Consider the following 71,711-nt stretch of genomic DNA (forward strand, 5'->3'; position numbering starts at 1 on the left):
CTCCGTGGCCGCCTCCACTCTGGGGCTTGACCTCAGCCTTCCCCTCAGCTCCCTGCCCCACCCAGAGCAACAGGCCCAGCTTCCCCTTTCCCCTTGCCTCCAGCACTCCCATCGTACCTAATTCCACTTCAAATCCCTTTCTCCCTCTTCCCTACTTCTCTCCTACTTCTCTCTCTCTGTTTTGCTCAGCTGCCACAGATAAATCCACCGTCTCTCCCCGGGGAGGGGGAGGGGCTGGTGTTCTCTCTCCCCCCCTCCCCCCGTCTCCCCCTCTTGGTTCCATTTGTGGGTCTAATCATGTCTGTTCTACACAAAAGTAGTTTTCACGATATATGCCGTATTAAAGAAGAGAGCATCTGTGTTTGGAAATGCTGCCACGTTTTCCGATCTTGATTTCTATTTATGGCATAAATTGTGTTACGACAACCATAAAGGAGGGTTTCAAAGGTGTGAGTGACCCTCCTCATCCCGCCTGACCTAACGCATCAACTCTTTGAGTTTCCCGAGTCCTTTTCTGGCCGTGTCCACACAGAAACACAGAGGCTGCAGTTTCGTTTTCAGCAAAATGTGAGTTGTGGGTTTATTACACTGTGGTTCAATGTAATAACAAGTGTGTGTCCTCACCTTCTCCGGCTCTCAGGGGCCTGAGAGGCTCCCCACTTCCTGTCCTCTCCTGAAACTTAGTTTTTCTCAAGAGAAAGGACGGATGATAGATGCCTCCCAATCAGCCTCATTGTCCCCGTACCCCCTTTTGTCATACTTCACAATGCCGTGTCCCACAGCCTACATTTTAGATGTTTCCGTATTTTCCAGGCAAACTAGGATTCTGTAAGCTGGTGTAGGAGGCTGACCGCCGTTTACAAGATTGATTTCGGTAGGTAGAAAATACATTCCACGTTCCAAACAAGCAACTCACAAATGATTGTTTGAAGCACAGACCGCTGATGGGTGTGCCTGCTGGTACTTGTTTCAAAGTCTAAAAGCACAACCCGGACTCTTCTTTAATCCCAGACATGTCCGTCTTTTCTAGTCCATAGCCCATGAAAATGTTGTGACAGTTCTCCCTTCCCCCCACCCCCACCAAGATGCACAGCACATCTTCCTGAAGAGTGAGGGATGGGGAGGGGCCCCTGAGAATGGGACCCCGGGGACGAAAGGGTAGTGCCTCACCTGAGGCTCAAAACTGCCAGGAGGGCGGCTGGGGCTCCCTGGGCCCTGCACCCAGGAACCCGAAATAGAACCTCCGTGCTGGCAGCTGTGCAAGTATGTGAGCCCAGGGATATATGAGCCATCACCCCTGCTGCCAGGGCATCCAAAGCAAACAGACATAAAAGGGTAACTAATAATACGCGATAATCAGTGATGAATTTCATATTAGTAATCGTACAGAGTAGAGAGAGATCATTTTGGGCTCTGGTGAGTGAAGCTTCATGGAGGGGGGTGGGTGGAAACTTAAGCCAGGCCTCAAAGGACAAGGGATAATTTGGGGCAGCAACGGCGTGGGGTAGGGATACACTTGGGCGCGCTCGGTGGCCCACCTGCCCCTGATGACCTGGGGCACCTGTTAAGCATGCAGCACCCACATGGATCTCTGGGACAGCAGCCCAGGAATCTGCCGTTTACAGCTTTCCCAGTGACCCCACGGAGAGGAGCTGATTGAGAGGAACCAGCAGTCAGGGAGGGCCTGTGGAAGGGGGTGGAGTCGCTTTGCTTCTGGGCCCCGTTCCCCTGACTGGGGTGTAAGCCGGAGGGCGGCATGGGCTGTGCATGTGTGGTGGCCCACTGGCCATCGACTCCCTGTCATTTATTGAAGGTTTCCACGTGCCAGCCACTGAGAGAAGCATCCGTCACCCTTCATTGCCCACCTCAGCTCTAGGAAGCAGGGATGTTAATGGCCTGCTTCTACACACCAGGAAGTGAAAGCTCAGAGAGCTTAAGCGACCTGCCCGAAGTCACATAGCCAGTAGGCGGCGGGTCTGGGGTTCCAGGGCAGATGAGTGAGCCATGAGGTGTGGGCATGAGACAGCTAAATGATGCCTCCGGAAGGTGGATAGTCTAGGCTCAGCCGGCCACGTTCACTAGAGAAGGGCTACTTAGGCCGACTTAGGCCAAACCCATTTCTTTTTATTGATGTCAAGATAAATAATCCGTTGTATATTTGCCCAGCCTCTGGGGCGATGTCAACCACACCACACACGGCTCATCCTCTCTCTTCTACACTCTGCGTGCACAGAAGTTCGAAGCTCCCCTCTCCCAGGCAGGGAAAATTCTGGACAGAGACCTTTGTCCTTTCTCATGGTAACTGCCCCAGACGGCCCTAAGGATTATAGCCTGTTTAATCCCTCTCCAAAAACCTGACCTGTCCGACCGTCTCACACAAAGAATTCTTTGGTTGGGAAAATGGTGTTCATGTCTACCCCTTGTGTCCAAAAAGAGACGGATTTCCCCTGCCCTTCCCATTCACACGGTGAAGTCTGTTTTGTTTGAAAGGTGAGTCCCTTTGGGTCCACGTACAAACCACCGTCTTACGCTGCGGGCAACGGTGAGTCAGAACCACTCAGATCCCGGCTCCTTCGGCAGAAGCTGAGCAACAGGGACAAAAGGAAGTCTTGTCGACTCTGAAGGCACCTCGGGGCTAGAAGTGTGAGCTGCAGAAACGTGCTGCGTCAGGTCGGCTGAAAGCTCCGTTTACGATGGGATGTGCAACAGGGATCTCGAGCACCACCTGCCTCTCCCTCCTTCAGCATAAGTACTGTGTTCCCACAGTCAGAGCTTGGCCTTGCGCCAGGAACTCCATGCGGGCAGGACGGCGCCTGCCTTGCCTCCGAGAGCCTGGCACGTAGTAGGTATACAGAATGTCTTTGCAGAATTGGCGTTGCTGCGTGGTGGGGGCCAGGCTCAGGGCTCCCCATCAGTGGACACCAGAGCTTTGTCATCGCTCTCGCCCCCCGGCCGCGGGGGGTGGGGGTGTTGGGAACTCCATACTCCCTCTCCGAAGAGAAAAGGCGAATTGCCACTTGGCCATATGACCTATAATTAATCTGTTCTCCGTGGTACACCCATTGTTCGTACTGGGTTTGCTGCGGTTTCTGAAAATGAAAACCGAGTGTCCTGAGAAATGAACTCACTTTGATCTCAACAAGTGAAGTCAAAGTACAAACTTTCTATAGTGTTTCTGCTTAGAGCGTGCTGACGGACGTCAAACAGACAAGTCGGGTCACGGACATTTCCAAAGGTCTGGGTGGTTTAATGACTAATCGTTGTAATTACATGCTTGTTCTGATACTGGTTCCCCTGGCTACAGAGAGAGTTTGTGGGATGAGAAATGGAGATTTGATCAGAAGAAGTTTAAATAGAAACAATCCTTTCTCCTGGGGTGGGGGAGGGGAGCGGAGTGACTTAGCCCACCCCCTGGGCTGAGAGGAAGCAGGAGCGTGAACAGAAGTGGGCTGGCAGGGGCGCCTGGGTGGCACAGCGGTTAAGCGTCTGCCTTCAGCTCAGGGCGTGATCCCGGCGTTGTGGGATTGAGCCCCACATCAGGCCTCTTCCTCTATGAGCCTGCTTCTTCCTCTCCCACTCCCCCTGCTTGTGTTCCCTCTCTCGCTGGCTGTGTCTATCTCTGTCAAATAAATAAATAAAATCTTTAAAAAAAAAAAAAAAAGAAGTGGGCTGGCAGCCCCCCCCACCACCGCAAGACACTGCCGTGCTGCTGCCCATGTGTGGAGATGCGGGGGTGAGGGTCCCACGTGTCAGGTTGTCAACCCAGCGAGCAGCAGGGTGATGTGGCACCACCCCCAGCCTCTCACCCGCTCAGCCTGGTGCAAGAGCCCATGTTCAAGGTGCAAAGGAAGGTTTCTGGGGCTTTCTCTGGCCGTGGAGAAACTCAAAGGCTGCCTGGAGGAGGTCACACTGTAATATTGACCTCGTTTGCAATCTTTACCCAGCAGGATAAAAATATCTTTTAAAAAAGAAAGCTTTTAAGAGAACATTCTTAGAAGCCAATTTTCTTAACTGTTACTTCTATATTCCCGGGGCAGCCTGCTCTCAACTGTGACCCGCTGGTCTCAGGAGAAAAGGTGGCCGTTGCTCTGTAGAATCAGAAAAGCAGGAAAGGAGAGTGGGAGCCACGGGCAGCGTCCTGCCGGCAGAAGGGGCTCCGGGCCAGGCCGTCGTCGTCTCCCGGCCAACTGGATGAGTCACCAGGGGGAACTTTCTTCCAACTGGGAGAGGCAGAAAAAAAGGAGATGTGCGTCTCCTGCCCGTTTGGTGGCTTTGGGTGGCTGTCACTTACGTTTGTACCCCAGGGTCTGTGATCAGTAGTGCTAGAGCCCGGAGCTGGCTGGAGAGGCCAGCCTGAAGTCATGAGTCAGCCAAAGAGCCCTCTTAACAGGCTTTCTTAGGACGTGGGCCATTTCAGCCTGTTGATGCCATTTAAAAAAAAAAGTACTGGGGGATATTTCAGGAAACAAGGTCCTTGTAATGCTCAGAAGAAAAATAGAGACGTGTGCATTATTCTTCTAGGAGCCGCTCGGGACAGGTGCCGAGAAATCAAGATCAGTTGCCTCAGGGGATGAACCCCTGAAGATACTGAAGAACACACATTGCCCCAAAAAGTTCACCGACACACACACGCTTTCCAGCTTCCCTGCAGGACGCCCCAAGGGGGAAAGTACAGGAATCCTAGAACGACTCACTAGACCCCAGCGTGAGGAAGGTGATAGCGTCACTAGTATGGCTAAGTGTTTGCTCCCCCCACCACGATGTTCTTTGGAGGTGGGCGACGTGCCCCTCCCATGGACGTGGGGGACGTGCCAGAGAAAGACTGGATGGTACAGCTGCTCTCTGAGCTGTAGTGTTTTGTGTTGTTTTTAAGTCGTCTCTACACCTCACCTGGGACTCGAACTCACGACTCGGAGATCAAGAGTCGTGCGCTCCACCCACTGAGCGGGCCAGACGCCCCCGAGCTGCACTTTCAATGAGAGCAACAAGGTGGTGTCCGGATAGGAAGAAATGCCTGCAGAAAACTCGGGGTAAAATTTTGAAGGTGGAGAAAGAAAGGTGGGGGAGGAGGAACCTTGGTCAAGGGCAGGCTCTGCCCGTTGGGTGCCATCGGGCTGCACGTGGTAAAGTGCTTTATCTCTGGCATCTGGCCTTGAAGTTCGTCAGTGTTCAAGGTGGAGAACACGCCGTTGATAGAGGCCAAAGGGAAGGGCAGAGGCCTTCTTCAAACAACACAGAGACCACAAAGTGCCGGTCTCATTCAGCTGTGTATTTACATACACTGGCACCGCATCATCTCTCGAAAAAATTACGAACTTTAAAAAAATCCCTCGGCCTGGTGCATGGTTCCTTACGGTGAATGAGAGAAAGTGTGGTTAATCTGAAAAGTCCACGGACAGGGACTGGGAGAGACTGGAGAGCGGCATAGAGACGAGCACAGTGGGGTTTTATCTCGATCACTCTTCATCAGAAATTCCTGTTCTTCTCTGAGTGGTGTTTGCATCCTTGAGCCCGGGGTAGGGTCAGGGGGTCGGGCCGAGCAGCTGGGTAGGGTAGAACCCAGGACATCCACCCCGTCCCCTTATTTACACACTGTAGATCCAAAGAGCTGGTCTCTCTCTTGTTGCTGTAATATTTTCGGCAACAATCAATCCCTTTTAAATTTTCATTTTCTACTTTACAGAAAAAAGAACCCAACGAACACAGAGCTCTAATAACTTGCAGCCCCTCGTGTTCATTTCTCATCCTTGCCCAAATTCATGTACATAATCATCCGTGTGAATCCACTGCTTTGTGTTCTAATTTTTCGCTGCATTTTTATCTTCACATTTCCACGTGTGGACAGTTAAGTTCTAGTCACTGAAAGCCCCAAAGAGGTAGGAGACAGTGCCATTATTTTAGCTATCCATTTCTAGCCATCCTCCCACTGTGGGATTTGAAGGGGTAATATCAGAACTTTGCCATTGTGAATAGTGACAGCAGTCATCCCTAGACATCTCGAAAGGCAGAATGTGACCTGAGCTAATGTGACCAGAAACTCTTGGACTATTTCAAGAGCTTGAAAAGTTCAGGCCCAGATGAAATGAAGTTAGCTGGAAGGTCTTGGCTCCTTACTACTTTATAACAGGCCACAGGTTTAAAGTCCAAGAGGGCTTGGATTTCTGCCCCACGTTTGACGTGTGAGGCCTCGGTCCAGATTGCTGCTCTGACTTCCCCGCACCGAGGCCCCGGCTAGCCCTCCCCACCAGGCTGCGTGGGGACGGGGACACCGGCCATGCTGACGTCTGGAACCCGCATGCCCTTCTCCCCGGCTCTTCTGGCTTTCCCCGCCTGCCCACTGTAGCCGCCTATCGGATAGATCCCTGCCTCAGACTTGCTGGGAGAGGCAGGCAGAACGCACGGTGAGCAGCAGGGCCCTTCCAAGCCCGGGCGGTCTTGCAGGGGCACACTGCGAACACAGCTCGGCGAAGCACAGATGGACTGGACACAGCCAGAAGCAGCTAGAATCTTGAAGGGCTGGGCCACAGGAAGAGGGGAAAAGTCCACAGCTAAGGAGCGAGGGGTGCCTTTGCTCTTGTCCTTTTAAAGTTATACCTATAATTTCTGTAAAATACACGGCATGCTCGGCTTAAACGGCTTTAGGATTGTCCTCGTTTATTTGCACGCAGCGACTGCTTCTTTCTTTGTGTTTCTTTTCCCAGCACAGCTTCCAGGACAAGGTAAGAGCTCTGCAGAGCTTTGGTGAAGCAAGCCGTCTTCTTACTTTCTTCTGAGGGACTGGTGAACTCCAGGATGCGATTCCAGTCCCACAAATGAAGTCAGTACTCTGTTCTTAGAGCCGATGCAAGACCTGGGTGGTTTGCCGTCTGTTTTTGTTTGTTTTGTTTTGGTTTTTTTCCTTTTCAAATGACTTGATTGTGATTTGATACCTTGTCTAGGTTGAAAACTGTAGTTGATTTTATTGACGGCCATACAGCAAACAGGATGTTTCATGACTGACAGATGCATTTGTAATCCCATTAATTCATGTCATTTACGATGTCTGTTGAGTTAATACCAAAGACAAGTGGAATGCGTAATTCTGTTCTCCCTTTGCTGTGTGCCTTTCCAACAGAGCTCTCAATCCCATTGATACAAAGCTCCGAGGAGATCCACAGAGCTGAGTGCAGAGAATTCGGCTCCGGTCCTCAGCAGATGGGTGTCACTGTCATCTCCTAGCCAGCAGGATGGAGACCACACCCTTAAACTCCCAGAAGGAACAGTCAGCGTGTAAGGATAAAGAAGATTGTCAGGAAAATGGAGTTCTGCAGAAGGGTGTCCCTGTCCCTGAGGATAAGGTGGAGCCTGGCCACATCTCCAACGGGTACTCAGCGGTGCCGAGCCCGGGTGCCGGAGATGACACTCGGCACTCCATTCCGGCTGCCACCACCGTGCTAGTGGCTGAGGCTCATGAAGGGGACCGGGAGACGTGGGGCAAGAAGATGGATTTCCTCCTCTCCGTCATTGGCTATGCCGTGGACCTGGGCAACGTCTGGCGCTTTCCCTACATATGTTACCAGAATGGAGGGGGTCAGTATCACGGGCCACAAGCGGAGGCTCTGACCCGGGGATGGTCTGCAGGTCATGTCTTCTCTGTCTTGTGTAACTGATGAGTCTGGGGGCATGATTGCTTAGACTTTCAAGCTGGTCCCAAACACAGTCAGCATGTCTGAGGCTCCCTGGGTTATGAAGTTGGATAAAAGCTCTCCCAAACCTGACCTCAGCAGATTTTCAGCATCCCTAGTGCCTCATGTATGGGAGAGCCCCCTCCTCATCCCTGCGTTACCCAAGCTCCACTGTCACAGTGAGATGTGAGAATGGCAGTCCGCACTATGCAGGCTCTGCTTGGCAGAGGCCAGAGAGGCCAGATCTGTGTAGGGGAAACCTGGAAAGGGGCCCCAGGGTCCCAGGGGGGCCTTTGGACCTGCGCCTGGTCAGAGAAGCATGTCTGCTAGGGCCAGAGCCGTGAGTTGGAATGTGAGCATGAGCCAGAGTTGAACCCAGCCACAGCAGGGCCTTCATGATGACGCCAAACCATACAATGCATCTGCCTTCTGTCTCCTACAAGAGTGCTAGGTTTTTGAGGCTAGAGACTATTTCATATTCCTCCTTTGACCCCCCAACACCTTCAGAGCAACTAACTTGTAGATTATCAGAAAGAGAGGCTGACTGTAGGCATGGCTGTGGGAGCCGCAGGGAGTAGAGTGGAGAGGAGTGAGTAGGTATGGGCCCTCTGTGTTGATATTGGACTTGCTATCAAAATGGGAAAAGGATGAGAAATGGAAGTCAAATCAGTCAATACTTATTTTGACAGAGACTCTGGCAAATGACTTGGGAGGGCAGCTAAAATGAAGTTTGGGGAGAATTCATTAGTGTCCTCATTTCCTCCATGGCCTGACACAGAGCTGCCTGGATTTGCTGCATTTTTTAAGGACCTTGGTCCTCGTGGCTGCAAAGGCAGTTCTGGGCACCCCCCCCCCCAAGCCCAGCCCTCCCTGCCTGGGAGGAGCAGAAGTCACCTCCAGCTTGGGAGGGCTCACCTTTAGCCTGAGCTTTCTCTCAGGGACTGGGGCGCTGGTGACGTTTTTCCTACACTCATTCCCCACCATAAATCCCATCAAGCAAACACCATGAGAATACAACGTGGTTCTTATTCTCCAGCCAGATGTACCCAGAGCGATTTTAAGTGAGGTGGGACCTTTCTGAGTTGCCCGAATTCTGGTTTCTAGGTTCACAGCACCTTATGGGAGGGAAAGTTAGTGGAGAAAATCACAGCTGACCCACCCCTTGGGTTGAGACTAAAGTGGCAGGTGAGTGATCCCCACCTTGGTGTTTCCAAATTCTGCCTCAGCCACGAGCGCCAGGGGACGCCGGCATCTCCAGGGACGCAGCAGCCCCGCGCTTCCTCGTTCTGTGACAAACTACCCTTTCCAGCCACATCTGCAAAGGGGGTCCAGAAGGGACTTAGTGGAACTGTGGCGATAGAGCCCTGTATCAGTAATGAGGGTCGGCAGCCAGGGGTAAGAGCGATGGACACAGTTAGGAATTCAGGGGCTTGCGGATGACTGCAGCCGTTATGCAGCCTGTCACAGGTGATCTGTCCCAAGGGTCTCACTCTCGTTGCATCAGAATCACCTGGGCCGCTTACACCCACACCTGGAACTTCCGCATCAGGGGGTCTGGGTGGACGTGCGTTCCTAAGCTCGACGGTGATTCCCTGTGATTCCCTCGTGTGGCTGGCCTTGGGGAGCTCAGCCCTCCTCAACCCTGTCATTTCATAGGAGAAGAGACAGGTTCAGGGAGGGGCGGTGGCCCAGGGTCCTCCTGGTGATTAGAAGCACAACCGATTGCGGCCTGGTCTGTTGATCCCAAACCCAGCTTTCTTTCCACATACTCTCTGCCTCCTTCATTTACTTCTGAAACCCCATTTGACCGTGGAGCTCTGGGAACGCGCTAAGCCCAGGGGAGCATAGTGTGAGGTCACTCAGCACAGAGTGGCTTCATGAGACTCGAGCATCCGATGGCCCCGTGAATCTCGGCGCGACCCCGCGTGTCCAGATCAGTTGAGCTGTCCTGGGGCAGATGTGAGCAGGAGGTGAAAATGCCTTTTGTCTGCCTCAGGGGCGTTCCTCCTGCCCTACACGATCATGGCCATTTTCGGGGGGATCCCACTGTTCTACATGGAGCTCGCGCTGGGCCAGTACCACCGAAACGGATGCATTTCGATATGGAGGAAAATCTGCCCAATTTTCAAAGGTAACTGAAAGGCTTGAGTGGGGGGCGGGTAAGTGGATCCGCAGAGAATAGGTAATTTCCATCTATGTATGGGAGCTGGGGACCTTCTTCTGGAATCAATTAAGCCTTAAGGTATCTCTGGGCGATAACTTGAGTAATTCAGTTTTTGACTGCTCAAGTGGGATGAGATTGTTAAAGGGAAACAGAATAAATGGCAATTAAAAGTAAACTTGGGGCATCTGGCTGCTAGAGCATGTGACTCTTGATCTTAGAGTCATAAGTTCAAGCCCCACGTTGGGTGTAGAGATTACTAAAAAAAAAAAAATAAACTTAATAAAGTACAATAAGCATTTTAAAAAATAAAAGTAAACCTTATAGAGTCCTATAAATATAAAGGATAAACTAATGGTTGCCAGCGGGAAAGAGGTGGGGGATGGGTAAAAGGGGTAAAGGGGACTGGGAGGTACAGGCTTCCAGTTACGGAATGAATGGGTCCCGGGGATGAAAGGCACAGTGCCGGGAATATAGCCAATGGTGCTGTAATAGCGTTGTGTGGTGACAGATGGCAGCTACACTTGTGAGCAGAGCATGACATAGATTGTCAGATCACCTGTTGTACACCTGAACCTCAAACTAATGTAACATTGTGTGTCCACTATACCCAAATACAACTATTTTTTAAAGCAACCAAAATAGGGCACCTGGGTGGCTCAGTCCGTTAAGTGGCTGCCTTTGGCTCAGGTCATGATCCCAGGGTCCTGGAATCGAGCCCCGCATCCCATCAGGCTCCCTGCTCAGCGGGGAGTCTGCTTCTCCCTCTAACCCTCTCCCGCTTGTGCTCTCGCTCACTCTCTCTCAAATAAGCAATAATAATATAAAAAAATAATAAAAATCTTTAAAAAAATATAAAGCAGCTGAAATAGAAAAAGTTTAAAGCAGTAACAGCACACACACACACATTTTCCCAAATGTGTGATGTTGCAAATACATCTAAGGAATTTACCACATTGCCACCTGTCAGCCATCTCCCAGAGTCTTGGGGAACGGCAGCCCCCAGCACTCCCCCTCCCCTGAGCTGCAGGGCCCTCCAAGGCCCCCGGGTCGGTCAGTCTGCCACTGTCGGGCCGCCCTGTAAACGTGGCCCCTCCCCTCTCTCCCAGGGATCGGTTACGCCATCTGCGTCATCGCCTTCTACATCGCCTCCTACTACAACACCATCATGGCCTGGGCGCTCTACTACCTCGTCTCCTCCTTCACCGACGAGCTGCCCTGGACCAGCTGCACGAACTCCTGGAACACCGGCAACTGCACCAACTACTTCTCCGGGAACAACGTCACCTGGACGCTGCACTCGACGTCCCCCGCAGAAGAATTTTACACGTAAGTGCATGTAAGTGAGGGGTGGTCTGCTAGAGGCAGGCCACACCCCCGGGGCGTGGCTTCTGTGGAGGGAGGCGGGGCCAGGGGCTCTAAGCCTCTTTCCTGGTTTCCGAGAAACGAAGCTCTTAAGGCAAGAGGAGTAAATGTAGGTGAGGGAGCGGCAGGGCTGGCCCCAGGCACATGTGCAGCTGGCAGACTCGACCTCGAGTGCTCCCTAATCTGGCCCTCTGGGCTGTCCCCCCACCCTTGTAATGTGCCAGGCCAGGCTGTCCCCAGGCGGTTCACATTGCAAAATGACTCCGCGGAGTCAGGTGTCAAAACCACCCTTCCTCCTGGGCCCCGCTCTGCCCGTTGTCGGGGAATCAAAGCCTCCCCCTGCTGCAGCAGCTTGCAGCTATTCAGAGTCTCTGGTGTCATGTGTTCGCTTCACAAGTGGCACCTACCCTTTGGAAGAAGATGCCTGGAGTACGCAGTACTCTTTAATGCCAGCATTCCGGGCAGCTGCAGCCCCAGAGAGAGTGATTGTGGGGTGGGAAGGGACCCACCACCCACACGTACAAAAGCCGCCCCAGCTGGGTAAGGAGATGCCTGGGAGCCGGCCTCGGGGGCTGAGTGCTCTTCCCAGGGACTGTGGGCCGAATGCGCTGCTCTGTCGTTGAGGAGGGGCAGAGCCAGCTCTTTCCGAGGCTTGGTGACCGCTCGGTCCTTGCAGCGCGGTGCCCGTTTCTTCCCTTGGCACCTGTCGGAGGTATGGCAGGCCGCCGGCTCCGCTCGCTGCTCAGGCCATCTCACGGGCTTTTCTCCACCACTCACTCCAGGCGCCACGTCCTGCAGATCCATCGGTCCAAGGGACTTCAGGACCTGGGGGGCATCAGCTGGCAGCTGTCCCTCTGCATCATGCTCATCTTCACTGTCATCTACTTCAGCATCTGGAAGGGTGTCAAAATGTCCGGCAAGGTAAGGGGAGCTGGTGCGAGCCAGGCCGGCCAGGGGCCGCAGAGGAGTCAAACTCAGAACTCAGTAGCCTGGACAGCCAGAGGCAGAGGGACATTGCGTCCTTCCACAGCAAACACGATTCGTGATGCCCAATGTCTCTTCGCCAAATCTGGTCAAGAATTCTAGAAATGAGCCAATCCCAGGAACCATCACATGATTTTTTAAAAAAATTCCTTGAACCCACCTGTAGTGTCACAATTAATAATCATGGCAATAATTTATTGAAAACCCGTGATGGGCCGTAAGCGGTGCTTTATATGCACTGGCTACTGTCCTGCCTTTTGCTGGGTGTTTTCCCCTATTGCAGGTGGGAAGTGGGTTTGGAGGTGGTGATACTGGCAACTTGGGACTCAGATCCCCGTCTCATTCTAAAGGCCTTGATATTTCTGCCACATCACCCTGCCTCTGACAGTTACAGAAAAGAAGAGGGACATCTCCTTTCTTGGAGGTTTTCAAGCGTAAAAGACACCAACATCCACATGCTGACAATCTGTGTTTCTACCCCCTTCCTCCGCAGGTGGTATGGGTGACAGCCACTTTCCCTTATATCATCCTTTCCATCTTGCTGGTAAGGGGGGCCACCCTCCCTGGAGCCTGGAGAGGTGTTCTCTTCTACTTGAAACCCAACTGGCAGAAACTCCTGGAGACAGGGGTAAGATAATGGGGAAAATGATGGGTACCTGACTGTCATTTTACTATTTGAAGCTAGTCCTTCCGCCCCCCACCCCCCGCCCAGTAGGGACAACTGAAATTTAGGCTCAGTGGCAAGTCTTTGATAATGTTTTAAATCAGAAGTGCAAGCATGAAAAGTATAGTCAAGGCCAGTGTGTTTGTTTATGCCAAAATGTGAGGAAGAGAAGTCACATTTGTTTGTACTTGGTATGTGGCCGCCCCCGGGAGAAGCTTTGAGAGCTGGATTTTCACTTTGCACGGAGCCGCACGGCCCTCACCCTTGCCTCTGCTGCCGTCCAGGTGTGGGTGGATGCGGCCGCTCAGATCTTCTTCTCTCTTGGTCCTGGCTTTGGGGTCCTGTTGGCTTTCGCTAGCTACAACAAGTTCAACAACAACTGTTACCAGTGAGTATCTGGGGCTCCCCAGGCAAGGCTTAAAAGTGGGGGGAGCATAGGCAGCTGGCCCAGAGGAAGGTGATCGAACTAATGGCCACAAACTTGGCCGGGCTCAGGCACATCACAGGCCCCTGACCAGTTCCCCCACGGCCAGAGCCCACCCAGTCCATAGCCTCCCCCAGGCCAGTCACGGATTGAGAGGGGACCCAGGCCACTTCCGTTTTGTGACAGCTTCTCACGCACACACAAAATTTTTTTAATTAAGAAATTCCACAGCAGATTTACAAAAATTGCAACATATATTAAATATTTAGATTCCACTTATTAATGTGTTTAACAGAAATTGTAATGTGATTATTTATGTCCATATTCACAAAAGTATAATGATTGAGCTATTTTGACCAATGCAAAATGCCACTGTGATTTTTGTGGCAAAATCGCATTTCAGAAATTTTGACAAAACGGGGAGTGTTGTACCAATTACGATTTCATTACCGCTCGTCATCTTTAGAGTTAACTTCGGTTGAATGTCCTCTCACGGATGGCAGTGTCCAGCAGTCTCATTGTGCTGTCCATAAGATGATTACAGAATTCATTTTTTTCCTACAAAGGAATCCACAAGGACCCCAAGCAATGTGGCATTGCACTGGGACACCAGCCTGAAGCTGGATGACGAGGTCTTCTTTTAAAAGAGTGACAGTATTCCCTGTGACAGGCTCGTAATGTCATTGGCACATAAGGTCAAAAGTCTAAATCTGAGGACTTCATGTGAGGCCAAGGTCCCCTCACGGCCCCGCCTCCCATCCAGACCCTGCTTCAGAGCACTTCTTGTTTGAAATCAAGAGGTCTGTGTCCTTCCAGTTCACCACGGGACGTCACTATAACCAGTCCTGACCTGCGGCCCTCCCCGCCGCCGTGTGTGGTGCTAACGGCAGCCTGAGCTTCGAGCCACCAGCCCGTGTGAGAGGCCGGGCCTGCGAGGACAGGAGGGGTCACCAGCACAGGCTTGAGGGTCCTGCAGCCTTGGCTGGAGACAGATGCTCTTGAAACTCTCTCCTTGGAAATGTCTCAGTCCCCATGGCTTTTCTGCTCCAGAGACGCCCTGGTGACCAGCGTGGTGAACTGCATGACGAGCTTTGTTTCCGGATTTGTCATCTTCACAGTGCTCGGGTACATGGCCGAGATGCGGAACGAGGATGTGTCTGAGGTGGCCAAAGACGCAGGTGGGAACTTGGCTTCTCTTTACGTCCGTGCTCTCACTGAATTGCTTGGCTGCTCTTTGGATCCTTACAAATATCTAACTTTTGAATTATTTCTAAATGTTCCTTTAAACACTGTCCAAGGTTTTAGAGAAACTTACTGCCTTCTGTGTGCTCAGCCATGATGGGGATGGGGCAGCTCCCCTGAAAACGTGGCTTGGATGAGGGCTTTTAAAACCAGTGGGTTTGGGTCCAGCGATGGGTCCAAGTCTAATAAGCACATGATTACGAATCCTTAGAATTTCCCCTTGCAGAAAAATAAAATGTAGGTGATGCAGTCGCTCTACTGGATTGTGAGGTTTTCGTGGAAAAGGAGGGACAGATGTTGAAAAAGTGGCCATGGAATCTTGCGGATGGAATCCCAGGGCTTTCTTGCCAACATGCTTCTGTCTTTGGCCTGATGCACAGTTCTGATCATCCCCGTACCCCAAACTCAGGCACCCCAATCTAGCTCGTGAGAGGTGGAGGACATGTCCCTCACACTATCAAAAGGGACTTTAAAATAGCGGGAGGTCTTTATCCCAAGGCCTCTACAACTCTTCCGAAATCAGTTCACATTTACCACCGTTCCCGCGCTAACGCATCCGAGAGCTGAAAGCTCTAGAGCTCTCGGTCTGGCCCTGAATTATATGGTGGAAGCTTATTCCCGTGTTCAGCTTTGCCAGTCTCAGCGTCTTGGGTTTGTTTCCATCCCCCCCCACCCCCCCGGTGACAGAGGGTTCGCACTTTTCAAGATGGCTACTGTCCCCTCCCTGCCTCACGTGATGTCAGTATGGGCAGGGGGGATGGTGTGGAGCGAGGAAGCAGTCGGCGTGTGTTAAAGCCTAGTTCACGTGTAAGGGCTCGTGACCAGAGCTGGGATGGTTGGTGTGGCTGAGTTTCCCCCGAGACGTCTTCGCAGGGCAGGTGTCGGTGACCACGTCCCCGTCTCTCCCGCTCTGTCCCAGGCCCCAGCCTCCTCTTCATCACGTACGCAGAAGCCATAGCCAACATGCCGGCATCCACCTTCTTTGCCATCATCTTCTTCCTGATGCTAATCACGCTGGGCCTGGACAGCACCGTGAGTGAATGCGGAGGGACACCTGGCTTTCTGGAGGAGACAGGGAGGAGGGGGAGGAAGGCGCCCCCACTGCTCCCATCCTGGCCGCTCCCTCCCGGTGCCCCCTCAGCCCCCGGTTCGGGCCTTACTGCTGCTGCTCGTGGCCCTCTAGGGCACTAGAGGGTCATTCATGGGCTAATGAGGGTAAGGTGTCTGCACGGGCCGGGCTCCGATATGTCAGCTGCTATTACTGTGCACTGTCCCTGGACCGGAGGGCAGCACCTAGAGGCCAGAGCAAGGTCACTCTGTGTCCCGGTGCCCTGCTGCCCCGCATCTGGCTCAGCACCTCGTCCTTAGCGGCGTGGGATGACTTTCAGCTTTGAGTTGGCCTTTCTGGCACAACCGCAGTCTCCCCGAGAGACCTCATATAAAGAAGTCCTGTCCAGGTGCTGTGTTTTCTTTCCTTAATGTCCTTGGGGGCAGGTTCTAAATGACCGTGCAAAACGGGGTGATACGTTGCCAACGAGGGCCGAGGTATGGGGGGAGCCGCTCATGACCAGCCACTGTCCCTCCTGTTCGCTGTCCCCGAAGGTAACAGACTTGTCCCGAGCCTCTCCTGTGACTGCTTGCGTGCCCCTCTCAGTTTGCAGGCTTGGAGGGCGTGATCACAGCTGTGCTGGACGAGTTTCCGCACGTCTGGGCCAAGCGCCGGGAGTGGTTTGTGCTTGCCGTGGTCGTTACCTGCTTCTTCGGATCCCTGGCCACCCTGACTTTTGTGAGTACCACACCCCAGCTTTGAGGATCCTGTCCTAGGGCAGCAGAACCCACAAGAACCCGCTCCTTCGCTTCCATGCTCCGTGGGCCAAAGGAGGAGGGTGGATGCTGCTGTGAAAATGTCACCAGGGGTCAGACCAGTTGTTCCTGCAGCATCTGTGTGTAGAATCCGTGCGTGGTAGCCGGAGGGCTTCGTGCCACAGAGACCCAACTAGCTTTCAGGGTCAGCAGGGGGTCTGGAGAAGAACTAAGATTTGCTTTTGGGATTATTGCCCTGATGTCCAGAATATCTGGGGGCTGGCATCTCATGTTAATCTCACTTGGTCTCCTCCAGAGAATTCACAATTGTGAAAAAGTCAGACCCTCTCCCATGATTTTTTTTTTTTTTTTTTTTTTTTTGGTAGCTGAAGCCAATACGGTAAAACGGAATCAGACAGCACCTACAGGCGTCCTAGGCTTGTGTTCTCCTGCTCGGGGCAGATTTCGAAGACTTGCCTCTTTAAGCCCTGACCCCAGTGGCTCTGCCGCTCCATTGAGGGGGGGGGGGTCCCTGAGGAGGACCCAAGGGATTGGCCAGTTAAGACAGAAGGCGAAACCAGGACCAGCGTGCTCAGCGTGCCTGGTATTGCAAACTCGCCCAGATTCAGTCTTCAGACACCAGGATCCTTGAGGGTGGAGTATGCAGTAAGTGCGGCATAAGTGGAAGAAAGTTGAAAAGAGATGCAGGGGCTTGTTTGAGTTTGTGTCCTAAAGGTCAGTGGGAGAGGAAGCGAGGAGAGAGAGCTCCGCAGGACAGAAAGACGTCGGACAGCGGGAAGCCGGCCCACGGGGCGGGCGCCTGTCCAGGAGGCAGGCTCTGGGACCTTTATATTAGGCCCAAGGCGGGAATGAGCCAAAGTTAAGAAGTGGCTCTTGGCCTTCATCGTAAAGACGAGGCAGTGCCTCAGAGGGCCCTTAACCTGGTTTGCGGTCTCATTTCCAGGGAGGGGCCTATGTGGTGAAGCTGCTGGAGGAGTATGCCACGGGGCCCGCGGTGCTCACAGTGGCCCTCGTCGAGGCCGTGGCTGTGTATTGGTTTTACGGTAAGATGCTTCCCTTCGCCAGTCTCGAGCCCTGCTACACCAGCCTGTGGCCCCCAGACTAGAGAGGGGCTGATTTCATCAAGGAAAGCCAGCCCCGGGTACGAGGTGTCCCCTAGCCACCCCAGCCGAGTGCCTTCTCAGAAACAGGTCACCGTTGCCTCCGCGCTCCGCACCCCACATCCCCCGCCTCGTGGGAGGGCGCTGTTTCCTTCTGAGCTTGGACGCTCACCCAGGGGACACAGGCCGAGGCAGCTCCGCAGAGCTCATCCGGAGTGGTCGCCGAGGCGCCAGCTGGGCTCTGAGAACAGCACAGACGGCAAAGCGCTAGTGCGCGGTGACTGCGGTTGTCGGGTGTGCGATGTACTACTGTCGTGCAGAGCCCCCCAGAGCCCCGAGATGGAGTTTAGATCATGTGCCAGGGAAGAGGCACAAAGGTGCCTGTGTGAAGATCTGCCCTTGGTAGAATCCTCCCTTCACCCCCCGTGATGCTGGGATGGCATCTGAGAGCGGTGACACTCGCAGGAGCACCGAGAGCGAGCCAACGTGGGTCAGTTGGCAGGGGTCCCAAGAATCCGTGGGTGGGGATGGGAGTGACCCAGGCAATTGAAATGAAGAGAACCGGCTTCAGGGCCTCCTGGCTGGCTCAAGTCCGTAAAGCATGTGACTCTTGATGTCAGGGTTGTAAGTTCAAGTCCCATATTGGGTGTAGAGATTACTTAAATAAATAAATAAATAAATAAATAAATAAATAAATAAAATCTTAAAAAGTAAGAAAGAAAACCAGGTTCAGAGATACCTCTCATCTTTAAAATCAAGCACTGATTATTTCATTTTGAAGATGTACTGATTTTCCTAGTTTCCATGGTAATAAAACAGTTTAGCATGCTTGTCATTACACATAACATGAAGAAGGGGAGGCCCCATATTTCCAGTTGCGCATGAGCCCAGTTTTTTAAAAAAAGAATTCCTCCCTCTCTCCTCAGTGATTCAGAGGACAGCGGTCAAAGCAGGTGCATGGCTGTGGACCTCGCTGTGCCTGGGGCTCTCGGGGAAGCGACTGTAGAGAGCCCCGCCTTCCCCTTCCTGATTTCTCACCAGTGGAGTTCTCAGTTCTCACGTTCACATACTTTTTATAGAAGAGCCTTGATCTTGATCTGGCATGTGAATGGGCAATCTGTGGTTCAAATTTTCTCTTGAAAGTTTCTAGTCTATGGTCCAAGTCAGTCTCTGTCCAGTGGGTTCACAACTCCCAGATAAAATTCAACTTTCTTTTCTAAAGTAACAATAAAATAAAATGTGTACTGAGATCTCAGAAATCAGTACAGTGTGGGCACCGGGAGGGGCCTTTGGGTCCCTCCTCAGATGTCCACCTATCCCCCCACTCTAGGTGGAGAGAATGTGGGTTGCCGTCAAATGCAGTTTTGTGACAAGTCCGCTGTCCCACTTTCAGACCCGAGTGGTGCCCCTGAGCCCTGCTGTGCACAGACTCCAGAGCCTGTAGCGTCTCTGACCGTCAGGGGCTAAGACAGTCCATGTCCTCCCTCAGTCAATCTCTTTCTCTTGCGGGTGACTTTAGGCATCACTCAGTTCTGCAGTGACGTGAAGGAAATGCTCGGCTTCAGCCCCGGGTGGTTTTGGAGGACCTGCTGGGTAGCCATCAGCCCTCTCTTTCTCCTGGTGAGTGGTCATTTCCCTCTCCTTCTGGCCCAGAAGAAAGACTCACCCAAACACTTACATAGTAAATCGCATTGCAGTGCATCGATACAGAAGAATGTGCAAATCTTAAGTGTAATCCCACTGGAGTTTTATAAATCAAGTGCCTGTTCGCAGCAGAAACCATGCGAAGAAACAAAAACATTACCAGCCCTTCAGGAGCCCCTCCGGTGTCCCCTCCGAGTCACTGTGCTCCCCACGCTCCCCCCTTCTGACTTCCAGTGCCACGGAAGGGTGGTCTGGGCTTGGGTCCTGCTGCATGTGTCTATCACTCCCTGCTCAGTGATAATGATAAATAGCATTTATGACCATGACGTGCCAGACCGGACTTTGTGCTAAACTTACGCCCGTGGCTCTGTTAATCCTTCCAACAATTCTGGTAGGAGTGTAGTCCTAATACCCCATTTTACAGGTAAGGAGATTGATGCCTAAGGGTCCCAGGTCACATGACACATAAGACCTGATCAAGAGCTGAGAAGGGTTTACTGAGCTGCTCTTGAAGGCCCTGGAACGAGGGTGCTCATAATTTCGTATTTGTTTTCTTCAAGATGCCCCACGCAGAAGTCCTCAAGCGTGGACTTGAGTCAAAAGTAGAATCTATTTAACACCAAAGGGCCTGGGTGAGAACATTTTGTTCCAGCGTTCCAGGTGTTACCTCTTTGCCGAGACGTGTTCGCGCTCAGTTCCCCCCCCCCCCCCCCCCCCCCCCCCCCCCCCCCCCCGTCGGCAGCAAGTGCCTCTGCTCACCTCCTGGTGTCCCCTCCTCTGGAGACATTGGCCCGAGATGATGAGATGACGAAGCTGCCTGTTCACATCCCGGGCGTGCTGTGCTGTGGGGTAGCCTGGGGGAGAGTGACTCCGTGCCTGTCGGCAGGGCTCACTCTCCAGTTCTTTCATTGAACGGTAACTTGATCTCGGAGGGAGTTTTTTATCTTTGAGAGCCAGAGAGCTTGTTGGACTCGTCCTTCCATCCGGCTCCAGCTTGTTAGGAACGTCTGGGCCAAACATTTTGTCTTAGGGGCATCTCAGCCTTTGACACAGAGCTAGCTGTTCCTTCCCCATCTTGTTTAAAACACCACCACCACCCAGTATTCTGTTTTGACTTTCTCTGGGTGGCCCTTTGCTTGCTACTTTTTGTAGCCCTACATCTATCTGGACGCTAACGCAGAAAAGGAACGGTACACTCGGTCATGCCTCTGCGAGACTACATGGGTCTCTCTGTACCCCAGATCCCTGCTTCACTTCCATTCCCCTGGGCCCTGGAGGTTTCCAAAACCAAGCCAAGCACTGCCCCAGGCAGCGGATGAGTCTCAGTGCCCAGTGGCTGTGGGGTTGCTCTGGGCTCTAGTGTCCCCTGCACTTGGCTGGTAGTTCCTATTACCCTATCAGCTCACTGGGGCTCTTAGGTAGGTTAAATACACACGCATATTTTTCTTTCACATTTTTATTTAAGTTCTAATTAGTTGACAGTGTAACATTTAGTAGAGTAGAATTTAGTGATTCGTCACTTACATACAACACCCAGTGCTCATCACAACAAGCGCCCTTAGACCCCCTCCCCCACTTAGCCCATCCCCACCCCTTCCCTCCATCAGCCCTCAATTTGTTCTGTATAGCTGAGTCTCTTAAGGTTTGCTTCCCTTTCTCTCTCTTTCTTCCCTTTCCGCATGTTCATCTGTTTTAAAAGCATGTCTTTTTTTTTTAAATCCAGGCGTTCTAGTTGTTTTCAGTGCGGGGGTGGGGGGGTGGCGTGAACCGCCTAGCCCGCCATCACTAGACGCGCAAGTTCTCACACACATGGATTAGTCATTTATATTATTACCAGTGCCTCTTGATAATCTACTTAAATCCTTTCATTTGGTTTTCAAAGGAAGAGGAGACACAGCCTTAGCTCCTTGAGGGAAGGGGCTGTATCTGTTTGTTTGCTTGTCTGTGTTAATATTCCCCACGCAGTGAAGAAATGCGTGTGGTCCAGGGCTGGGATTTGGGAGAGTAAGGCATTCACCGCAGGTGTCAAATTTAAGGGGGGGGAGGGGTGCCAGAAAACTCAGGAATCAAGATAAAGACTATTTTAATATAATATTTTTTAAAAACCAAAATTAATGCAAAAAAGTCCTCAATCAACAGATTTCAACATTTTAAATAAACACAAGATCTGACCCTGGACTTGCATGTCACCTCACTCACTGTACCCTCATCTGGCCCTGTCAGATCTTGTTAGTGTTAAATGTTGTACTGTAATGTTACTCCTTGATTCCTAAAATTGACTTACCCGTTGTGCCCAAGGTGGGGGCCTCTCACGCTCCGCCCTCGTCCTGGCCCGCTTTGAGTACCTTCATCTCTGTGACCCTCCAGCTGTCTTGCAGCCTGGGTGAGCCCTTGGTGTGCAGTCAGGGAGTTCCCGTGCCCAGCAAACGTCACGCACAGATCTGCGTGGAGGCCTCTCCCTCCTAATCCCTGTGATGTCTGCTTTACTCCCTCCCTCTAAAGGCAAGGGCTCTCATCTTCCACGGCTGGGTTTACTCACCAGATCCCTTGCTCTGCACTTTTTAAGGCTGCCTTCAATAAACAACGAGTAGCTTACTAAAAATACTCAAAACTGAAGCCAAGTTACAAAAAAAGAAAGTATTATCTGTGAGCAGGGAGAGGCAGGGCCGTGCATGGGGCTCGCGCCGAGCAACGCACGCCGGCTGCTGCGGGAGCCCGAGGCCTCTCTGGACTGTGTTGGATTCCACACACCTGACATCACCGTGAGAGGAGTTATAGAAAGGGGGGCTCCTCAACGTGTCCATCCCGTCTTTCTGTGTTCCAGAACCGGCTCCCTTAGTAGCTGGGTCTAGGGTGAGGAGAGTAAGTCGGGAGAAGGGTCTGCGATTGGCTGGGCTCCTGTTTGGAAAGCTTCCCCCCAGACTTAGGTTAACACTGTTGGGAAGATGGATGTGTGTTTAACAACTTCCCATTTTATTACCTGCAGACAAAGAAGAAAAGATATAAACAGATTTTTAACCACACAAATAATTTACATTACTGCTTTCTTTATGAGTACGAAGTAATAAAATAAAATTAAATCAGAGCAATAACAATTTTGGCCCCGTGGTTACTAGGCAAAAACTGGTATTTATGCTCTCTCTGGAAACCAAACTGAAGTAGGAAAACCTATAAACTGAGTGTTGGGAGCACACCGTGGCATTTTTCTTGGGGGACGTTTTTCACTCGAATTTTCAAGTAAAAAGTGCACGAAGCTGCTTTTCCTAACATGATTCCGTTCGTGACAAGGGCCTGGGGCAGGCAGTCTCTCGCGGTTGAGACGCGTCGTGACAGAGCCGTGCTTGTGCAAACCCCGGGCTGACGTGCTCAGTGCAGAAAGCAGAGAGCTCAAGAAAGGGGAGAGGAGGGCACATAGACCCAGGAGCCCAGGGTCTCCAGTCTGGAGAACCTTAGTATTGCCCGGGACACAGGGAACCTCCCTCTGACGCCGAGAAACGCAGGAGGAAATGAAAACCGAGCGCAGAGAGCTCTGAGGCCTTAGGACTGGTGGATGCCCTGGAGAGGTCATCCCGTGGTTCCACCGCTGTCTGCGACAGGGGGCCCAGGCCACTCTCCATGGCTGCCGCGTCTTCCCCTTTGCCCCGGTTGAGAGGGGGGTAGAGGACAATCAGTACAAGCCCCCGGCCGGCGTCCGGTTGCAGCTCGGGCACAGGATGAGTGAGTTGGACGTGTCAGAGGCCAGTCTCGCATCTCTCCATTTGGGGGTCCCCGGAAAGGGTCCCTGCGTCAGCCCTGCGTGTCGGCGGTAGCAGAGCCGCCCCGGCTGCAAGCGCGCCGGGAGATGCGTCACGTTTCTTGGCGTTGCTGTTTCAGTTCATCATCTGCAGCTTTCTGACGAGCCCGCCGCAGCTGCGCCTTTTCCAGTACGACTACCCCCCGTGGAGCGCCGTCCTGGGCTACTGCGTGGGGACGTCGTCTTTCATCTGCATCCCCACGTACATAGCGTACCGGCTGATCGTCACTCCAGGGACCTTTAAGGAGGTAGGTGCTCGTGTGTGCGTTCACACTAGTCATCGTTATGGGAGAAAAGGACTTTCTGGCTGTGCTCTCTTCAGAGGAGAGGAGGCCCCACGGGAGGAGCACCGGTCGGCTCTCAGGCTTACGTACGTGTATGCCCGCACCAATGTGCACACGTGAGCCCTGGATGCGGTGGCCAGAGAGTGCGCTGGCTGTCTGCACGCAGCCCAGCACAGCCTGAGATGTGTGTGGCGTCCTTAACTTCTCAGATGACCGCTTTGCCTTCTGCTTGCCGTCGGGCATGGACATCAGATCTGTCCTGTCTGAAGCAATGCACATATATTTTATTAGGGATTTATTTATTTGTTTGAGAGAGAGAGAGAGAGAGCCTGTGAGCAGTGGGGGAGAGAGAATCCTCAAGCAGACTCCCTGCTGAGCGGGGAGCCCAACGTGGGGCTCCATCCTAGGACCCTGAGATCATGACCTGAGCAGAAAATCAAGAGTCGGCCGCCTAACCAACTGAGCCACCCCGGGGAGCCCCTGAAGCAATACACGTATTTTGATTTAAGTGGAGATTATGGTGGAAAGAGTCCACGGTCATTTTTCTAACTGCAGTGCGACAAGTGCTATTTTGAAAATCATCACTAAATCAGGATGTTGTGGTAATATAATAGTTTTAGCTCAAACCATTGGAGTAAAAAAAAAGGTACCAGTATAGTAATATTAATACAGTAATGAATAATGTGCTATAACATTTTTTTAATCAAACCTTACCATTTGTAGAAGTGTGTCTGTTTTTCAAAGCATCTTCATGCAGATGATCTCCTTTGGCTATCGGAATCCCTTGTGATGGGCAGGTATTTTTAGACACAGGATATTGAGGCTGGGAATAAGCCTGCTCAAGATTTCCTTATTTCAGTGACTTGTCCAAGGACATAAGTACAGGGAGGCTCACATTCCAGGTTTTCAAATTCCTGGTCCAGTTCTTTTCGCTTTCATCCTCAGGGTGTCAATAGTTTATGTAGAAATTGGCACTAGTTGGGGCGCCTGGGTGGCTCAGTTGTTAAGCGTCTGCCTTCGGCTTAGGGTGTGATCCCGGCGTTCTGGGATCGAGCCCCACATCAGGCTCCTCCGCTATGAGCCTGCTTCTTCCTCTCCCACTCCCCCTGCCTGTGTTCCCTCTCTCGCTAGCTGCCTCTCTCTCTCTCAAATAAATAAATAAAATCTTAAAAAAAAAAAAAGAAAAAAGAAATTGGCACTAGAAGTTCGGGAGCAGAGAGTTGCCGTTTTTCACCAGGGTCCGTAGCTGAGGTCACCAGGATGCCTGGTAATGTGAGACTTCATTACTTCCAGAATTGAAAATGCTGGGGTTGTTACTTGTTTGGTTGTCTGTCTTGCCATAGCAAGAAGGTTGCTGTGGCGGAAGAGCTGCAGAAGTCTGTAGGTGGGTGTTTTTGTTGGGATGAGCTCAGAGGTGGGGAGTGGTGTTTGGGGAGATAGAAGGGACCGTCTTTGTAGTGACCTGAGAACAGAGGTGGGCTAGTCTGTGGGCTCTTGGATGCAAAACTCACATATGAGACCATGACCCTCATCTTCCTTAAACATTTCATAAGAAACATGAAGCAAGAGAACATAAGGCAAATAAGCATCCCCTCTTTCTAAGAACAGCTGACATCATTTCTTTTTCCAAACGGGAAAACTGAATTCTAAGTGGACAGAACTCCGCGTGGAGTTATTAATTTCCTACACTGAAACCAGTCCTATCACAACCTCATTCCTCCCCAAAGGCCTTGGACCCTGGTGTTGCTTGAAATACACACTCAGATCCAGAATCATTGAATTTGTTCCTTCAGATTGTCCTTTATTGCAGTCAAGCTGATCCCTTGGTTCTATTGATTAAAATCCAGAGGTCAAGGTCAGGGGTGGGAACTCTGTTAGGTTAGTAAATGTCAGTCTTCTTTGGTCAGACTACACCTCTATTCCTGGTCATCTCTCTTGCAAAGTCCTCGTTGGCCACAGGGAAATGTCACCCACAGGTGATTAATGAATGCAGCTCAGACCCGTTAGCAACAGAGGTGAGTAAGGGTGATGGGACGGTCATCTTTGCCTTAGGCCGCCATATGGGGAATGGTGGGTTTCCAGGAAGCATCATAGAGCCAGTCGAGGAAGACTGGTAGAGAAAGGACCTGGTCAACTCTGGCAAGTCACCCATCTTCTCTGGGCCTTAGTTTCTTCATCTATAAAATGTGTTTATTGGACTGGATTAACAATTCTCAAAGTGTTTTAAGGAATAACGTATTCTTGGAATATCACTAGGTGTTACTGCTGGGGGAAAAGATTATGTGGTCAAATAACTTTGAAGAATGCTGGATTAATGCAAGTTAAATAGGTTTCTTTACTACAGGACTTCTCAAAAGCCTTTATATGCTCATCTGCATGCTTAATCTCCGAGAGGGATAATGCATGCCGGGTTTTTTTGCCAAGCGCTCAAAGGGACTGTAATTCTTTGTGAATACCAGACCTGCTGGTCTATAACATTCTATCTATAAGGGAGGGAGGCCTCATATGAAATTTTGGTATAGTTAAGGAAAAAAAAAGACCAAGGTAAATTTCTTAACTCTTTTGGGCCCTCGCCATATAAAAGGTTGAGTTTGTGGAATGATCTTCCACTTGTTCACCTGGAATTTGGAGGATATCACATGCACCTGTAGCCTGAAAGTCTCAAGTTTGGAGTCATCAACTGGATTAGGTCATTGTTGTAGAAAGCCCTTGTAAACTGCACAAAGATACTGGGCAGATGGGCCCTAATAAGTAAGCATTCGTGAAGAGGTCAACAGTGATCTGTTTCTTAGATTATCACCTTGCAAAAGGCCAAGGCCTGGCAAATTTTGAGAGCGATGGTGGTCTGGCAACTGGAATGCTACCAAAATAGGGAAAACAAAAATAGGCCTGGCATTTTGGAAGATCGGCAACCAGAAGGCAGCGGAACGGGTGGCGGGGGACTAGGACACCAAAGCCGAAAGCTCGGCTTTGCAGTGCTGTTCATTATAGCATTGCACCGTACACCTCGGTGCTCTCCTCTCTTCCTGCACAGCACAGCTCCACTCGAGACTAGGTAGAATGATCTGCGTCCCGTTCCCAATTAGCAAGACTTAATTCTGCTTAATCAGTTATGGGTTACATGTTCATCTATGGGGAGGGATGGTTTGTGAAATTTTGCTTTCTTTGGCTTGACATGTCCAGGTAGGTGATGAGGGCTGCAGCAACTCCTTTTTCAGGGGATTTCTGGTGCGAGGTTTCAGTTCTTGAATGTTAAGGTCATTAGGAACACAAAATATACAATTTTGTTGATTTCATTAACTATGCAGATAGAGCTGTTTGAATTCCATAGGCCCTGCTCCGTAAAGAAGAGCAAACTCCCAGAATCAGGAAATTAAAGATTGAAGGACAGAAACTAATGTAATATTGTGTATCAACTATACTAAAAAAAAAAAAAAAACGAAGGGGATTACATACTTTTTCAATTCAAAATAAAAAGGACAAGTGACAGAACTTTACCTACAATCTATAAATCAAAAAATGCTTTCGGATCCAATTTTGCCCACTTCCCGTACATATCTTCAGCCATCAAAGATTTTACTAAGCAACGTAATAAAGATTTTTCGAAACCTCTGAAGTGCTGCTGTTTTCCCTTCTTCACATCCCTGAGCTGCTTCATGTCAGCCCGATGCTGAGTTTTCTGTGGTGGGCTGTATATTTCATACTCAAGCCCAAGCGTATTTCAGATCTGCCTTCAAGCCTCTGGGTATCTCAGCGGTTTCTAAACCAGAAATTCCTAACTCTTCCCTGTGATGAGGCCTATGTCAACATGAGTTAGCTTTAGGAGTGATGATTTAAATGGTCACATCTTTTTACATTATGTGGTGATTTGTACCCTTGTGTGAAGGGACCACTGCTTCTTCTCAGGTAGACTCACGAGATCGGCAACATCCCAGCCATCACAGCGGCTGCTGGCACCATGTACCACGCTCCGGTGTGTGCGGGGCGCGAGGAGGCTGGCTGGGGGTGGGGTGGGGGGCAGAGTCGAGCATTCACTCTGCTTCCTGAGCCCTGTGTGGCCGCAGGAAGCTCCTCGGTCCAGAGGGAAAGATGCTCTTTCCCAGGTCCTCAAAAGCATGTTATATACACCAGTGGACGTTCTGCTGAAAGTTCATCATCTTCTCCCATCTGTGTTAAAATGATTTTGGTAATTAGTCAACACGTGCTTATAGTTCCTGAATACATCATTTTTTAAAGCTGCATTTACTTATTTATTTATTTATTTAAGTGCTCTCTACACCCAACATGGGGCTCAGACTTGTGACCCTGAGATCAAGAGTCACAGCTTCCAACTGAGCCAGCCAGGTGCTCCCTGAACATATCACTTTAATCTACATTTGAGAATAAATTGGAAATTCCTTTCTTAAGGAAAGTCAAGGAGACTACACCCACTTACTAGTACATGCCATTAAAATGCTATTTAAATGTTTTTTTGCTGTTAATACTGTTAAGTATTAAAACAGTAAAACAGTAAAATACTGTTAAGTTATAAGAATGTTTATAACATCGTATTTTCTTCCCAACAGCGTATTATTAAAGGTATCACCCCAGAAACAGCAACGGAAATTCCCTATGGGGACATCCACTTGAACGCCATATAACAAACACGCTTCCGTGAGAGGAAAATGGCTTCCCAACAACCTTCTTCCTCTGGTTCTGACAAGTCATGCCTCGCCTTCTCCCCTCGAAGTGAACGAGTTTCCAGCTACGCCTGACAATGGAAGGGCCTTCTTCATGGAGACACGGTCCCAAAAGACTATGGTGCCCAGACTCTTACGGCCCCCAGCTACTTGTTTCTGGGAAATCTGGACGTATCACCTCGCTAGCTCTATGACACAGCTAAACTGGACTATTCTGGATGTGTGAGGGGTGTACGGAGGTGATGAAAGCCACCATCTAACCAGTTAGGATTAGGTTTAGAATCAAGTTTGTACAAGTCTCCTGCATCATTTCTTGTTATGATCATTGGTATCTGACATCCATTTGCTCCTGAAGGTTTCAATGTTCGTGAATGCCTAAACTACGCAGGAGAAAACAGGGATGCTTTTTTGTTAGCCATATATTTTCTGAGTAGCATAGAATTCTATAGCTGGAATCTACTAGAACCCCATAACCCGTGTGCTCTTGTGAAGTCAGGAGAGGAAGATGTAGAAACTAAATGGAAAAATAATGTATTTGTGTCAGCATGTGTGTCTGTGTATGCCGTTGTTTCAGTGTATCCTTATCTCTATTCTAATACTTTGGGCCCATTACAAACTATATGAATTTCCTCCAATTTTTCTTACACTAACAATTCCACCTACTCAAATGTGTATGTATGTTATTAGAAGGGTATTACTGCCACCTTCGCCTTTTCCAATGACACACGCCTTCCTTTACGGGCCAGTGTTTAATGTTTGCTGCGGTTCATTGCCATGTTCCTGTCTGCCAGCTAAACATGCAGGATAATGCTCCACAGGCAAATCTGGCCTATTTCATTACTGACTGTGGCTTGGCCGTGAACTGCTTTGAAGATGGATGCTGACAAATGCATCTTCGGTGTTCACTTGACTATCTGGTTTAAGCTCTGTTTCAAATGACCGGGTTTGACGGCTCCGATTACTTTGTGACGAGAGGATAAATCCAATTCTTGCTTGTAGGGTAGATAGGTCTGACACCCTGACCTTAACCAAGGTCACCCTCAGTCCAGGAGTAATTGGAGACTCTGGGTTAGCCTTAAATGGAATTCCCCCAACCATTCCTGGTTGACTACCAGGATTGTGAGCCCAGATAATAGGGTTGAGGCTAAACTAAGTAAGGCTAAGGGAAAAGGGTCAGTGAAATGAATAACCTTGCATTCCACATAAAGCCTTTAAATATAGATCAAGTAAATATGATCTTCGGTGGCTTGTGACTTTCAGATGCATAAGTAAAGAGGTAAATTTACCTTGTAGTGTAAGATTTCCTCACCAAAATCTTAAAGGGAATAAAGCCTAGTCAATGATCAAAGGACTCAATCATCTTGCCCCATATCATTTCAGTCCTCTCTATATACCCCATTTAATTCTAACAACCTTATAGAAAGAAGACCCGTATAGCAGAGGCTTGGTTTTATCCAATTATAGATCTTCCTCTCTTGGCTTCTTTTCCCAACAGTCTCTGCCCTAGCCATCTTCTTGCATTCCCCCTACATCCTTCTATTTCTGATTCTTTGCTTCTCTCAGCAGGATAGTTTCCTTATAGATGTGAGCTGCTGAGAAGTTTCCCAAAATATTAGAGGAAAAGAGAAGAGGGATTAAAAAATGTCCCTCACTGACCCGCCTTCATTACCTTCGCTCTTTCATCCCTTCATGCTACCTTATTTCCATTCTCTGTGCTTTCCAGCATTCTGAAAGGAGAGGGGTTGCGTAAGTGGCGGCATATTCAGTGATAAATAGCTTTGCAAATTTTAAGAACTACTTTATGAAGATATTGAGATATGGATTGTTTCCACCCCCCCACACACACACACTTATGCATGCTCCAAAGACATCATTTTTTAAAAAGCACTTTTTCAAACAGAATTAGGGTTTTGCCAAGCCAGGTGTTGAGGGAATTAAAAAGGTATTTTGAAGTTTTCAGACTTCACTGGACTTAAAAAAACAAAACAAAATCTCTGTTCTGCACAGTTTGCATTTACTTGGTCCCTATTTATCAGTACTACTACGGATTTTTTTTAAAGGAAAACTTAGAAGTAGGTAGATGGACTTTGAAACAATCTTTTAAAGAACTTTTACATCTAATGTAGCTATTTACATAAAAGTAAAAAATAAAAATGGAATTGAATTGTAAAGTTATTTAAGTACTGAAGTTAATCTTTTTTTTTTCTGTATGTTATTAATAAGAAATACCCAAGAAATAGGCAAGACATAAGATAAAGGCACAGAGGGCAATTTTACTGATTAAGGTTGTTTCCTATATTGAAAAGTAATGAAGCCAAAGAATTCAGCTCCCTTCCAGAAAACTTACAACCTATTTAAAATTTATTCCATTTGTTGTTTAGAATGCATATGACTTGTAACCTAAATTCATTGCCCTGGCTGCCCCATCTGGAGATGAAGACCCCTGACAAGCACAAAGTCAACAGAATAGCTCCAAAATCAACTGTTGAAAATCAAATCAGACAATGAAACCTCACAAGAAGGCAAAAAAAAGAAAAAAAAAGTTATTTGGTGAGATGAGTCACTCCCTCACCGTCCTCTTTTTACTAAGCTTGTTAATTTAGTGACACCAATCTCAAATTTAAGCTTCAATATGAATTTCCATTTAAGCTATCCACCCCACCCCAAGCCTGAAAAGGGAGATTACACTCCTAGAATTAGAATCGTATTCTCTCTGATAAGTTGGAAGGAGTGACCCGATATGTTCTACCTGTTGTATCATTGATTTGGGGCTCACCGTCAAAGCAAGCAAAGCTTAAAACTATGGAACGCAATGGCTTAACTGGGGTGTTCTTACCTGTATCTTAGCGCTTAGCTACAGAATTGTACAATCCAAGCCTGGTTCCCTTCTTAGCACGTCTCTACTCATAAATCTGGTGCTTAAGATACCAGAATGGTTCGGAATGGTGGTCCTTCAACACAGCAACAGTCAGAAGACATTTTTCACCACCCTTTCCTTTGTTCCTTTTTTTTTTTTTTTTTTTTTTTTTCAGGAGGTAGTGGGGAAAAGCAGTAGGTTCCTCGGAGAGACTGTGTTACAACCTGTCATCCCCTAAGTAATCAAGTAATGTAATAAAAGCAAAATAGTCCTCTGCTCAGTGGGAAGAGTTATATACTTTAAAAACATCATGGAGCTCACACATCATTTAAAACACAAGGTGAGTTACACAAAAGGCTCTTCCCTAGGAAGTTGAGTTTAAAAATGCTTATTTGAGAAGGATGTTAGAGAGAGAAGTTTATAAATCCAAATATGGGAAAAGAAATGTTATAGCAGAGATTATCCCTAAACTGTAGAGAGCTGTTCTGGTCCACTTGAAACATTCTGGTTTTTGAAATTTCTTTTTCAGTATCAGAGATAAGTATATTATCTTATCAAAATTCGGTGTGATTAGCTTCACAGATGGAATATTTAAAATCTCTAATTTTTTTCTTTTCTTACTTTCCCTTCATTGCTTAACTGTCTCTAAATTTTAATGATAGAACAATATTTTAAAGTTCAGATAACTACATTACAGGCAGAGCAAACCTGGTGATCTAGCTAATTTCTCTGCTCTTCCTGGGATCTGGAAATTTCTAAATGAAGGTGAGGTTATTTCCTCTGCTAGAATGATATAATACTCCTCTCAATTGGTTTAGTGGGCATTTACCTCAATGGAAAAGATAAACATCTTAGGATGGAATCTTAAATATGTCTGCCCTGTTGTTTCATATAATCGGGATCTATTTAGTATTGTTTCTAAATTGGGTGTTTCAAAACAACTCACCTTTTCAAGAGAAGAAGTCTTTTTTTTTAAAAAAAATGATTCACAATATATTTCAGTTGGAATTTCAGTTGGTATTTCTCTTACCAACACATCACAATATCCATGCCAAATTGCTCCGCTAAATTATACTAGGTCATTATTTCTAGCAGTTTGTAAACACTGGCAGCCCAAACAGGAGGGACTTATCCCACCTTTACACTAAAATACTTAAAATACTATAACCAAATAAGAACATTTTCTGTTGTTTTTTTTTTCTTAAAGCTATTTTGGGGGCGCCTGGCTGGCTCAGTGGGTAGAGCATGTGAACCTTGATCTCAGGGTTTTGAGTTCAAGCCGCATGTTGGGTGTAGAGATTACTAAAGAATAAAATCTTAAAAAGAAAAAAAAAGCTATTTTGAAAGATAATTCTTATTCAAACTCTAAGTCTAGAAGTACACCTCAAGAAAACTTGATATATGAAAAATGCATATATTAAAAGATAAAATTAGGGAGAGACTTTAAGAGTTTGCAGTAATTTCTCCAATGGCATTTAAAATAGTATTTGATTGGGGCCCTGGGTGGCTCAGTCGGTTGAGTGTCCAACTCTTGATTTCGGCTCAGGTCCTGATCTCCGGGTCGTGAGATGGAGCCCCCGCTTCAAGTCCCGTGCACAGCGGGGAGTGAGCTTGGGATTCCCTCTCTCCCTCTGCCCTCCCCGACTCACACACTGCTCTCTCTCTAATAAATCTTAAAAATAAAATGGGATTTGATTTACAAACATTTTTTCAGGTACATTGTGTTGGGCATATCAGTGAGGTGCTCAAGTTCTGGATTATGGTTAATTGAATTTCATAAATGGTATTTCTTTCCCTTTGTTTTCACCTTCTTCTTCCACATTACCTACAGCTAAAATTAAGTAAATTCCTTCTTGTATTTACCTCTGTCAACAGTGGTAAAACGAAATTTCTCACTGTTATTTTTTACATGAAACAATTATTTTTAAGCTTTAGTGGCAGCACTAAACTAAGTTTTATTTGTATAACAGTAGAATCCCCTCTTTAAAATGCACAGCACGCCTGTGTATTCATTTATGCAGTTTGTCATAAATGGTCCGAGTTAGATGAGAGATCTCAGCAAATGCCTTATGTTGTGGACTGTCAACTGTAATAACTCTTTTAAATTTTGTAATAATTTTCTATTGTTATGTTAGTCACCATACAGTATATCCTTAGTTTTTGATGTAGTGTTCCATGATTCATTATTTGCATATAACGCCCAGTGCTCCATGCAATACGTGCCCTCCTTACTACCCATCACCATCCTATCCCATTCCCTCACCCCCCTCCTCTCTGAAGCCCTCAGTTTCCCAGAGTCCACAGTCTCTCATGGTTCATTCCCCCTTCTGTTTCCCCCCCTTCATTCTTCCCTTCCTTCTCCTACCTATCTTCCTATTTCTTATGTTCCATAAATGAGTGAAACCATATAATTGTCTTTCTCTGCTTGACTTATTTCACTTAGCATTATCTCCTCCAGTCCCGTCCATGTTGCTGCAAATGTTGTGAAATCGTTCTTTTTGATGGCTGAATAATATTCCATTGTATATATGGACCACATCTTCTTAATCCAGTCATCTATTGAAGGGCATCTCGGCTCCTTCCACAATTTAGCTATTGTGGACAATGCTGCTATGAATTTTTGCCATTCTAACTGGCGTAAGGTGGTATCTCAATGTGGTTTTGATTTGAATTTCCCTGATGGCTAATGATTTTGAACATTTTTTCATGTGTCTGTTAGCCATTTGTATGTCTTCATTGGAAAAGTGTCTGTTCATATCTTCTGCCCATTTTTTGATTTGATTATTTGTTTCTCATGTATTGAGTTTGAGAAGTTCTTCGTAGATCTTGGATACCAGTCTTTTATCTGTAGTGTCATTTGCAGATGTCTTCTCCCATTCCATGGGCTGCCTCATAGTTTTTTTGACTGTTTCCTTGGCTGTGCAGAAGCTTTTTATCTTTTTTTTTTTTTTAAGATTTTTTATTTTTATTTATAAGACAGAGACAGCCAGCGAGAGAGGGAACACAAGCAGGGGGAGTGGGAGAGGAAGAAGCAGGCTCATAGCAGAGGAGCCTGACGTGGGGCTCGATCCCATAGCGCCGGGATCACGCCCTGAGCCGAAGGCAGACGCTTAACCGCTCTGCCACCCAGGCGCCCCAGAAGCTTTTTATCTTGATGAAGTCCCACAAGTTCATTTTTTTCTTTTGTTTCTCTTGCCTTTGGAGATACGTTACGAAAAAAGTTGCTGTGGCCGATGTCAAAGAGGTTGCTGCCTATGTTCTCCTCTAGGATTTTGATGGATTCCTATCTCACATCGAGGTCTTTCATCCATTTGGAGTTTATCTTTGTATATGGTGTGAGAGAGTGGTCATTCTTTTGCATATAGCTGTCCAATTTTCCCAGCACCATTTATTGAAGAGACTGTAATAACTCTTAACATCATGATATATAGACTTGTTCTGTCGCACAATAAAAACAAAACTTCCAAACTTGTAGGGTTAAGATAAAAATCTTAACTGTACATTATCCAAACATTTACACAATTCCCAAACACTGCATGTCATTTGCAAATACTTATTATCAAAACTACGTAGAATTAGAAATATAAATTTCTGTAAAGCTAAATTACTACAGTTCTTTGCAATTTGTGCCAAACTTTAGTTTCCAATGTGTTTTCTCATATATCATCTCACGTCATCATCAGAGCTCTGGGTGACAACAGTTCTTTCCCTAGTGTTGCTGATGAGGAGCCTGGAGCTCAAAGAAGCCAATTAAATTGCCCAAGTTCACAGCTGAAAAGTTCCAGGACAGGACCTAGGCTTTGGTTTTCTTTTTTTTTCTTTTTTTATTAAAGATTTTATTTATTTGACAGAGAGAGAGACAGGGAGAGAAGGAACACAAGCAGGAGGAGTGGGAGAGGAAGAAGCAGGCTCTCCGCTGAGCGGGGAGCCCAATGCAGGGCTCGATCCCAGGCTGGGATCATGACCTGAGCCAAAGGCAGACACTTAATGACTGACCCACCCAGGTGCCCCTATGCCTTGGTTTTCTGATTCAAGGCCAAAGGTTATTTGCATGCTATCTTTAAAATCACCATTCATAGAAGCCTAAATATACACACAGATCCTAAATTCAAAAATGAAAATCATGAGGGCTGTATTTTCAACAAATAAGGACATTCTTCTTCATAATCAACTGTCAAAATCAGGAAAGTGACATTGATACGTCACTGCCATTTAATCTCAGACCCCATTCAATGACGTCCTTTTAGCAAAAGGATCCAGTCCGGAATCACACGTTTCATTTAGTTTCATGTGGCTTTTGTCTCCTTCAGTCCAGAACAGATTCCCAGTCTTCCCTTGGCTTTCATGATCTCGATACTTTTGAGGATTACAGGTCAGGTATTTGGCAGAATGTCCCTCAGTTTGATTTGTTTGATGATAGATCCCTCATGATTAGATTCAGGCTAAGGATTTTTGGCAAATATCGTGGGAATGATGCCATGTTCCTCTACCTGGTGGAGCACAATTTGATTTGTCCCATATTGATGTTAACTTCAATCACCCAAATAAGGTGGTGTCTTCCAGGCTTTCTGCTGTCAAGTTTTTCTTTTTTGTAATTAATTAGTATTTTGTAGGGAGCGTTCATCTTCTTCTCTTTCTCCTTCTTCTTCTTCTTAAGATTTTATTTATTTATTTGACAGAGAGAGAGGCAGTGAGTGAGGGAACACAGGCAGGGGGAGTGGGAGAGGGAGAAGCAGTCTCCTCACTGAGCAGGGAGCCCGATGCAGGGCTTGATCCCAGGACTCCGGGATCATGACCTGAGCCGAAGACAGACACTTAACGACTGAGCCACCCAGCCGCCCTGGGGGTGTTCTTCTGCGATTGTGCGACTATCCCCTTCCTCCTCTAACTTTTACTCATTTATTTTTTATGGATTCCTATTTTGTTCAGTGGACCGTAATCATTAATTCTGATGCTCAAGTCATCCCATATTTAGCCAGTGAGAGTCCTGGTAAGCTGTCCCTTTGACATGTCCCCATCATTTAGAACACTTCCTTACCTTCTGGACTAAAATGTTCCAGGATCATCTTGTACTTTCCCCGACACAGCCTTTCCTCCAAGAAGCCCTGGTTCCTTTTAGTGAAGCATGTATTTAGAAACAAAGATTTAGGGGCGCCTGGGTGGCATAGCGGTTAAGCGTCTGCCTTCAGCTCAGGGCGTGATCCCGGCGTTATGGGATCGAGCCCCATATCAGGCTCTTCCACTATGAGCCTGCTTCTTCCTCTCCCACTCCCCCTGCTTGTGTTCCCTCTCTCGCTGGCTGTCTCTATCTCTGTCGAATAAATAAATAAAATCTTTAAAAAAAAAAAAAAAGAAACAAAGATTTAGGGGTATGATCATTGCTATTGAGCTGTCACTGACCCCAAGTCCTCTCATTGGGCAGAACAAAAGTGTGTGTGTGCGTGTGTGTATTCATGCACACACACACACCCATAATTGTCAATCTCTACTGTGAAAACTGAGTTCACACCAATATCTCCAATTCTAACCCAACACTGCAAAGTTCTCTCTAGTTTTCTCTCTTTATAACTCCTTCTAGGACAGTGAGAAACCTGGCTCCCATTATCCTGAATCAGTGTCCCTGAATGTCAGCAATGTTCTATGGCTGCTGCTCTCCTTATCCCACTCAGGTTCTGACCCCTCATGTTGAGAGTGTCCCCTGAACGAGTGCCCTTCTCACCTGCTCAGGCTGATGACCCATGTTGGGCAGTCGCCACTACCACTTACGGAGTCCTTCTCGACCATACCTGGGCTCAGCCTCTTGCATGGGCCTCCTCTCTGCACGGTTACCCCCCACCCGCATTTGGGCTGACACAGAGTGTAGGCTGCTCCTACATAATTCTTTTCTTCACTGTGTAGTAGCGATACCCAGCCCTGGGCCATGACAGCTTTTACCCCGCACAGCGCCACTTAATGGACTGGGATGATCAAAAGGGGAGAATCATCGAACTTTACATCAAAAATCATTGAACTTTACATCAAAAACCAGGGATGTACTGTATGGTAACATAATATAATAAAAAAATCTTATTTAAAAAAGGGGAGAGGATCAGCTTACATTCATAGTTATAATTATAGCCTTAAAAAGCCATCATATTTTCTTAAGGGACCATTAATGAGGAAGGAGGTTAGTAGTATAATGGGGTGGGCAGAGCTTGGACAAAGAAAGCATCTTCCGGGGGAGAAACTTAAGGATATTTCTAAAGTCCTTTTTCCAACCCACAACCTTTCCTGCTAACTATTCCTTATTTCTTCTTTTAGGCTTTGTCTTCTTAACACAACGAACAAGAATCTAACACATCTGGCACATAGCCCTCAATTTGCTAAATGCATGAGAATATATCATATTTCATGTCATTTGTCTGGCCTAGTTTCCCTCCATCGTAAGTATGACTGATCACGTATTTTCCAAAAGCAAAAAACTCCCCTGCACCAATGCAAAGAACAACCAGACAGGATTGAGAAGATAAGGGCTCAAGTCCTTTCTCAGCAGCTACCAAACTAAGTAATCTTACTTAAGTCACTCAGCTTCATTGGCCCCTTCTCCTCATGGGTGTAATACTATAACTGACGACAAATACTGATATTCACGGGGCGCTTACTCATGTCAGGCACAGCACTGCACGCCTTATTTTAAGCAATTCTTACATCGATCTTATGGAAGACACACTTTTATTTTTTTTCTTAAGATTTCATTTTTTAAAGTAATCTCTATACCCTACGCGGGGCTCAAACTCACCTCCCTGAGATCAAGAGCCGCACGCTCCGCTGACTGAGCCAGCTAGGCACCCAAAAGACACACTTTCATGATCCCCGTTTTACAAGTGAGACTACAGCCTAGAGAACTTAATTTGTCCAAGGTTATGCAGCTAGTAAATAGTAGACGCTAGACCTCCACGCCTCAGCTTTTAAACATGATGTCATAATGCATTGAAAACATTTTAAATTGGAGGGGTTACATTAGATAATCTCTAAGGTCATTCCAGTTTAAAAATTCTGATTTTAAGAAATGCTTAAGGGATATTAAAAGACACAAAAACTTTGCATTATAGGAGGCACTGGGCATATAAAGTTGAGATTGGATCTTTGCCCTCCAACAACGAACATATTATCATATGCACAGAAGGCAAAGGAAACAGAGGTGCTGCTGAAAAAGGGGTATTCAGAGAGGCTTTATGGAGGCAATACCACTTTAGTTCAATTTTAAAAATAAGAGGTTAGGTAGAAATATGGGTGGCATTGTAGGCAAAGCAACCAACATGTGAGAAGGCAGAGTTGTCATGAAACAGCACTATGTACTGATATGACTGCAGTGAGAGTCAACAAGGGGAGGGAGAAGGAAAATGAAAACATTTTGAGTTATTTATGTATTGTTGAAAATTGAGTCGGAAGAAGAGCGGTTTATCGATTCATAAGATTTCTTTCAAGTACATTATTTTGGACCTTATTTATTTACTTATTTTTAAAAAGATATATTTATTTGAGAGATAGAGGGAGAGAGATAGAGGGAGAGGAGAGAACCCCCAAGCCGACTCCCCGTTGAGCGTGGAGCCTGAGATGGGGCTCAATCCCACCACCCAGGAGATCATGACCTGAGCTGAAACCAAGAGTTGGACGCTTAACTGACTGAGCCACCCAGGTGCCCCATGGACCTCATATCCATTTAAAAGACACTCATCTAGGGGCACCTGGGTGTTTCAGTGGGTTAAAAGCATCTGCCTTCAGCTCAGGTTATGATCCGGGGTCCTGGGATCGAGCTCCCTGCTCAGTGGGGAGCCTGTTATCTCTCCCTCTCTCTCTCAAGTAAATTAAATCTTTTAAAGATTTTATTTATTTATTTGAGAGAGAGTGCATAAGCAGGGGGAGAGGCAGAGGCAGAGGGAGAAGGAGACTCCTTGTTGAGCAGGGAGCCAGATGTGGGCAAGGAGCCAGATGTGGGGATTGATCCCAGGACCCCGGGATCATGACCCGAGCCAAAGGCAGCCGCTTAACTGACTGAGCCACGCAGGGGCCCCCAATAAACAAAATCTTAAAACAAAAAGAACACACATCTAGCAACAAAGTTAATGAACTTCTTATTCATACTAGCCCAAATCATGCATTATCAAATAACTGCCACCCTGTGGATAAGCCATTCTATTAATCAACATCTCTCTAGTTTCTTCCTGTAGAAATGACTAAGATTAACCAGGATGGCCAACAGTCCCTCTGACAGATATTTATAAATTTTAAGATTACAAAAATGTTGTGAGATGTATTATGCATACAGAATATATAAAACATATTTACAATGAAAAGAACAGAACAGCCAAGTAACTACCATCCAAATGGAATATTGCCAGCATCTAGAAGTCCTGTGTGTACCTTCCCTGTATCATGAATCATTTCCTTGCTTTTTCTTAGTTTTATTACCTACGCACGTGTCTCTATATGGTATCATTTTGCTTCTTTTAAAAATAACGCAAATTACTTTTTGTTTCTTACAATACTGTGAAATTCATCCCAACTGTGTATAGCTCTAGTGTTTTCACTATATTGTGTATTTATAGATACCAGATTCATTTGCTACTGATAGACATTCTAGGTTGTTTCTGGTTTGATGAAAAACACTATTATGGAAATTCCTGGGGCAACTGTGGAAAAAACACAAGTTACAGAAAATGTGCATCACCACAGTGTTTTCAAAAAAGGTTCTACGAATTCATTTGCCACTGGTAGCATATATGACTTGCTACCGTTCCATGTCCTCAGCTACACTTGGTATTATATCTAAACATTTTTGCCATTCTCAGTGGACGTTCAGGGGTATTCATTGTGGTTTTAATTTCAACAAATTTTCACTCACCGATGAGTCTATTTGATGCCCAGATGGAAAAAAGTAAATCTTAATCCCCATATTACACTACATAAAAAATTCTTTCCAGGCGCATGGTAAATCTGATTATGAAAAGTAAACATTGTAGATGTTATGCTTCTAGGAGAGTGTGTCCAGAACTTTCTGCAATGGTAGAAATGTTCTGTAATTCTGCACTTTCCTATATAGTAGCCAATAGATAACAGGCAGCTGTTGAGCTCTTCGAATGTCTAGTGCAACTGATGAAGTGAACTTTAAATTTTATTTAACTTTTGATTAAGTTGAACTTCATGACAATTAGATTTCTGTTCATTAATAGATACCATTATGAGAGTGAAAAGGCAAGCAAGGGGGAGAAGTTCCTTGCAAACAACTCCTACCTAGAATATATAAAGAACTGGAGGCCTGGGTGGCTCAGTTGGTTAAATGATACTCTTGATTTTGGCTTGGGTTATGATCTTGGGGTTGTGAGATTGAGCCCTGTGTCAGGCTCTGCACGGGGTGTGGAACCTCCTTGGGATTCTCTCTCTCCCACTCTAAAAAAAAATCATTTAGGTCATGAAAAAAAGGAGGGCAATAGCCCCAGTCCCTCTAAGATAGGCAAAAGAAACATACTCTTCAAAAGGGAGATATTCAAATGCTAATAAATATATGGCAGCCATAAGGGAACCACGAAACCATGAGATATCATCACACCCAACAGAATGACAAAACTCGAGAGACAAAAGGTAAACAATTACCAAGTGTAAGCAAGAACGTGGAGCAACATATGAGAATACACTGATGCAATGTATTTTGGGTAACTGATTGACAGTACCTGCTGAAGCTGAACATAGGCATCAGCAATTCCATCCCTAGGAAACACCCAACCAAAACATATAAATGTGTATGCTAGAAGACAAGGACCAGAATGCTCCTGGAAGTGTATTCATCATAACCCCAAACAGGAAATAACTCAATGTCAACTACAGTAGAATGCACTAAGAACTATAAAATCTAGAGCACAAGAAAAACTAATCTATGGTGTTGAAAGTCAAAGGCGTGTGGGTGGCTCAGTTGGTTAAGTGTTCAGCTCTTGGTTTTGGCTCAGGTCATGATCTCATGGATCATGGGATTGAGCCCCACATCGGCCTCTGTGCTCAGTGCAGAGTCTGCTTGTCCCTCTCCCTTTGCTCCTCCCCGACTCATGCTCTCTCAAATAAATAAAGTGAGAGGGGAAGGGGTAATAAGGCGGACAGGAAGGGGTGTGAAGACAGCTTCTGTGGGTCGGGCGATGTTCTTTTTGCACTGGATGTGTTCACTCCGTGTAAACCAATTAAAACACATACTATGTACTTTTTTTAAAAAAACGCATGTTACGCTACAATTTTTAGAAGTTTATTTAGAAGTTTATTAAGAGTGTTTCAATAATTTCTGGCATCCACTTATCATAGGCAGAATCTTGTATCAAAATAGGGCTTTTTTGGCTATAGTGGCAGAAATCCAACTGAAATGTGCTTAAGAAAAAACAGGGAAAGTATCGGTTTAAAATAGCTAAAGAAATGTGCGCCCACTAGAGACAAAGTCGAAAGCAATCCTCAGGTGTTTGTCCTTCTCCCCCTTCATATCTGCTCTTTTTTGTGGGCTTTATCCTGTCAGGCAGGGAGACACTCACTCTCCGAGAGGACTCTGGACTTACCTCATCTTTAAAGTCGGCAATGGTAGTGGAAAACATCTAAGTCTGACTTGGCCTCGCTTAAATCACATGCCTTTCCTGGAGCCTTTTCAACCCCATTTGAACCACTGGATTAAGTAGTGAAGGGGTATTTTCTTGAGGGAAAACCAAGGGACTGTTCTCAGAAAAGGGAGAGAATGCCAGAGAGGCAAAGTCATCTATGTATCTGGAGATCAAAGAAAACCCTTAATTTGTAGTTTGTCCCTTAGTTATGTCAAATTTTGTTAATAAAAATAATATATAGCTTTTCCTATCCAAAGCATCCAAGCTGCTTTGTGAAAGTCTCTGAACTATGGGGGAAAAGAAATCGAGTTTCTTATCAGATCTGACTCCTGTCTCTCCCTCCTTGACTGTATCTACACACTATGGTTAATCTAATATATGGCTCTATGTATAACAACTCCAACAAAGGAACCATATTCCCTAGAGGTTGACGATTTTTAGCCTGTCACTCATCCTCTTCCATCATCTCACCTGAACTTCTTCATAGTTACATTATATGACTCCTTCTGTGCACATGTATTCAGTGCTTTTTAAGTCTTTGTCACGGATCTATTTTATTTTTAAAGATTTTATTTATTTATTTGAGAGAGAGAGAGAGTGAGAGTGTACAGAGAGGCAGAGAAAGAAGCAGATTCCCTGCTGAGCAGGGAGCCTGATGATGGGGCTTAATCCCAGGACCCTGAGATCATGACCGAGCTGAAGGCAGATACTTAACCGACTGAGCCACCCAGGTGCCCCATCACTTATCTATTTTAAATTATTAGGACACAAATGGTATTTATTTATTTATTTAATTTATTTTTTAAGATTTTATTTATTTAACAGAGATAGACACAGCCAGCGATGGAGGGAACACAAGCAGGGGGAGTGGGAGAGGAAGAAGCAGGCTCATAGCAGAGGAGCCTGATGTGGGGCTCGATCCCTTAATGCCGGGATCACGCCCTGAGCCGAAGGCAGACGCTTAACCGCTGTGCCACCCAGGCGCCCCAATGGACACAACTGGTATTTAATGTGTCAGTCAAGAGATAGGGGCATTAGATTTCCTGTTACTTTCCCTTTCTGGTTTTAAGGTATAATAAAATGATTTATGAATGCTAAATTTGATCCTTAATATCATGTCTTTTCTTAAAGTCAATATTCTTTTTTTTTTTTTAAGAGACAGAACAGGGGAAGGGGCAGAGGAGAGGGAGACTCTTAAGCAGGCTCCACGCCCAGCACAGGAGCTGGACATGGGGCTCGATCTCATGAGCCTGAGATCATAACCTGAGCTGAAATCAAGTCAGACACTTAACCTACTAACACAACTAGCTGCCCCCAAATGTTAAGTTTCTTAAGTTATATATAAGACAGGCTCGGGGCGCCTGGGTAGCGCAGTCGTTAAGCGTCTGCCTTCGGCTCAGGGAGTGATCCCGGCGTTTCGGGATCGAGTCCCACATCAGGCTCCTCCGCTATGAGCCTGCTTCTTCCTCTCCTACTCCCCTGCTGTGTTCCCTCTCTCGCTGGCTGTCTATCTCTGTCATATAAATAAAAAATAAAATCTTTAAAAAAAAAAAAAAAAAAGACAGGCTCTGACCTAGGCTACCTGAATCTTTAGCTAACTTCACTTAGACTAAATGTTTCTATCTTTTCACCCTTACCTAAACCTGAGTGACATAACCAATTTACTAACTTGATAGGGTTTCAGAATTAAAGTGATTTTCAAAAATTAAAAAATAAAAGAGGAAATGCACAAACACATCACTAATTTTATTTGCATTTAAACCAAATGTGCTGAGCTAGAAAGTTAGACAAGATGTATAATCCATATTTTATACATTAACACAAATTTCAGAACATAAAGTATAACAATAGTCTCTATTGTTCAAGTCCACATATTTTTATCTAGAATACGGTATTTATAAAATTAACACCTCCTGCAACAAAACCAACATTATTAGGGGAGTTGTTTGAATTATTTTTTAATGGCCATAGTGGAGCCCATTTGCCTCATTAAGTAACTATAGGGATTTAACATCTCTTTAAGTTGCTTGAATACAACCAAGAATGTGGTATTGATAATTAAATATGTATCAATTCACTCAAACATTCAGAATAAAAGGACTTATTTTTTACTTACCCCAAAAAAGAATTTTGAAAATATATTACAAATTACCCTCCCAACCACAGTGAACACACTCCTTTACGGCTTCATGCAGCATGGTCCAGGAGTTAAAGTTTTTGTGCTTCCACAGGTCTTTCTATTTGGGCAGTTATCAATCGTCTTCTTTCTCAATGTATGTCTTTGCATGAACCCGGGCCATCTGCCTGGCCAGGTACCTGTCTCTAGCTGACATTACAGTCTCTTCATTGCTTCGCTTTGCAAACTTGTTCCCCACCTCATGCGGTTTCTCTTGTTCTTTGCCCATCTCTTGGTGAACCTCTGTGAGTCTGTGTTTTGCTCCCAGGGATGTTTCAGAACTGGAGGCTTTCTCTGGGTTTCTTTCTCTGTCCTTTTCCGTATTTCTCATTTTACCGGATCTTTCCCGGTCAAGAAACCTATCCTTTGCCCTAGAATCTGGGCTGCTTTCTTTTTTGTCTCGGATTCTTTCTGAAGATTGAACACTTATTTCTCGTTCTCTATCTCTGTACTTATCACTGTTTTCATATCTTTCTTTCCTTGCTTTCATATGCTCTTCCTTCTCTCCTCCTTTCTCACTGTGTCGGTCATGATCATTTCGTTGCCTATCTCTTTCTTGTTCTCTTGGGGAGTATTTTCCCCTGTCTTTCTCCCTTTTCCAATCTCTGTCATTTCTTTCTCTTTGGTCTCTTCCCCTCAGTTTATCTTCATGTTCATGCCTCTTCCAGTGAGAATCCCTGTGACTGGCCTCTCTGTGCCTATAGGAATCCTTCTTTTCTTTTCGGTAATCACGGTCAGTATAATAGTTCTCACGATCCCTGGATTGCCTCTCTTGGTGCTGATCTTCCCTTTTCTCATGAACTCTTGACTTGGACCTTTTTGTGTGGCAGTCGGTACCATGCTCTCTTTCTTCACTAGAAGACCGTGAGTGCGCTTCAGTTCTCTGATGCTTGGAGTCACTCTCGGAGGTCTCTGCGACCTTCTTCCTTCTGCAGTTCACTTTATGATTTTCTTCCATTTCATCATCCTCACTATTAGCATCAAAGTCACTGTCTACATCTGGGTTTTCCTCTGCTTTCACAACAGTTTGGACACTGCATTTCTCACGTGGTATTCTGTTCTCTGAACTTACTTCATCAGAATAACCCCTTGATTTCTCTTCCTTTATCGCAGACCTTAAACAAATAACACAAAATGCCACATATCATTGTAGTAAGCACACGAAGTGTTCATATCATTTTTCTCAATACTTAAACCAATACAACTACTAAATGCAAAAAGTGGCTATTTACCTTGTAAACACCTGTAAACTAGTATTTTCTAACCATTCAGAATATTTTCAGAAAAAGATAGAAGTGAAATAAAGAAAATTAGCCTTTCTGTATTGGGCCACTAGAACCTTCAGGCATAAGCCTGTGTAAGGTCTTCATTTTTGTTAAGCATGACAAAGAATAATTGGGAAAAGTAAGATATATTCTGGATCTAAGTGCTATTTTCACAACAAGAAGTTCAAGTTGCAGCTCTTTGTTGGGATTCTTATTCTTTTTTTTTTTAAATTCAAGAATAGTTCTGGAAATAGCTGAAGATACTTTCACAGCAAAATGGTAGTAAAATCTAATTCTAAATATCACTAAATAATCTCCAATGATTAAAAAGGCACGAACATCTTGATACAACCTCCTGGCACCTATCACAACAAAAGAGGAATATGTGAATCCATCTGTTACAATCAGTAACACTAAAAATTGTTTATGTCACCTACATTTTCCCAACTGGTAAGTGTGGCTGATTTATTTACATTAGCTACACATTCATTCTTACTGATCTCATAATAATCATAGTAACAGAACAACTGTGGTTTTCTGGGAACTGCTGGCAGAACTGTCGTGGCTAAAGGATCATCTAATAGCTAGGAATTCTATTATTAGACTCTGAGAGAAGTACAACTATTAAATGACATTATGGAGTTTCATGGCTGGCCTCACAACTATTCCAGACGAGATGCTAACAGAAATTCTAATTTACCACTCAAAAATCTCTCTTCAAATATACTTTCTTAGACTCATAATTTTCCTCAATTTTGTAATCAAACCCAGCATTTGGTGGGAGGGAGGGAAGGTGGAGTATAAATCTAATTCTGTCTCTTCAGCCTTAATTCCACTCTTTCCTTTTCCCAGCAACACAGACTTAGATCCTCTAATCTGAATATTCCTGTTCCAAAAAACAATTTACTCAGATACAAGCTTGGGACAAATTCTCCCTTTTACCTTCAGCTATATACTTATGACAGTCATTTCACCATTCCTACAATACCTTACAATTTTATCAAAAAACCCCTCCAATCCTTACCTTCTATGCCAGTGCTAATGGACGTACCTACAGAAACGGTAACATTCGTATCTGTGCCATCTAATACAGTAGCCACTAGCCAAGTGTGGCAACTGAGTACTTGTAATGTGGCTACATAGTAGGGAGTGCATTTCTAGCCCCTGATATGTGAATCTTCTGTTTTATAGAGGCCATGTCCTATTTACGAAAATAAACCACTTCTCTTATATACCATTTGAACACACATGTAGGATTACCGCAGAATAGAAATAAGTAACCTGTAGGTTTTTAATCAAGAAAGTGTGAAGCCCTAGCAATTCAATTAGGTCAGGTTTGGCTGACAACACAATATGCAATGCTACAAACCTCTATCTTTCAGAGGATTAAAATGATCCCACAACCACAGATCACGAATGGAATCTTTCTTCTAATATTCTATACGTCACGTCTCACCTGGCTTCACGAAAGCTGCATGTAGGTACTTCCTCTTCACCAACTGCTTGATTTAATAGGTGTCTATAAAATCCACTGAGATCTTTCTGCTTGGTTACATCCAAACGTGCTAAGAGAGGGCAAGCAGAAGTGAGAGGAATATACCCAACAAGGCACAACACAGTTCAGTTTTACAGGTGTAGAGAAAGTTAACATACACAGTGTACAAACCATTCTCTAGATCTAGTTGGCCAACTACAGCCTGCAAGCCAAATGTGGCCTACTGTTTTGTAAATAAATGTTCACTGGAATGTAGCCTTGTTCATTTATTGTTTAAGGCTGCTTTTGCATTAGAAAGGCAGAACTGAGTAGCTCCAGCAGAGAACATATGGTACACAAAGCCTAAAATATTTACTTTTCTGGTCCTTCACAGAAAACTTGCCAACTGGTATTCTATATAAACACATAGTACAAGCTTAGAATATTATAGATTGAGCATTTGCCAATGAAGCTACTTATAAGTATACAATATACTTAGATCTTGAGAAATGACTACTGGTAGGAAGTACTGAGGTAAAGACTAAGACATTCTGTGGCTCCCGCGCATCTTTGTTCTTTCTTGAATTAACGTCATTCTTTTTCTAAATGCCCATCCAGCTCCTTGAGTGATGTCACTCTAATTTTCTAAACCCAGAAAATACAACAAGGACTTAAATCTTAGTTTAAATTGCTTCTGACAAATATCGTGGTGTTATGACTTGTAATAAAGGTTTTACATTTGAAATTATTTTCTAAGGCAATGACTTGCAATGGCCATAGTTTTAAGCAACAAAATGAGAGCTGTGAAAAGTCCAGTAGAAGTAATAATTACCAAAAGTACAGCTATGTTTTTAGTCATCATCTTTTCTCTGTTTCATAATATTACAGAAGATCGTATGTACACCTCGAATTCATACACATAAATGAGGACCACAACACTATCATCTAGAAGTTCAGGGACAGAGCAAATGGCAAGACCACAGGGCAGAATTCTGCCGCTTGTTTCCTTCTGCCCTCCTCCCTCTCCCAGTTCACCTTCAAGTGCAGCAGCCCTTTTTTCTCTTTCTTCCTCTTCAGCTCTCTCTTGAAGTTTTTTCTTATAGGCAGAAGTCACAAATGCCTCCTTATCATCAAACTCTCCCTTCTCCATTTCTCGTTCTCTCTGTATTTTCTTTTCCATTCTCTTTTCCTGTTCCTTTTTTCTGATCTCAACTGCTTTTAGTAAGTTGTGAATATATTTGGGCTAGAGGAAAAAATAAGATTATTTAGGGAAGAATCAAAGATAAAAATTAAGAATATTGTTTTTATCATGAATTTATTAAGATAAAAAAAGCTACTCCAAATAGGGGATTGTCATTCTCCCAAAATTAAATATAAATTTACTAGCAAGACTGAAACTAAAATTCTTTTCAACAAAAATTTAAGTGTAAAGATAGAAATTATTCAAAATGCTACTGTTTTAAAATTTCAAACTAAGTAATTTTTCCACTGTATTTTCACCCTTTTTACAGATATTGTCTCAATACATCAACAGATAAGTGAATCAGAAAGGTTCTCACTAGTTTTTCGTATTAGTTGAAATATGATTATTTAAAAGAATAGATGGAGGCGGCTGAGTGGCTCAGTCAGTTAAGTGTCCGACTCTTGATCTCAGCCCAGGTCTTGATCTTGGGGTCGTGAGTTCAATCCCTGCACTGGGCTCCACATGGAGCCTATTTAAAAAAAAATAGCTGTAATTTTACATCTGTACATACTATAAAATGTGAAGATCTTTAAAAATCAGTCTGTGCTTATGAAAGAAAAAGAATGATAGAAAACCTGAACTTATATCAAGACCCCGCTCTCAATTATTTTTTCAAACTAAAAATATGATATGTGCAGACGATTCAGTTACCAGCTTGAAAAGAATAAAGAAATAAGAGGATGATAAAACACAAAAATACGAACAGGAGGAGGAGTTACTAATAAAAAGACTTTCTAAGAAAAAAATTTCAAAAATTTATTTGTGAAGGTGGTAAAACAAAAAATCAAAACTTATTGTTTTTATTGTTAGATAGTTCTAAATTAAATCTGTATTATCTGCAACTAGGGGCTCTTCACACTCCAAATGCCCTTATCAAAGCTTTTTCTCAGATCATTCCTCATGATGCAGCTCAAAAGGGTACTTGGGTGGCTCATTCAGTTAAGTGTCCAACTCCTGATTTCGGCTAGGGGTTATGATCTCAGGGTAGTGAGGATCAAGCCCCGTGTCAGGCTCTGCACTCAGCGGGGAGTCTGCTTGAGATTCTCTCCCTCTACCCTGCCCCCGCTTGCACATGCACGCTCTCACTCTAAAATAAATAAATAAATCTTTAAAATACAGGTTGAGGTCAGAGAAATTTGAATTTTCAGCTACAAACCTTTCGGTCTTTTCCCAACAGCAATTTGGGATTATTTTCCTCCTTTTTTTTCTGCATTTCATCATAAATACTGTCATATTCATATACAGTGGCATCTTCTGCAAGGGCCTTCTGGATTTCTAGTTTGGTCTAAAATAAACAAACAAACATGTCTAAAAAATATGAGCCAGCTAAATTGTACCATAAAAAGTCTTGGTTAACTTTTTTGAGAGAGGATCATGAATCAGGTTTATATATTACAAAAAATATCTGTCACATTTTAGACTGGAAATATAAACATCGCTCTGGAGCCAGGCTGCCTGGATTTGAATCCTGGCTCTATAACTTATTAGGTACTCTAGGCAAGTTTGTGTAATCTTTCTGTGCCTCAGTTTGCATCTAAAAAAATGAGGATAATAATTATGTCTACCTTCCAAGTTGTATTATCTACTTCATATAGTTCATTCACATACGACTTTTAAAAATAAACAACGAACACCTTAAACCAAGATCAGAGTAGAACTTCTGAACTTAGCTTAACAGATATCTACCAAAGAACCTACTGCAAATATTATACCTAATGATGACGTTTAACAGCTTTTCCAATGAAACAGGGAGTAAGATAATGTTGCCATCAGCGATTCTGTGCACTTGAAGACCAGATAAAAAGAACAGAAAGAAAAAAAAATGTCTAACTATTAAAATACCCCATTTCTTGAAAGGAATCTGAATCAGCAAAGTAGTAGTCACATTCTCACTCTTCGCAGATGACATGATACTCTACGTGGAAAACCCAAAGACTGCACCCCAAAACTGCGAGACCTCACACAGGAATTCAGCAAAGTGGCAGGATATAAACTCAATGCAAAGAAATCAGTTGCATTTCTATATTCACTAAAAATGAGACAGAAAAAAGAAAAATTAAGGAATTGATCCCATTTACAACTGCACCAAAAACCATTAGATACCTAGGAATAAATCTAACCAAAGAGGCAAATGATCTGTACTCTGAAAACTATAGAATACTCATGAAAGAAAATGAGGAAGACACAAAGAAATGGAAAAACGTTCCATGCTCATGGATTGGAAGAACAAATACTGTTAAAATGTCTATACTACCCAAAGCAATCCACACATTCAATGCAATCCCTATCAAAATAACAACCAGCACTTTTCACAGAGCTGGAACACACAATCCTAGAATTTATATGGAACCAGAAAAGACCCCATATAATAGCCAAAGGAATGTTGAAAAAAGAAAACCAAAGCTGGTGGCATCACAATTCCGGATGCTCTATCACAAAGCTGTAATCATCAAGACAGTACGGTACTGGCACAAAACCAGACACACTGTTCAACGGAACACAACAGAGAACCCAGAAATGGGCCGTCAACTCTATGGTTAACTCTTCTTTGACAAAGCAGGAAAGAATATCCAATCGAAAAAAAGGCAGTCTCTTCAACAAATGGTGTTGGGAAAACCGGACAGCCACATGCGGAAGAATGAAACCGGACCATTTCCTTACATCACACACAAAAACAGACACAAAATAANCCTTACATCACACACAAAAACAGACACAAAATAAATGAAAGACCTAAATGTGAGACAGGAATCCATCAAAATCCTAGAGGAGAACACAGGCAGCAACCTCTTTGACCTCGGCCACAGCAACTTTTTGCTAGCCACATCTCCAAAGGCAAAAATGAACTATTGGGACTTTATCAAGCTTTTTGCTTTTGCACAGCAAAGGGAACAATCAACAAAACCAAAAGACAACCTACAGAATGGGAGAAGATATTTGCAAATGACATCGCATAAAGGGCTAGTATCCAAAATCTATAAAGAACTTACCAAACTCAACACCCAAAGAACAAATAATCCAATCAAGAAATGGGCAGAAGACATGAACAGACATTTCTCCAGAGATGACATACATATGGCCAACAGACACATGAAAAAATGCTCAAGGTCACTCAGCATCAGGGAAATAAAAATCAAATCACAATGAGATACCACCTCACACTGGTCAGAATGGCTAAAATTAACAAGTCAGGAAACAACACATGTTGGTGAGGATTAGGAGAAAGGGGAACCCTCTGACCCTGTTGGTGGGAATGCAAGCTGGTGCAGCCACTCTGGAAAACATTATGGGGGTTCCTCAAAAAGCTGAAAATAGAACCCGGCAATTGCACTACTGGGTATTTACCCCAAAGATACAAATGTAGTGATCCAAAGGGGCACCTGCATCCCAATGTTTATAGCAGCAATGTCCACAATAGCCAAACTATGGAAAGAGCCCAGATGTCCACTGACAGATGAATGGATAAAGAAGATATGGTATATATATACAATGGAGTATTACTCAGCCATCAAAAAAATGAAATCTTGCCATTTGCAACAACGTGGATGGAATTAAAGGGTATTATGCTAAGTGAAATAAGTCAATCAGAGAAAGACAATATATGATTTCACTCATATGTGGAATTTAAGAGGCACCTGGGTGGCTCAGTCAGTTAAAGCATCTGCCTTCAGCTCAGGTCATGATCCCAGGGTAGTCGGACGGAGCCCCGAGTTGGGCTCCCTGCTCAGCTGGGAGTCTGCTTCTCCCTCTATCCGCTCATGCTCTCTCTCTCAACTGATAAAATCTTTTTAAAAATTGTGGAATTTAAGAAACTAAACAGAGAGGCATAGGGGAAGGGAGCGAAAATAAAACAAGATGAAACCACAGAGGAAGACAAACCATAAGAGACCCTTAGTCATAGGAAACAAACAGGGTTGCTGGAGGGGTGGGGAGTGGGGGGAAGGGGTAACAGGATGATGGGCATTAAGGAGGGCACGTGATGTAATGAGCACTGGGTGTTACATATAACTGACAAATCAATGAACTCTACCTCTGAAACTAATAATATACTATATGTCAGTTAACTGAATTTAAGTAAAAAAAAGTAATACCTTAAAAAAATAAAATACCCCATTTCTGAGAGTATTGCAGTAAATGCAATCAAGTTAGTATTCTTCATAAAAGTTAGTTTGGGATTAAAGCAGAAGACAAGAGCTCAATCATCCAAGTGGGGAATAAAGTGAAAAGCAGGAAGTATAGATGGGAGATCAAAGGGGCAGCAGGCAGGTAAGAGGTACAAGAATAGCTATAGGAGGGGCGCCTGGGTGGCTCAGTCGTTCAGCGTCTGCCTTCGTCTCAGGGCGTGATCCCGGCGTTGTGGGATAGAGCCCAACATCAGGCTCCTCCACTGGGAGCCTGCTTCTTCCTCTCCCACTCCCCCTGCTTGTGTTCCCTCTCTCGCTGGCTGTCTCTCTGTCAAATAAATAGATATTTATTAAAAAAAAAAAAAAGAATAGCTATAGGAGCACCCCTAACACTCAAGCAAACTATGAGAACAAGTCTCACTAATAGAGAAAGTGGTTTTGGACAGCTAGGATTAAGAATAAAACTAGATTTGGGATTTATGCTTTAAAAAGTAGGTAAGAAAAGGCAACACAAAAATGTTAGAAGAACACTAGAAAACAAGATAACTACATGACCTTGGAGAAGTCACCAGATTCTCTGTAACTAATTCTCTCATGGATAATGGTAAAGAAGTTGAACCTTGATGGTCTCTCTAAAATTCTACTGAGCTCTAAAGTTCTAAGCATTTCAGCATTTATGTTAAAAAAAAATTGTTTAAATTTTTTTGTTTAAATGTTCAATGTTTAAATTTTTGCATTAAATCATTTTGAGACTGTTGAGTTATACGTTATATTCCACTACGAAACAAAGATATTATCTTAACATTACTAAAATACGTAATTCTGTGCCCATTCCCCAGGATGGCAGTAAACATAGTGGCTAAGAGCATGCGCTCAGCAACTGTATTGCTTGGGTTGAACTACGAGACTTCATAAAAGTCACATAAATCCTTTTGCCTTTGTGTCCTCAACTACAAAGTGAAGACTATAAGAGCATCTATCTTATAGAATTATTTAAAGAATTCTTTTTTTGTGTGTGTGATGTGCTGTTATCAGCTTTATATAAATAGTATCAGCTTCATTAAAAAAAAAAAGTGGTTGCCAGAATATCTGGCACATTAGAAAATGTGTAACAAATTTATCCTTATGCAGGATTCCAGGTAGACAAGGGAGAAAGAGATGCCAAAGGTTAAAGAAAATGTGGAGGGGAAAAAATTAAAATAAAGAAGAAAGGGGGGCGCCTGGGTGGCACAGCGGTTAAGCGTCTGCCTTCGGCTCAGGGCGTGATTCCGGCGTTGTGGGATCGAGCCCCACGTCAGGCTCCTCTGCTGTGAGCCTGCTTCTTCCTCTCCCACTCCCCCTGCTTGTGTTCCCGCTCTCGCTGGCTGTCTCTATCTCTGTCAAATAAATAAATAAAATCTTTAAAAAAAAAAAAAAAAGAAGAAAGGTACTGTGTCATTGTTTAATTTCATTATGTTCTTCAGCAGCTAAATCTAAGATACAACGGTGTAGTAGAAAAATTAGTAAACCTTCAGGCTTAGTTCTCTAATTAGCTGTGTGATCATGAGGGGTAATTTATCCTTTTGAAGTTTCAGATTTCATAATCAAGACTATGGGCAGGTTCGTGAGATTTTAAAAATAAAATGTATGTACAAAAAAGTGCTTGGAAATATGACAGGGCACTATATAAGGTGCGAGGCAAATCTGCTGAAAGTTATCAGATATTCCCCATTCTTAGTAGACAAATTTCAAGTAATTAAAAAATTATGAAACTACTTTGGTGTGAAGAGACTTTTTTTAAGCAAGTAGGCTCACTAGTAAGAATCATTAAACCATATAATCCACTGTAAGACTACGGAGTCATCTGAAAGCAGAAATGGGTTTAATCTACAACACAGCAATGAAGAGTTAATTCTTCATTGTGCTTTCTCTTTGAAAATTTATCACAAAAACCTGAAATATATGTACATCAAGAAACATCTTAAACATTTTCAGAAAAGAAGTGTCAAGATAAAATTATTTCTTTATACACAACTACTCCGCTCAGTCTCAGGACTTAGATACTAAAACTGATACTGAAATACTTACTTCACCACATACATTTAATTCACTCAGCCACCTTACCTGTTTCATTGCCTGCTTCTTAGCAGCTTCCCTCTGAAGGCTTTCACTCACGGAGGTCTATAAAACACAAAAGTGCTGTCACTGTTTGCCAATTTAAAATTTCTTTTCCAGTATTCTGGTTGGCAACTAGTTTCTTACTTATACTAAAAAACAGAAAAGTATCATGAAAAAAATATTGTAATTAACATTTTCAAGGTCTTTTACCAAAACCTTAAGAAACAAATGAATTTTATTGTAGATCAAGAGCGTACGTGTAGGAGAAAATAGAATGGTACAAGAAAAAATGAGGTAACATGGCTTTTTATTCCCAACTTCAGCACTAAGGCACTCAGTCTCTACGGATTTCAATTATTTTGTATGCACATGTGAATGTGAGTGTGTGATACACAATACATGGGTGCGGGAGCACTGGTCCCTTCCAACACATTTAATGATATGATTCCCAGCAATAAAAAGCACATTTTTAAATATTTACTACTGAATATATAGTATATCAAGTTCTTAGTATATGCTTAAGGCTTACGGGCAGCCAGAACTATCTGGGGTTATAATCTTTCAATAAATATGTACTAAGGCATTGTTCTAGCTCCTGAAGATAGTAGGGAAAATAAGAACAGTCCCTAACCCTCAGAGATAAATGGTCTGAAAGGGAAGATAAGTAACTAAAGAGATAATTGTAATATAGATGTGATAAGCTATATAATAAAGGGATTTAAAAAAAAGGGGGCTGTGGGAGCACAGGATCAAGAAAGCCTTCCTAAAAGAGATATGACATTAGACTTGAATCAAAAAGAATTTAAGAGAAGGCAAGAGGTGTTTAGGAAGTAGTAACTACAAGGGCAAAAGTAAACATTTACAGCTAAGAAAAAAATATATAATTAAACTACTTAAAAAATATTTTCTCTTAAAAGGTTTTGTAAATATACTAACCAAAACTGAATTGTATACTTTAAACGGGTGAATTTTATGTTATGTGAATTTTATCTTAAATTTAGTCTACTGATGCATTTATCTTCTATTGAAAAATATAGTCCTTAGCCCTAGAACTATAGTTCTCTAGCCTACTGACATTTGCTGCTTTCAGCTGTACAGTATCAATTGGTGCTTCCTTTGTTTTCCATGGCAACCAACAGAACAAAATAAATAAACCTAATTCTAATTCCCTATGACCACGGAGATAAAGTTAATTCAAAAAGTAACAGAACACATAGTTAATAAATTAAAAGAAGTGGACAGGCAAAGAACGAAGGACATTTGGTGACAGTAAACTGACTACAATTGGAGGAAAAGATACTAATAACGAAAACAACAATAGCTAACATTTTTAAGCCAGATGCTATGCTAAATGTATTACTTGTATATTACATCTATTACTCATTTAATACAAATTTCCGTTACGTGATACATCTTTACTCATTAGAATATCAATTTTAAACATTAAAATATTAAATATTCTAATAAGCCTATCTCATGAATTCTTTCCAATCTACTTTTAATGTTTCAGTCTTTCTAATCAGCATAAATTAAATATTTCTTTATCATTTACTGAGTAATGTCTTAAGGATTGACTAGAAGAGTAAGTCTCCAAATACTAGACTTTTTTTTTTTAAAGATTTTATTTATTTATTTGACAGAGATAGAGACAGCCAGCGAGAGAGGGAACACAAGCAGGGGGAGTGGGAGAGGAAGAAGCAGGCTCATAGCAGAGGAGCCTGATGTGGGGCTTGATCCCATAACGCCGGGATCACGCCCTGAGCCGAAGGCAGACGCTTAACCGCTGTGCCACCCAGGCGCCCCCAAATACTAGACTTTTACTTCTTTTACTTGTTTTTATCATTTTTTCCTATCTCTCCTCCAGTTGGTCACAGTTCAAACTGGTTGCTTCAACTTAAACTACTGAATTTAGGAAAATAAAACACAAAGTGAGTACTTTTTAGGCTCATACAACAGAGAATAAGCAGACTGGGAAGGGCCTTTCCAATGTAAAGTATATATACTGTGGGACATAAGAGGTTTTGTTTCCATGTTTATAGCTGTTTTCCATGTTAATGCCAGGTCCATTTTATAGATACTAATGTTTTATGTCTGTCTGACCTTTGAAAAAATCAGTTATTACAGAGTGATAACACAACTGAGGGAGTACAGTATTTTACAAATTTTATTCACAGACTTGTATCCCTGGAATTCTAACAGCATCAATGGATAAAGAGGTAGCTCTGAACCTAAGCTGAACAATTCAGGGAATATTATCTCCTTTTGAAGCTCATTTGATTCTCAGTCTTCTAACTAAAGGAACTCTGACAATGACTATTAAGGTTTCCACTAAAATGCCAACACACTGAAAATATTTGGGCACCTGGGTGGCTTAATGGGTCAAGTGTCTGCCTTTGGCTCAGGTCACGGTCCCAGGGTCCTGGGATGGAGCCCCATCTCAGGCTTCCTGCTCGGCGGGGAGCCTGCTTCTTGCTCTCCCTCTGCCCTTCTCCCCTCTCTTGTGCTTGCTGTGTCTCTTGCACACACACTCTCTCAAATAAATAAATAAAATCTCTAAAAATTAAATTGAAAATATTGTAAGTTGAAATGCATTTAATACACCTAACCTACCCAACATCATAGCTTTGCCCAAATTACCTTAAACATGTTTAGAACACTCACATTAGCTACAGTTGGGCAAAATCATCTAACGCAAAGCCTACTTTATAATATAGTGCTGAGTATCTAATGTAATTTAGTGACTACTGTACTGAAAGTAACAGAATGGTTGTACGGGTACAGAATAGTTATAAGTGTATAGACTGTTTACCCTCGTGATCACATGGCTGACAGAGTGAGCTGTGGTTCACCGCCAGTGCCCTGCATCATGACACGAGTACTGCGCATCACTAGCCCAGGAAAAGATCGGAATTCAAAATCTGAAATACAATTTCTACTGAATGCATATAACTTCTACACCACTATAAAGCTGAAAAATCCTAAGTCAAACTATTCTAGGTCGGGGACCATCCACGGTTTCTATAAAAAGGAAGGAGGAGGGCCCGGCTAACTCAGTTGGTAGTGGGATCGTGAGTTCAAGACCCGTGTTGGGGTAGGGCTTACTTAATTTAAAAAAAAAAAAGGAAGGATATGTGGGAGAAGACTAAAATGACAAAAACAAGTCTTCCTGCGTAAGTCGAGGAAGACTTCATCTTATTGAACTCAGTTAAGAGATTTCATATATGTGCCTTATGAATAAAACAAAACTAAGATATGTAATAACTACCAACAAATCAGCCTCTAACTTCAGAGTTCCTATATCGTATGGCATAAAAAGGAAGTACAGAATAATGGTCACCAGTGTAGGCTTAGGAATCTGACCGAGATTCAAACTGGTCTTTCTCTTACTAGCTGAGTTATTTTAGGTATGTTATCATCTGTATAACAGTACCTACCTCACAAGGTTCTTTAATCCTCACAAGGATTAAATGAGATAATATATAAAATATAGTTGCTTAGCAAGTATCTGGCTCAAGGAAGTGCTCAATAAGGACTGGCTATCATTTACATTATTACTATGCTGAAGAAATGCTTATATTTACATAAATAAGTTATGGGAAAACAGTCTTACAGTTAAACCAAAGCACTCACCACAAAAGCGTGCAAACTATGTCTCACTATATATTTATCAGCATACTTAATAAAATATAAGACTGGTACTTATTTAGAGTTGTACAATATGATTCAATTTACATCCGCTGAAATAGAAAAATCTATTCTGTTGAATATTTAAAAGGCTATACATGTTTTGTGTGCTAAGATTCCTTAGGTTTTATATTCAGAACACCAATGCAGGTAAATGGAGGAAAATGGAGGATGCATATATTTGAGTCCATCACTACCCATGGAAACTATGGTATAGCCAAGGAATAGGTTTTCTAGAACTGACAGTGGCTTTACTAGGAACAACTTATAAATGCAAGTACATTCCTCAAAGCATGAGTAGATTAAAGAACTCTTCTTTGAAGGAGTCCTCTACTGTGCTGCTATAGGAATAATTGGATGGTGGGACTTGATAGCAAGGAGATGCCAAATGAATGGATATCTGCCTTTAATAACTGCTCTGGTTTAGGGTGGAGCTCTTGTTAAAGTATATTTTCCAAAACTTTGTTTTGAAATAATTATAAATTCACAGGTATCTGTCAAGAAATGTACAGGGAGGTCGTTTACCCATTCCCCCCACCCCCAATATTAACCTCTTATGTTCACTACAATACAATATCAACACCAGGAAACAGACATTAGTACAAACCACAGAGTTTATTTTCAGATTTTTACCAGTTATACATGTATACGTTTGTGAGAATGTGTGTACAGTTCTACACTATTATGATATGTATGACTTCATGTAACTACCACCATAATCAAGATAATTTAACTACCATCACCACAATATTCCTTTGTGCTACCCCTTTATAGCCATATTCACCTTCTTTCCCCCATCCCTAATCCTGTCACCACTAATCTATTCCCAATCTCTATGTTACTTCATGAATGTTAAATAAATGGAATCATTTTGAGATTGGCTTTTTTCACTCAGCATTTTAAAGGAATGTATTTTGTTTAGTACAGATATCACAAAACAGTTTAATCCCTGCCACAAAATATTCTAGCCTACAAATGGCCTGTTAAATAATATGATTAAGAATGAAAGTGAGTGACCTAATCATACAATAGTCATTAACTGATTAGCTTTAAAATTAGCAGGCATGCAATTATTCTTATTTTATGTTTGAAGACCAGTTAGTTCACAGAATGATAAAAGAGAGTATTCATTAATAGTGCCTTCTAATAAAACCACAAATTATCATTAGTTTTAAATGTAGGAAGATAAAAATGACTCCCTGTAAGGGCCTTTATCTTTTTCCTTTTTTCTAGAGAGAATGCAAGAGAGTGGGCTTGCACGTAAGCAAGGAAGGGCAGAGGGAGGAGAATGAAAGAAAGAGCCTCAAGATCTCAAGTAGGCTCCACACCCAGTGCGGAGCCCTACGAGGAACTTGATCTCACCACCCTGAGATCATGACCTGCGCCAAAACCAATGCTTTACTGACTGAGCCACCCAGGCACCCTGGGCCTTTATCTTAAAGAAAAAATAATTCAAGCTATAAATTGGCTCATATGTAAACATTCCAACTGTCCTAAAAGTGCAAAAACTGCCATTGTACCACACCAATCTTTCGAAATAGGTTTTGTAACAAAATCTCAGGGAAATAACCTTTTATAAAACCTGAAGTAATAGTTCCTTGCAAATATTTCAACTTGATTCTACAAACATGTTCTGAGAGCCTACTATGTGTACAGCATTGAAAGTGGGAGAGGAGCCATATTTAATCAACATCTTAATTTTTTATGTCTAATCTAAGAGTTGGTATGTTTAATTTTCAAATAAGAAATGAACATGAAAAAAAAGGATGATAAAATGCCAGGTCCATTTTATAGATACTAATAATATATAACAATACTCGCTACACACACACAAACACACACACGTGGTTATCAAGTATAGGCACCATAAACTGCAAAATTAAGAAAAACACTAAGACTGGATCTTCTTAGTCTTTACTACTTCCCCTGGTAGTTTGTTCTGTATAGATAATAAAAATTATTTAACTGGGTGCCTGGGTGGCTCAGTCAGTTAAGTGGCTGCCTTTGGCTCAGGTCATGATCCCAGGGTCCTGGGATTGAGTCCCGCATCCGGCTCCTCACTCACCAGGGAGCCTGCTTCTCCCTTTCCCTCTGCCCCTCCCCCCACTTGTGTTCTCTCTCTCTACTCTAATAAATAAATAAAATCTAAAAACATTATTTAATCAATTTAATGTTTGTTTCATTGGAATGCAGTCAGACAGATATGATCTAATTAAAAGGGAAATGGTTTTTAAAACCTTCACAATTAGTTCAGATAAATGCAAGAGAAACCACATGATTGTGCATTTCTTACATCACCACGCATGTTTAGATGGGTTGACTCCTGGGGCTGTGATAACTGCCAGAAGACAAATAGCTTTATGTATTACTAGAGCTCCTTCACCAATACACAGAATATAGTTTAATGACAACGGTAAAGAAATAAGACACTGGACTATTAATTTATATTATTGGATTACCTTTCTTCAGTCACAAAAATTTTTTATAAAATTAAACAAAAATTTTTTTTAAAAATAAGAAAAAAGTTCAGAAAAGCATTCTGAATTTTTTGCAGAAATCAATCTTTTTCCGTAACTAAGTCACAAATTAAAAAAAATCACATACAGCCTTCTTTATAAAATAAGATGTTTACCTTATCCACTTACCCAAAATAGTTCTCAACTAAAGAAAAAACAGTTCAAGAATCAATCTTTCCTCAAACAGCTTATGGCTATAATTTTCGGTTGTGCTCTGAGAACTCAGAAATGAAAACTTCCTGTTCTTTATTATTCTAACTTAGCAACAGACCATTTACTACAACTCAGCAATCTCTATTATGAGCTTTGTTTGTCCACATTCACATGACTCTTTTGTAAGTACAAAGCCCGTTTAAGAGTTGCAGAAAATACACAAAATTTTTATTATATAAGCTCAGAAAGAAAAAATGGACATGGCTATCAGAAAATTTAGAAAAGAGAAAATATAAATGACCATTAACTGTATGAAAAAACGTTCAATCTTACCAATAACTAAGGTGGTGAAAATGAAAATATTAACTTTTATCATCAAATTGATACAGATTTTTAAAGTTTTATCATCCAACACTGGCAAGGTAAGGAGTAAATATATACTCCTACATTGTGAAAGTGTGAAATGGTTCCAAATTGGCAAAATGTATTAAAAGCTTGAAAAAAACATCCATTTCTTCTGAATCAGTAATTCCATTTTCAGGAGTTAGTTGTATGGATATAAAAAAAGATATACAAAAAGATTTAGGTGCTATTATAGTCACTGTATTATATAATGGGATATCCATTCACATTAGTGAAAAACTTGAAGCAATCTAACTTTCAACATTAGAAGATCAGTTAAGTAAGTTGTATACCCTTCAACACAAAGTTCTGCAGCCATTTAAAAATCTGTTTTCATGGGCGGCTGGGTGGCTCAGTTGTTAAGCGTCTGCCTTCAGCTCAGGGCGTGATCCCAGAGTCCTGGGATTGAGCCCCGCATCGGGCTCCCTGCTCTGCTGGGAGCCTGCTTCTTCCTCTCCCACTCCCCCTGCTTGTGTTCCCTCTCTCGCTGGCTGGCTGTCTCTGTCAAATAAATAAATAAATAAAAATCTTTTAAAAATCTGTTTTCAACAACATTTAATGGTATGGGCAAACTTTAATGCTATACCCATGTTTGTCCATGTTTACTCAAGAAGTAAGCCCCCTGCTAATAATCATCCCCTCGCATACTATGGCCACATTGCTTCTTGTGTCTTTTACCCTGATTAAAACCTTCCCATGAAGTCCTCTATAACCCCTGCATTCTCATCCTCTTTGATGAACCTTTATTTCCTTGACTGAAATTGGCTCTTCCCCAAAGATACCCTTTCTTTTGAGGCTGCTCACAGCTTACATACTTCACATTAGGAAGACATTGTGTCTCCTCCTGATTCTAGTGTCATACACTGTGGGTAAAAGTAAAACCCCTACACCTTTGAAGTTCATGCCATATGACTGTTACCTTTATTCCTTTTTACTTTCAATTTATGAATCCTTTATTACTATCTCTGGCACCTTGATCTCAGTTTTCTTCTCTACTTTATATCATGCCATCATCATCATAGATAATCCATACAACACCCTGACCTGACCTTGTTTTCCTCAGGTCCAGTTATTACGGTTTCCTCTCCACGTAGCCAGCCTATCATTGTCACTCTTGTCATTATCTGACTGCCCCAGCTCTGAAACTGTAAATCTGGACAACCAACCCAACAACAAACACTACTTTTCTACCAAATTTCACTGTATAGAAGATGTATATTATTTCAAATCCGTATATTGATAAAATCAGGATACACTTTAAAATCAGCAGGCATCATCTAACTGCTGTTGACCAAGAGGTAGTCTTAATAGCTGGGTCTACCTGCATGTATGTAAATACTAAAACAGTGTTAGCACCAAACCTGCAGAATGAATATCATCAAGTGTTGGTGGTACAGCATTTCTTAAAATTGTGCAATTATGTAGAGATAATTTACTTTGGACTCCCACTTGGGATTACTACTTTAACATGCCTAGGTCACTACCTCCAAACACCCTCCTTAATGACCATTAAGCTCGATGTCAGAAAGAATGATAAATCTGGAAAAACATAGTCATCAATGAGTCTGAGTGAAGAAATCAGTCCAAAAAAGACTGATTGATGATGACTCCCTCATATGCATTCCTTGGAAAATCTGAACAAAATGACAGAGAACTCACTACAATTAAGAAAAAAAACAAACAAAAAACTGTGGATTTGAAAAAGTTTCAGGGATCCCTTAACTAATTATTTTTATTCATATTTTGCTTTTTAATATATGTATAAGAGTAACCAAAGGTAAAAATTTACATCTTAAGACTAAAAGAACTCTTTCAATATCGCACTGTAAATATATAATTAGAATTCTATCTCATAAGACTATCATAGTTTAATTGATAGTGTTTTCTTAATGATGTATAGAGTAACAGTGCAACTTCACGTTTCAGATTTCAATAAAATACATAGATAGCTCTCTTGCTCATTTATTTCCACTATATCTTTTCTTTGATCTTATGGATGCCACTAATCCCTTGATTTTTCTATTTTTTGTTAGACTCTTAGGGGCACCTGGATGGCTCAGTCGGTTGGGTGTTTGCCTTCGGCTTAGGTCGTGATCCCAGGGTCCTGTAATGGAGCCCCGCACTGGGCTCCCTGCTCAGCGGGGAGCCTGCTTTTCCCTCTCCCACTCCCCCTGCTTGTGCTCATTCTCTCTCCAATAAATGAATAAAAAATAGAAACTTGGGGCGCCTGGGTGGCACAGCGGTTAAGCGTCTGCCTTCGGCTCAGGGCGTGATCCTGGCGTTATGGGATCGAGCCCCACATCATCGGGCTCTTCCGCTATGAGCCTGCTTCTTCCTCTCCCACTCCCCCTGCTTGTGTTCCCTCTCTCGCTGGCTGTCTCTCTGACAAATAAATAAATAAAATCTTTAAAAAAAAAAAGAATCTTTACAGTAGTGAATCTTCAACTACTCTTGCCAATAATCTAAACTCCCACTGCCCATCTTTCGCACCTATTTGATAAACATGAGTCCTGAATCCATGCAGCCACCTGCTGTCTATAGTAAGGCAGCTAAGTACTCCTGGAAAATATTTCTTAGCTTCCAATTGTAACTGGGTCCTAATGGTATTTACCAAATCTCCTCTTTTACTAAACTAACCAGGTCTCTCTTTTTTCTCTACCAACTATATTCAGGCCTCCTCTCTTTGTAAACCTACTACACCCTGTCAACTTTCCCTATACATGACATTACCACTACCTTTAAAAATTATTATGAAAGGGACACCTGGATGGTTCAGTCAGTTAAGCATCTGCCTTCAGCCCTTAATTTTTCTATTTTTTATTAGAATCTTTGGGGTGCCTGGGTAGCTCAGTTGGTTGGGTGTCTGCCTTCGGCTCAGGTCATGATCTCAGGGTCCTGGGATCAAGTCCTGCACCGGGTTCCTTGCTCAGTGGGGAGCCTGCTTCTCATTCTGCCTGCCGCTCCCCTTGCTTGTGCATGCTAACAAATAGATAAAATCTTTAAAGACATTACTATGAAAAATTATGTACAAAAAGTGTACAAAAAGTAACACAGTACTTGTGAATTCAACACTCAGCCTAAGAAATGGAACATTATCAGTAGAGATGAAGTCAATACATATCCTTCCATAAATCTCATCTCCCACCCTTTCCACCCTAAATTTTGTTTATATAATCTCCTTGCTTTTTGTTAGTTTTGCCACATATGTATTGAAGGAGTTCAGGACATGGCCACCTCAAAATATGCTCCTTAGGCATACTGATTATTTTGAACTGAAAACACTTGAAAATTCCCATGTGAAAGGTGCCTTCCCTGTACCAGAAGGAAGAAACAAACTTATTATCGAAGATGGGGAGCCAAGGCCAAGAGAAATCTAAACGCACCTTGTTAAAATAACTACCTTCCTTAGTCTATACATATATTTTAGTTACTTTCCCACAATTTCTACTCTGTTCACCCTAGTCTATAAGCACTTATGTCACTTCTTTGGGTCTTCATTTTTCTTGTGAGGGCTCCCATGTAAATATAAAATGAGCGTTGCCTTTCTCCTCTTAATTTGTCTGATATCAGTCCCAGCCAGAGACTATGACGGTGGAGGCATAGTTACCTTCCTTATAGTATGTCTCTAAATGATGTTAATTTTGCATGATCTGAACTTTTATACATTCTCCCGCTAATGAACATTTATTTGGGTTATTTCCTTCCCCCCTCCCCAAAGAAAGCAGCTATGAACATTGTCCGTGTGTCCTGATACACATGTATAACCAAACAGGAGAACTGCTACGTTGTAGGATATCTATCTTTAACTTCATTAAATACTGACAAATTGTTCTCCAAAGTGGTCTAACCAATTTACACTCCCACCTACAGTGTATAAATATTTCCATTAGTCTTGTGAACATTTTATATTGTCCATACTTTTCTGTATTTTCTTTTTTTAAAGGTTTTATTTATTTATTTGACAGAGAGAGCAAGAGAACACAAGCAGGAGGAGCCGCAGCAGGAGAGGGAGAAGCAGGCTCCCCGCTGAGCAGGGAGCCCGATGAGGGACTCAATGCCAGGACCCTGGGATCACGACCCGAGCCGAAGGCAGACACTCAACCACCTGAGCCACCCAGGCACCCCTTTTCTGTATTTTCTAAATGGTCTAAAGGAATATGTATTTTTTATATAATAGGAGATTACTATAACTTATTAAGTAACCAGAAATTATTCTAATTTAAGTAACAAAAGCAACTTTAAGATCCTACTCAGAACTGAAAGTTAATTATGCTTAGTAATCTTGACCAGCTGTGGAATATAAAGTGCCACCGCCTTTGTGTGGTCAAAGTTCCTAATTCTACACCTTCAGTCAGTTAGTACGTAATGTTGCTAGTCACTCAAAGCCAACGTTCAAAGAACTGAACAAACCAAACTAATACCTTTATGTAACTAAAGAGCAATTAACACCAACCTAATGGCATTTATTCATTCACTTAAGTATTTACTGAGCATGTGCCATGTGCAAGGCACTATTCAAGGTATTGGTCAAAAAAACAATGAACAAAAACCCTTGCCCTCAATAAGCTTACAAGGGAACAAAAACAGAGAAGCAAAATATGTCAGATGTATTCCACTCTATGCAAAAAAAAACAAAGAAAGGTACAGAGACTAAGGAGAAGACTGAATTTAAAACAAGACACTCAAGGAAGGCCTCAATGAGAAGGTGTCATTTGAACCAAGACCTGACAACAGTTAAGAAAACAAGTCACAATATCTGGAGAACAATTTTTCAGGCATAGAGAATAGGCAAGGGCATGGCTAACACGTCCAAGGAAGTGGACATGGATCAGAGTGAATGGAGAAGCTTACTACAGTTATTAAAAATCCAGAGGAGGAGAAATCATGGTCTGAGAGAGTCAAAGAAATATCTATGGAGGAGGAAGATCTAAGCCAAATTTAGAAAGAAAAGTAACACAGGAAAAAAAAGTTGTATTATATAAAGGAAACCCTATAAAGAAATACAATGACATGGGGTGCCTGGGTGGCTCAGCTGGTTCACCGTCGGACTCCTGATTTTGGCTTGAGTGGTGGTCTCGGGATCATGGGATTGAGCCCCACATAGGGCTTATGCTTGACGCGGAGTCTGCCTGGGATTCTGTCTCTCCCTCTTCCCCTTCCCCCACTTGTGCTCTCTCTCTAAATAAATGGAGTCTTAAAAAAAAAAGATATACAAAGACATAAACATGGCAAGAAAGGATGAAGAGATCAATATGATTAAAGGAAATGACTTCTGTATGGGTGCTAAGAACTACAATTGGACCCAGACTACATTATGAAAAATAGAACCCAAAATGTGATGCAAAGACAAAAAAGAACTTTTTACTAACTGAATGAAAAGTCATTTAGAAAAATGATCTGGAATCAATGTAATATGGGTAACAGGGAATTAGACTAGGGGCACTGAGGCTGTAAGACTATGGCACATGGGAATGGATAAATGGGATAAACTAGGTGATGCTCTAAAAGAAACAGAACTTGGAAGCAGATGGGCACAGAAGGAATGCAGAAAACAGGACCAAACATGGTATTAAAGTTTCTAAGCTAGGAGACTGCAGAAATAGTGATTAGAGGTAGAATCATACATATGTTCTGTATAGATCACTTCATCCAGAGCTGTGTTTTTAGAATGATTACAAACTGAAAAAATTATACTTCTTATCCGAAAGACATGAATGTACGTTTTTGAAATCTTATGACAACAGTTCTCCATTGAGAACTCAATTATACCTTATAGAACATGATCCTCATAATTTTACCTCCTTCAAATACTTTATCACATCCTAAGTGGAGAACCTTCTGATTTATTCTACATTTTTCTCTAATATCTAAACATTTGGGTTTTGAAGAATAGGCAAAGAACCTAACAATGTATTCATCTGAAACAATTCCTTAGGAAGGCAAGTTTTAAATCCATGGAAATAAGATAGGCTACTTACTAAAATGATGTGGAAACAACTGTCTGCCTTTTGAAAGAAATATTAAAACTCATTTCTTACCTTACCTCATTCCGTTTAACAAACACCAAAATACATTCCAGACATTATTAAACATTTAAATGTAAACCCAAGTTGCAGAACTTAAAGAATAAAATATTTTATTAAAAAGTAAAATGACAATATAGCCATACAAAGGACTTAGAGCAACTAGGACTCTCATATATCAGTAGTGGAAATGTAAAATGGTGCACAACTTTGGAAAAGAATTTAGCAGTTTCTTGAAGAGTTAAACATACACCTACCATGCAATCCAGCCATTTCACACCTAAGTATTCATCCAAGAGAAATGAAAGTAGAGGTCCATACAGAGACTCGTATACAAATGTTCACAGCCATTTTACTTTTAACAGCCAAAAACTGGAAACAATCCAAATAATCATCAACAGGTGAACAGATCAATTGTGGTATATTCATACGATAGACTACTACTCAGCAAGAAAAAAGAGTGGACTACTGAAACACACAGTGTGAATTAATCTCAAAGTAATTATGCTGAAAGAAGCCACCCCCACCCCTCAACCAAAGTATATACTGCATGATTCCATTTATATAAATTCTTCAAAATGAAAACTATAGTTATAGTAATTAGATCAGCAGTTGACTGAGTGTTGGAGAAGGGGATGGGAAGGGGCAAGGAGGAGGAACTATAAAGGGACATAAGGAAATTTGGGGGTGTGATAGATATGTTAATTATCTTTATCATAGTGACAGTTCATGGTATATACTTATGTCAAAATTTAGCAAACTGTATACTGTAAATAGATGGATGGATATATCAATTATACCTCAATAAAGCTGTTTTAAAAAGTAAAATAACATCAGGCCATACACAAAAAACTGTAGACTCTTTTTATCTGCAGTGGATAATTTTAAATAAAAAACTATATGATAATAACAATTTTAAAATAAAATGAGCTGTGGTTATTACAACTGAAAAATTTGGAAGAGGAAGAGAGGATCTGACCCAATGACCCAGTGTTTTAGAGAATCAGTTGCAAGAAACCTTTAATGAATCACCTCAGGAAGAACAAAAGGGCATATTTAGAAACTAAAGCCAGGAGCCAAAATATGTCAAACCAACTACATATAAGGACAGGTACAGAGCAAATTCAGAGGCAGGAATGTAGTAGCAGAGGCAAATTATTATGCAACAGATGAACAGACTGACAGAGACAAGCTAAAGAGCATGGTCCAAGTATACGAAGCAAATCATTCGTGGAATGCATAAAAACACTAAGATATGAGGCTGATTTTAAGAACAGAAAGCAGGGTAGCCCAAATCCGGTGAAGCTAGAGAGCGTGTAGCCAGAAACAGGTCATAGTCAAGTAGACTGCAGAATGAACAGAAGCTGTGCACAAGAAAAGGAGCCCACAGAAAAATTCTTCTCAAAGTAAGGTGGGCTGTTCCATCTGGCTTTTATCTCTGGTTGCTCAAAGAGAAATGTCCTTAATCCCAACAAAACACCCTTAGTACCTTCTGAAATTTTAACTTCTCTCAGAAGTGAAGATATTTTAGTTTTAACCTGAATTATATATAAGTTCACTTTCATAAGTATTAAAAAGAGCTCCTTGAAAGCACAGATCTTATCTTATTCAAACTTCTATCAGTAGCACCCAGTATAATGTCTTCTATACATCAGATGCTTAAATAATGATACTTAAAGGTCTGAACAAGAAAACCATAAAAAAAAATGTGCACTGAAACCTACATTATCCGCTTTCTGAATTATCAATTAATATTCCTAGGCCAGTTTCCTTCCATTGCCTAGGACCTCCCTTTGTTCCTTTCCCACTGTCAAGAGAATATGTGATCCCTAAATGGAAAACAACCAGTAAAAGCTTATATTAATAATTAGAAATAATTAGAAAAATTAATTTGTGGCAAAAAAATCTCATACAATCAAAAGCCAAATGTACATAATTTTTAAAATTAGTCATACTCAGCTTACAATTCTTGGTAAGATATTAAGCCATGCTCCCTCCCTTTGAAATTTTTCTACAAGTGAGAGGTTGGATGTAAGAAACAAACAAAAAAACTGTGAAAAATCCCTGGGGAAACAAACACTGGCTTGTTTGGACAGAGGAAGGGAAGAGTAGTAACCCAGAGCTGAACAGTATATGGCACACGAACTGGGGGGCTGGACGATGGAGAGCTTTTCAGAAATGTCTCCCTCCAGTCACCTCATGCAAAAAAAGCAATTGCTCAGAGGTAATGTGAGAGCAGCACTCCAGTTTGGCTGGGGTGGCAACCCCAATCTTTTCTCTGTTTGGGGGTCCTGGGATCAGGCCTGCGTAGGCTCTCTGCTCGGTGGGGAGTCTGCTTCTCCCTCTCCCTCTGCCTGCTGCTCCTCCTGCTTATGCTCTCTCATTCTCTCTCTGTCAAATAAATGAATAAAATCTTAAATAAATAATGTGATTTGAGATTCAATTTTAAAAAGAAACAACTTGAAATTATATAGAAAACAGAATTAAAATGAAAATATTAAGAAATGGGTGAATGGACTAATGGGTATAGCTGAAAAATGTTTTCGTGAGCTACAATTATTAGGCTAAGAAACACTTCTGCAACATAAGAGAAAGGGATAAAAATTTTTTTTAAAGGTACAAAGACATGATAGAGTATTAACTTCGTAAAAACAGAAGATACAGAAGATGTGTAAGTTAAACAGATTCACAGAAATATATGAGTAACTGAGAATTTTCTAGAATTAAAAAATGTCAAATTGAACAGCTTGTGAGTGCCGAAAAGGATAAATAAAACACATACATATAAACAACACCTTGATATATACAATGGAATTTAAGAGAACCAAAGACAAAAGAAAATTCTAAAAGCTTCTAACAAGGAAGAGTAGTTCACCTATAAAGGAATAAAATCAAAATGACATCAAAATTACTCTATGGAGTAATTTTAAAATGTTGATAGAATTTTGAACCAAAAAGTTTATATCCAAACTATCAAAAAGTAAAGATATCTTAAGCACACAAAGTTTTAGAATATTTCCTATATTAAAGGCTCTCTTTGAAAGTACTAATTAAAGGAACTATTCCCAACAAGAATGATGTTGTAAGATACATGAAAGTTCAACAAATATGGGTGCCTGCGTGGCTCACTCAGTTAAGCGTCTGCCCTCAGCTCAGGACATGATCCCAAGGTCCTAGGATTGAGCCCCGGAACACTGCATCTAGGCTCCCTGTTCAGTGGGGAGACTGCCTCTCCCTCCCTGCTCCCCCTGCTTGTGCTCTGTCAAATAAATAAATAAAATCATTTTTTTTAATAAATAAAATCTTAAAAAAAAAGTGGACAAATAATTTAGTAAAACTTAGTATTATCTTCAAAGAGGAATAAAACATGTAACCGAAACAATCCAGAGCCAAAAATCTAGGGAAGCTCTGTATGACAGAACTTTCTGGAATAACTAAAGTGTTCTACCTATGTCTGTGTTGTCCAATATGGTAGCCATTAGTCACATGTGGCTATAGACAGCATGAATGTGGCTAGTGTGACTGAGGAACTTTTAAATTTTATTTAAGTTTAAATTTAAAATTCTCTGTAACTAGTGGGTACTGTATCAGATAGCACAGATCTTAATATGTTCCAAAAAAACTTTACTTAAAAAAAGGCTGCTGGCTCAAAGGCCATAGTTTGTCAACATCTCACCTGCTAGGTGATATGAATACAGTGATGATGTGAGGTGGGGGGAACAAAAGGAGGCCAGAGTTTGCCATAGTACTTATGTTGAAGGGAGGATACTTACAAAAAACCAAATACATAAATGAAAGTCTGGATTTACCTGGAGTATGAGGCAATGACCAAAATTTGTTTTCTTTTTTAAAAAAATTTGTATTATTGAAGTACAGCTGACACACAATGTTATATTAGTTTCAGGTGCAGAACACAGTGATTCAACAATTCTATATGTTATACTATGCTCTCCATGGTAAGTGGAGTTACCACCTGTTACCACACAATGACCAAAATTCTAACTAAAACAGAGCAAATGTGTAACTTTCAAACTGAAAAGAAAATTTAATCTATTCAATGGGAAAAGGAAAAAAACCAAGTACGATAAATAAAAAAATACAAAATAATGTGACAAAAAAGTTCTAATACAACATTCCAATACACGTAATTGAGTTAAACTTACTGATCTAGAGAGAGAGTCTTAAGATTAGATTTTTCTTTTCTTTTTTTTTTTTTAAAGATTTTATTTATTTATTTGACAGAGAGAGAGACAGCCAGCTTGAGAGGGAACGCAAGCAGGGGGAGTGGGAGAGGAAGAAGCAGGTTCCCAGCGGAGAAGCCTGATGTGGGGCTCGATCCCAGAATGCTGGGATCATGCCCTGAGCCAAAGGCAGATGTTTAATGACTGAGCCACCCAGGCGCCCCCTAAGATTGGATTTTTAAAAGATGTAGGAATAGGAGGTCAATAGGGATGGCCTAAATTAAAAAAGGTACAGAAATGCTGAAAATAAATGGCTGGGAAATACAAAGGACAACTATGAACCAGGACCTTCACAGTAATTAAAAAAAAAAAAAAAACACAACAGAATCGAAGGCAAAAACAAATACAAAGGACAAAGTAGGGTACTGTAATATATACTGAAGGAAAACCAGTATTATATACTGAACTAAAAAACACAAACATTTATGTGTCTACAATAAATAAAACACCAAGACAATTCAACAGGGGAAAGAACAGTCTTTTCCAATAAATGGTGCTGGAACAACTAGATACCCACACGTGAAAGAATGAAGTTGGATACTTACCTCACGCCATATAGAAAAAACTCAAATGGATCATAGCCTAAAAGTAAGCACTAAGACTATAAAACTTAGAAAACACAGGAATAAATCTTTGATTTATTATTTATTTATTATTTATGGTGACCATGGGCTACACACTACATGACAAAATTTGAGACATAATGAACCAAGAGTAGAAGCCAAAGATTGGGAAAAAAAAAGACATAAATTACATTTCAACAGAATTAAAAATAGTTGTGGACATCATCAAGAAAGTAAAAACACATTGAATGGAAGAAAGTATTTTCAAATCATAGATATGGTAAGGGATTTGTATCCAGAATAAAAAATTCTTACAATTTAACAATGAAAAGACTAAAACCAACTTAAAAATGGACATAGGACTTGAACACTTGAATAGACATTTCTCCAAAGATATATAAATGGCCAACAAGCACTCAGTATCATTAGTCATCAAAGAAACACAAATCAAAACC

The 71,711-nt window shown here is 43.0% G+C and overlaps 2 protein-coding genes and 1 pseudogene across 11 annotated transcripts in view; 2 read left to right on the forward strand and 1 right to left on the reverse strand.

Annotated features, from left to right (window-relative positions):
• Positions 1–545: 545 nt before the first annotated feature.
• On the forward strand, positions 546–32,316 carry SLC6A4 (solute carrier family 6 member 4). 5 transcript variants are annotated; one of them, XM_034640502.1, is made up of 16 exons: positions 547–567; positions 814–874; positions 2,491–2,842; positions 4,522–6,401; positions 7,115–7,569; positions 9,661–9,795; positions 10,935–11,154; positions 11,973–12,111; positions 12,668–12,802; positions 13,123–13,226; positions 14,313–14,440; positions 15,424–15,536; positions 16,159–16,290; positions 17,272–17,371; positions 18,948–19,048; positions 32,232–32,316. In XM_034640502.1, the coding sequence occupies exons 5-16, from the start codon at positions 7,227–7,229 to the stop codon at positions 32,250–32,252; spliced, it is 1,671 nt and encodes a 556-aa protein (XP_034496393.1). In that variant the 5' UTR covers positions 547–567; positions 814–874; positions 2,491–2,842; positions 4,522–6,401; positions 7,115–7,226; the 3' UTR covers positions 32,253–32,316. The 5 variants fall into 5 exon arrangements, with proteins under 5 accessions (XP_034496394.1, XP_034496393.1, XP_034496392.1 ...); XM_034640501.1 differs by lacking the exon at positions 32,232–32,316 and adding an exon at positions 22,361–22,919; XM_034640500.1 differs by lacking the exon at positions 32,232–32,316 and adding an exon at positions 19,126–19,504.
• Positions 32,317–43,020: 10,704 nt separating this feature from the next.
• The window catches only part of NSRP1 (nuclear speckle splicing regulatory protein 1), a 48,354-nt gene continuing 19,663 nt past the window's right edge, over positions 43,021–71,711 (reverse strand). For 5 of the 6 annotated variants that reach the window (XM_002912306.4, XM_011224794.3, XM_019799209.2 and 2 more), the window contains 5 exons: positions 53,681–53,737; positions 48,610–48,738; positions 47,246–47,453; positions 46,193–46,301; positions 43,021–44,586 (listed from right to left, as the gene is read on the reverse strand). In XM_002912306.4, the coding sequence (XP_002912352.1) occupies positions 43,548–44,586; positions 46,193–46,301; positions 47,246–47,453; positions 48,610–48,738; positions 53,681–53,737 (1,542 nt within the window). In that variant the 3' untranslated portion in view covers positions 43,021–43,547. Of the gene's footprint in view, positions 44,587–46,192; positions 46,302–47,245; positions 47,454–48,609; positions 48,739–53,680; positions 53,738–66,709; positions 68,282–71,711 lie in introns of all 6 variants that reach the window. The other variant, XM_034640208.1, reaches the window with a different exon arrangement.
• Positions 62,024–62,108, forward strand: LOC117795818 (annotated as a pseudogene).

This window comes from Ailuropoda melanoleuca, chromosome 13 (genome assembly GCF_002007445.2).
Source record: "Ailuropoda melanoleuca isolate Jingjing chromosome 13, ASM200744v2, whole genome shotgun sequence".
Classification (NCBI taxonomy): Eukaryota; Metazoa; Chordata; class Mammalia; order Carnivora; family Ursidae; genus Ailuropoda; species Ailuropoda melanoleuca.

Coding starts and splice junctions, on each gene's coding strand:
- SLC6A4 (XM_034640499.1), top strand. CDS start 7,227: ATGGAGACCACACCCTTAAACTCCCAGAAGGAACAGTCAGCGTGTAAG. Junction 13,227..14,312: donor TTCAACAACAACTGTTACCA/GTGAGTATCTGG, acceptor TTTCTGCTCCAG/AGACGCCCTGGTGACCAGCG. Junction 19,049..22,945: donor TCAGCCCTCTCTTTCTCCTG/GTGAGTGGTCAT, acceptor TTGCTGTTTCAG/TTCATCATCTGCAGCTTTCT.